Here is a 65,755-nt window from a genome sequence, read left to right on the forward strand (position 1 = left end):
GGAGGTGTCCCTGCCCATGGCAGGGGGTTGGAATTAGATGATCTTTGAGGTCCCTTCCCACCCAAACTGTTCTGTGTTTGTATGATCTAGTTTGCAAATATCTTGAGCACGTAACAGAAGTGCCAGGTTTAATTGCTGTTATTGCTCCATTACAGGATACCATGTTTCCTTCACATATCAAAGTAAACCACCATACACTTATGTTCAAGATGCAAATTATTTTATAAACAATATATACACATTATTTTATAAACAATAACCCTCATCCTGCCAGAGACTTGTCATAGAATCTAACACCAAAAAGATACATGAATTCATCACTTCAACCTCATGTGCATATGTGTGTGAACACACATAAACATGGTGATGGTATCTGTATATAAAATGTTGAAGTTCCCCTTCCAGTACCACTTTTTGCCCACCCCTTTGTTCTAGACTAGAATAACTTCTCTAGAAATGTGCTAGTTTTCATCTGAAGACTTGAGGGAAGCTCTCTTTACGCCTGATTAGCCTGTCCAAAAGCTTAATTGTGAGTCTTATTTCCTATTTGAATATGCCTGATCTTAAGTCCTCTCTCTACTAAATAAAAGGGCCTGTTAGCATCTGTCGTTTTCTCCTTAGGGAGATATTTATTCACTCTTTCCTAGCTTTCTCTAAAGTTTTTTAAAAAAATCTGAACATGCTGATTCTGTAGCTTTTTCACTGCAGGATGTTTTCTCTAATTTCCAAACCAATTTTTCAGCTCTTTGCTGCCCCTTTCCACAATTTGGTGTTTGTTAATAAAAAAATAGTGGGTATCAGACTGAGTGTACTGGCCCACTGTCAGTCTCATCAGTGTCTTGTCAGAAGATGAAACTATCATCTTCCTATTCCAACTCATATTTCGCCATTCATGTGTGAAAAGAACAAAAGCAGTTGCCACTAACGTTCTCCCAGAGACCCTTTTCCCTGTCTAAGCATTGAGAAAGAAAGAAACACATTAAATTGCCATGCTGTATGCTTTCCCTGTGCTCTGTAGGATGGTATAATCATGAAAATACAGAACATTACCAATATTCCTATCTCCTGTTTTCTTCCCAATAGCACTCTGCACATGAAGATTTTAACTTTGTCAGAGAATTTTGGAACATATTCTGACTGTTGTTCTAAAACGTGTGAACCATATGCTCTGTGCATCACTCTGGACTAAATGTCTGTCATGCAGTCACCTGTGATGGTAAGGCTCTGAATTCTGGTGGACCTTTCCAAGCATATGTGCCCATGGTTTCAGCTGAACACAAGTGTTTACCCTAAGCAATTAGCCCCGCTGCTACCTGGAAGGTAGAGTGCTGAAAGCTAAAACACCAGCTTCACAAGCAGTTGAAGATCAGATTTTATTAACATTTATTTTTTATTCCCCTTATTATATGTGATGCAGTGTAACTATAACATTAACATTCACTGTATATGTTTAAAGCTCATTTATTGAAGCAATTAAAAGTACATTTAACCAGACAACAAGGATGGGATTCACCATTGCTATAGCAACAGAAGAGAGCAGTAAAAAGGTGAAAGGCTCCCACTCTCAATAAATAGCATGAGACAGAAGGGATAAGCCAAAGGTTTCAGTATCACCCCACACAACTGAAAGCAGGAATATTTGAGGAAAAGGCAGTAAGGAAGGGAAAAGGTTAGTTCAGGGTATATATCTGGACTGAACTGCACTTTTTTCCTCCCTCCCTGCTATAATCCCCCAAAGACATTGCCTTAAGAAGCAGCAGAGAATAACCTCGTGGATTGCACCAAGCTGAGGGCTACCTCCAACAAGCAGGATGACAGGTGGCAACCTGCTTCTCTGTCTCATGCGCCACCTCTACAAATATCTGATTGCTCCTATTATACCAATGCACTCCGCGTGTCATTGAGAGTGTGGGTGTTAACAGAGTCTCTGTTATGCATTATGGCACCTCCAAGACATGCCGTACACGGTTAATTCAGTCAGTCATTTTCAAATGTATCATCTGCTGTTGATCTGTCTCTCCAGATGAAATCTAAGGTCACAATTGCAATAAAACCTCTTTGCATTGTTCCCATAAAGAGCTGTGGGGGTTGTTTTTTTAATTGCTTGGGGCTTATTCTTTTGAGACACAAAGATTGAGAAAAGTTTACATAAGGACATAAGGTAAGTCAGGATATGATAAACCGAAAAGGGAAGTGCAGATTTTGTACATAATGTGTTCACATTGCTCAATTTTGAAGAGAAACTGGCAGCTGCCCCCAATTAGAAAAGCAGCTTAGGTTAGCTCTGTTGTATTGCACCCTATGGGGCTACCACAGTGCAGCTAAAGAAACTGTCATGAGAAGCAAGAAATTCAATTTCATTCCCCCCTCCCTCTTCCTGAGATAAGAGAGTTCTGCTATTGCAGGCTAAAGATTACAGATGATTTTCACATGCACACCCATGTCGTACTCTTTTAACATTCTCGTATGAGCACTGGAGATAAATTCCATAGCAGTAGAGGTTAAAAACAGTCTCAGTCCAGCGTAAAATATCACCATGAAGGAACAGAAAAACAATAGCTGGAGAAAGAACAATAGAAACAGCTAAATTATTGAAAACGTTTGGGACTTCCAGCTTGCTTTATGTATAGATCAAATGCAGAGTAGGCGTGACTGACTCCAGCCATATTCTTTCATCTCCACTTCCAACCTGCTCGAAACAGGGCAGTTTTTTTTTCCTGCTGCCAGCAGGTTAGCACCATGCCACCTCCCTAAGGGCTCAGCAATCAATGGCAAAGGCAAATCAAAGTTACCACCGCCACCCCATTTGGCCCCTGCGTTTAGCCTGCCAGCAGTGAGGTTCTGGTGATGACCACGTTCTGTGTCACCCAAGCACCTGTCTCCTGGGACCTGACAGGAGGTCAATATCTAACGTTACACAGGTGATTACAGGTAAATAACAGACGGTACGAAATACCAAGTTTGATCTGAGAATGAGTTGCAACATGGACAAAGCAAAACAGATTTAGACATTGCACAGTTATCCCTCAGACATGCACAGTTATCCCTCAGACAATGCCCTCCTGCTCACTGAGACCCTAACAGAGAGGCACAGACACCAAAACACCTCTCCCTACAACCCACCTGGGATGTGGACATGGCTGGAAAATGCAGAGTGATAATTCAGCACTGGTGCTTCACCCTAGAGAGATACCATTAGCCAGTATAACATAAAAACCAGCCTTCCTTGCCTTGCATTTTACTGTAACCCAGAAAACTAGCACAGTGATAGGAAAAAGCCAAGCCACAGGGAATACTTTTGCATCTTAATCCGCCGTTGTCCAGTTTAATCATATTAAGCACTCCGTGGCAGCAGAACCTGGGCCAGGGCCTCTACCAATTTCTCAAGTTTCTCTGTAAAGTTTTGTGTCTCAGATCTCTCTTTCCCATACTGCACATTCATATACGCGCATTATTTTAGGTTCCTGTATGCTTCACCCAAACCCTGCCTCAATTCTCGAACAAGGTATTGCCCTTCTTGCCCTCCCCTGCTGAGTGCTGCTTAGGAGATCTGCAATTGTACAAAACACCATCCTGGGGGCAGGCATCTTGGTTCACTGCTGCCAAAAATCCAATGATAGTCATCTTATAGATATATCTACTAGATATTCATCTACAAGACAGATGCTCCACCACTTGCATGAGATGGCAACTAATGAGTAAACTGAAATCATCTAGATAACCTTAACTACCACAGCATTGCAGGTGACCATTTCTCTCAACCTTTGTTACTCATTGCTCTATCTAGGACTCCGGGGAGAGGAGCCATCAAATGCAAATTGGATAGGTGGCCTGGTGTTAGGGTGATTATTGGGCAAGTGTGAGAGTTAAGGTCCACTCCTTCTCCGATGAGTTTCAATTATCTATGCTTGAGGCTAGACTACCACTCACTGAACTATAACGTACTACCCAGGATCAAAGTATATTTCATCTTTGCAGAACATATTATGTGCTGGGGTCTTCGATGTGCCCATTATTAAGTTCAGCCAGAATTAGCTATTAATCTTATAGCCTATAAAAAGTGTATTTGGGGATTTTACAGAGTTATGAGTAAGAACAATGCACATTCCTCAAACATATAAGCTCTGTCACCATTCTAGAAGTCTAAGCAGGTTTAAAAAAACAAAAGGGAAAATGATGGTTCACAAATAATTTGCTGGCTGAGAGAAAAGTAATGAATAATTTACTTGACAAAGATGATCACATAATAGAAAACATATTCATACATCTTCTTAATTGATGGAAAAAATAATTGAATAAACGCTGCAAAAAGAATGTGACAAATTAGAATAAAAAGATGTGATGTGGTCCAAGCTTTGTTAGGGCAACAGACATGCAGCAGCAAATTCAATCATTTGGGGTAAGAATCCCAAATATATAGAACCACATTCCCATGTTTCTCCTTTTGTTACCACTAGGACTGTGCAGCACTCATTGTTTCACTGATCTGATAGCCACAAGTCCTTAATAGGTTTTGCTTTCACAAAGCACTGCAAGATAAAACCCTTCAGTCACCCCGCCAGCTGTCTAACAGCAACAAGCTCTCACCTCCCAGCTCTGCACCAAAATGAAGCAGCACCCTGAAGGGCTCCCACCTTTCTGCCACCTTGAATTCTGTGCTGTCAAGTTGGTCATGCCACCAATGGAGATACTTCAAATATTCTTGGCGAAGTGGCCAAGGAAAGGAGCATTTCTGGCATGACCAGGTTTATTATGCAGTACTTCTTGCCCAATTTGACAAGCCAGGTGGCCACAGAGGGTCATGGGCTGTTGTACAGCCTGACCATTTTTGCTTGGGTGCTCTTCTGTACAAATCCTTCATATCTTAGTCAAGGACTAGAGCAGACTCCAAAACAACTAAGGGTTGGAGCTCAATCTGGCTCTGCCTCTGCTCCCTGTTTCTCTCTGCAATGTCTGGCACTGATATGCTGTAAAAGCCTAGTTTGTTATTCAATGCCCACAAACTCCCTCCTTCCCTGTTCAAGACTCTCCCACCTGCCTGCTGCATGTGCACTGTGGAATCATCTCTATGCAAGATCAGAGAAGGCAATGTCCCTTTCCTTTTTCCAGCAGGACAGGGCAAACACCAACCTCATCTGCATCCAAGTCACAAAGGCCTGTAATATTTGGTCTAGTACTATGCTAGATCCAGCGGATATTGCAGGCGGAGATGATGATTTTCAATGAAGTGATTTGCACAGACCATTTCAATCTGAAACCAAAATAAAGTTCCAGTAAAACAACATATGCTGTTCTGCTCATGAAGCAGGAAGGTTTTGAGTTGTGCATTGATTCAGGATTACGTATGGCTTCCAGCAAGAGTACTTTATGGTTCACGCTAGCTCTGGTGCCCTAATATGACACTGAACTCTTTGCATAAAAATGAGTTTACTTAAGGTGGAAAAGACCTCTGTGTCTGTGTGGTTCCTAGGAATTAGCTCAACTGAGCTCTGCTCCACTAGATTCAAGAAAGATTGGGGTGGAATACACTTCATTAGCCCCTTTTTTCTGCTGCATCTCACCTAAGTATTGATGAACTCTTGCCTCGTTTGGCTGGGAACATGTGAAGAAATGCAAAAGGCCTGAGGCAGTGCCAGCAGCAGTTGTGTTTCACAGAAAAGAAACAGTGTCTTAGCTTTGCAGACTGAATATACTGCTGCAGGAGTTTGCTTTTGAGGATGCATGAGCACTCACACATCCACTCAGGGACACACACATATCCCCCCACAAGGTCTGCTTTGTTCCACAGCCTTTATTCTTTGTTACTGCTCAAGGTAAATAATACACATTTTTTAAATTGTTGAAGTATATATTTATCCGCAATGGATTGCTATGGTTCCAAGGGAGCTATTCATTTCTACTGGATAAAGCACAGCATCAGCACATATGTACTCTATTAAACAAGTCTTCCCTCTCTCTCCTTTTATATTTCTCATTTAATTAATAATCTCATTTCTCAGTTCACTGCTGCTATTTTTCAGTGACCTCTATTCAAAACCACATTCAATCTACTTTGTCCTATTTTACACACACCAAAAAAACTCCCTTAAAGTATGTCTGTGTCCTTTCTGATTACCGTTTCACAGTCTCTTTTTTTTTTTTTTTTTTTTTTTGGGGGGGGGGTTGGGGGGGGGAGATAGAACACATGGAGAGGGGTGAGAGGGAAGAAAAAGGGGTTTCATGAATGTAGGAGAGACTGTTTTATCTATCTCCTTCAGGATGTATTTGACACCGTATGACCCAGGGGAGTGAGTGCTCAGAGAGACAGAGGACATGCAGCGGTCAAGCAGAGGAGGCAAACACAATACTTCAGAGTGCTCTGCATCTACTGAGTGTATTTAAGAGAATCCAGTGAGGTTTCAGAAACATTTTGGTGCTGACAAATGCAGCAGCAAAATTCTCAGACATCTCATATGGAGAAAAGTTGGGTGAGCTCTCAGCACATTGCAAATCCTACTCTTTAACATCTTAATGGCTCAGTTACTGACAAATAAAACGGGATACCTCCACTCAATTATCAGTTCATGATGCTATTAGGGGTTTTAATACTAATTTAGAAGAGAGGAGGATTAGAGTTGTGTTAGATTAAATTAGTCTCACCTTAGATACATCATAGAGATCAGTCATTATCAGCTAAAATTCTAATCTTAAAAAGGATTTTTACCCCATGTCTGCCTAGATATCTCTGTTGGAGAATTCTAGGCTCTATAAAGAATGGTGCGTTGTATTGTTGTGATCCTGCTTCTGATTTACAAAAGATTTTGCATCCAGTGGTCTGTTTTAAAATAAATATCTTTAACCTATTCTGTGCCTGAGTGTTTTAGCTACATCAGAGAATAACTGAAAGGATTGGAGACTGTGTTTAAATGTTTCTCCAAGACTATATTTAGATGATTGTCCCTCTCCAAGTTTCTCTGGTACTCAGACAGGAACCAGGACTCTATATGTCCCAGACTGGACACTTCTGAACATTTTTTTAAGTACCCAGAGTATACTGAACTCAAAAAGGAGGCACTGCAAGATGTTAGGCACTGGATGGCTGAGGAGTATTAAGTAGTTCTCCAATGCAGCCAATGTAGGAGGCTGAAATACTCCACAGCAGGATTTCAGGTGCCTCTATAGGTAGACAAGAAGTCTGGGGAGAAGGCTTGAAGATGTATGGATAACTTCTGGCCTCTGAACTTTTCCCTACCTGTAAAGTATCCCACATATTTCGGTGGCTCTCCATTTTCTGGGCTATGGGGAAATCTCAATTCTATGGGGTTTCTAATTCTAAGGAAGCATGAGTGCAGGCAGACTTATTAGAACAGCTTCAGCACTGGCCCAGCACAGCCTTATCTAAAGTGTAGGGAAGCATTTGAGCTCAGGTGTAAAATCTGCCAGATACTTATGGACTGTGCCTGAGTTGTTTAAGTGCTGCCAGATCTCTGTCAGGGAGCAGCAAGCTGCAGAGACACCTCAGGAGCATCACTGGATGCAGCAAAACTAACACTGGCAGGGACTATTGCTGGAAGCAAGCTGTCTCCACAAACAGACGTTTTGGTGTGTCTCCACCCAAGCTTCAGATTGCAGAAGTCAATACAAAGACACCCACCTTGGTTCAACAGGCAGACAGCATGTCCCTCAGACAACCCTGAGCTAACCAACCCAAGGTAGCCACAAGCAGGTTAGGCAAAGGAGCAGCTCTGATGTTTCTGCAGCAGTGGTTGTTTCACCATCTAAATAACGCAGCTCAATGAGCGCTGCCTGTGTGCTAATCACAAAAATCCTGCCAACCGTGTTTTGTGTTGGGGTGAGACTTGGTATCCCACTGGCTGTTTGAGTTTCCTATTAAACATGTGAAGTTCTGTACCATGTTGGCTTTGATTTAGTAGATGGAAAATGTTAGCCTAATTAATGTTACTGCAAAGAACGTTAAGGTTATTAGTATTCACGATTTCTGGCGCAGAATGAGCATAAGTTTGGATAAGGAAGAAATCTTCTGGCACAAAGGGTTATGGTTATTTATACAAGGAAATTCTACACCTCCTGACGAAGCACTTAGCTCTGGCTGCTGTCAAACTCTAAATGGGCTGTGGTTATGTTACAGCATGGCTGTTTTTATTTCCCGTGCTAACAATATGTTCTCTCATCAGACACCAACTTAGACAAACTCAGCCTTTTCACTCTTAGCAAACAATAGCAATCTGACATGCAGAAGATCCTATCCAGCATTAAGGCATAAATGGTTAATGCCTGAAGCTCAAGAGATGAACTGGTTAGTAAACTGCGATCTGTTAACTAAAGCCCTGTGCAGAGGTCTTGACAGAGATCAGATTCCATTTAAAACCAAAAAGCCATCGTGATTCCTTTCCGCACACTCAAGGTGAATTTGGGTAATAGAGGTACCACAACAGGGGTACATTTAAATTGGAATGGCTTTTCAGTATGCACAGAACAACAAGACGGTGGTGGCACTGGGTGGAAGAACTGCATGACTGAGAACAAATGCACACATAAGAGAGTTCTTACAAAACTGCATCATACTCTTGGACAGGCCTTCTCTGCAGATCTGTCATTTCAGCAAAGGGCAGAAGAGCAGCCCTGTTGGACAGGGCAGGCTATTGAAGAGAAACCATGGAAAAATCTTGTGGCAGAGTTCTCTTACATCCAACCATAACCCCTTTTTCCCAATGTAAGAGTAGAGATCACAAACCTTGCTTCCTAGACAGCTTGGACTAGAGGGAGCCCTGATTGTGAATTACCTGATTTTAATTGTGTTACTGTTATCCCAAATAACAATACACTGAGAGTTTCTCCTTTTTTCAGACAGTAAGACCCTTAAAGGCTTAATCATTAGCTGACTTGTGGTGCGTTCCATAAAACTTGTCACTTCAGTGTCTTGTTCTGCTTCCAACATATGTGGTTGTAAGACCTAAATCCTCAGTTCTGATCAGATGCAGAAAACCTTTCTAAGAGCTTACCTGGTTCCTATTACAGTCACATTCCCCCCCTCAAGGGAAGTATATTTATTTCAAAATGCTCTTGAACAAAGATGCATATCTCAGGTGGCCCCAAATTTCTGTATTTTACAATAAACATAAGCAGTTCTGAGGAATTAGAAATCTGGGCCTGTGTTCTCTCCTGTTTTCCTCAAATTTTCCCCACTGTCCTCATATTTCTCAGTCATCTGCAAGTTTCAGGACTTTAGAATGGCAGGCTGTTTGGATCACTTATACTCAAGGGAAAGATAAGCGTGGTCCTCAACTTGCTACCTTTTCCAGCTCTTAACTGTTATCTTTCACTGACATCCCCTGTGTCCTATCAGTCTCTAAGCTAATCTTTAATCCATTTCACAAGTCCTAACCCTCATGTCAAGCTACTGACTTTCCTGATCAATCTTTTTTCTCCTCTTTTCTCTGTCTTTGTTGTACCCTTAGAAAGCTAGATAAATATCTTTCATGTTTCACCCTTTCCCCCTCATTTACAGGACCTTGGACTTCAAGTACATGTGCCAGACCTGGACTTTTTTCTTCTTTTTTTCTTTTTTCCTTTTTTTTCTTTTTAGTAAGCCCTTTTCCAAGTTATTTTTAAAGATAAGTATTTTTTATCTTGTGTTTTCAGCCGGGGACTCAAAATCAGGCTTCTGACTCTGCTACTTACTGTGTGTGTGGCCCTTGACAAGTCAGCCACCCACTCTGCTTCACTTTGTCATTTTGTACAATAAATATAGTGACCAAAATTTTCAGAAATAATGGAGTTAAATACTCAGTTTTATATACCTTAAAAAAAAAAAAAAAAACACTCTTCAGTTGTTAGAAGACAAGAGGGCAAATCATTTTGAATATGAGACTTGTTGAGGTGTACCAGATTGATTTCACTGGGAAATTAGGACTTCAAATAAGGGATCAGAGTCAAGATAATTTCTTGCACCTGAGCTCAAGTTCTACATTATGTTTTGCTCACCGTAGAGACAGGGTAATTGAAACACAGTGACTAATTTCCCACAAGTCACATAAAAGGTCATTGAGAGAGAGAAACAAATTCCGGTCTGGAAATTTCACTTTCATCAGACTATCTGTTCTAGTAAAATTTGTATTTTCCCAACAAAACACCAAGAGTCCAAGTTTCCAGCCTTGACCCAGATTATTTCTTCAACACTGTCCAATAATTAACTTTTCTGATGGAAAATCAGAAATCTTACGCTCCTAAAATGGCTACACCACTTTGGCATTGTCAAGCTGTGAATAGCACTTCCCTGTGAATAGGGAGCATATAGCTGTTGAAATAATACAACCTTTGACACAAATGTACATGTCAGCATAAAGAATTCCTGCAGATTCTCAGTAGTAGCAACACTGATTGTCATAAGTGTCATTTACAAAGTTACAAAATAGGCAGCTTGGTCCCCCCCACATTTGTGTATTTCTATTGTATATTTACTATATATTGGAACAATTATGTATTTGCAAATTGTACTAACTGTTTAGTGTCATCTTTATATTTCATTCAGTTCAACTCAGTTCATTTCAAATGATCTTCAGCATTTTACAACTATGCTCTGGTTGGTTTCTCATACAGAGAGAGTGTCAAATAAGTCACATTACTTTCATATGAACTCCTCCTAGTAGCCTGCTTTTGGGAGCTGCCTTTGGCTTGGTGCCTGCCCCATGATACAAGGTCAGCGTTGCATTTGCATAACGAACTTTTTGTAGCAAGGCTCCCTATGTACAGAAGGGATCATGCCCTGCACAGAACCCATGTACTGCATTGCCATTGGCAGCATTGTCACTGCCGAGGTGAGAGGCAGTGCTAAAAGCCACAGGTGGAGGAGTGAGGGAAAGAGAGCACGATAGCTGCACAAGGCCACTTATCAAACTGAGTCAAGCATTCGGAAGTCTCAAGAGTTCCTCCAGGGAAGAGTCTCCTTCTCCCTCTGCATCGCCTGTGTCCCAAGGTCTGACCTAACAGATACAGATGAGTCATTTGCTGTGACTCAGAGAGATCATTTTCAGAGCTGAAGCTGGGGGAGACATCAGGAACAGTCCAGGAAAATAATGGTGTTCTGATAAGCAGCTTGTTCTGTGGGAGTGAGAAAAATCCTGATGATTTTCCTCTCCATTACAAAGCTTCAGGGCTTTCACTGCTCCCCTTCACTCATGGCATGCATTCACAGAGTCCTCCAGCTAAATGAACAGGCAGCACCGTCCATCAATGCCACCTGCAGAATAAAAACAGAGACCTGTGCAAGGAAGAAACAGCTGTTTGTGCTCAAAAAACATCTAAGTACTTCTCTGGGCATGCAAGTGAAGGGGTAGAGGACAGAATGCATCGAAAAAGCAGGGGGCTCCAAAGCAGCTGGCAGTCAGGACCAGCCAAACCCAGACTGTATCCCAGCATCCAGATGTCTGTTTAGTTCAGAGCATCTTGGTGTTCACAGAGGAACCCAGGCTCCAGCACAATCAGGATTTCTTACTTCAAACAACCTGGTTTCTCCTTCCAGGAGAGCAGCAGCTCCAAAGAAGAATGACTTTACTGTGAAAAAAAAAAAAAAAAAAAAAAGACAGGCAGACACCTTGAGAAATGTCCTTCGTATGATTTAGTGCAATGTTCTTGGGAGCTGTCATGCAAAAACAGAGAAGGGAGGGAAAGATGAGAGAAATGACTGTTTGAAACAGGGAGGTTTACAGTGCTGAAATGCTCACTGAAGCGCTTTACTCTTTTAAAATGAAGTCAACATTGGCAGAAGCATTTCTTTCTCTTTCGCCCATTTTCCTAAATAACCTACTATGCACACTAATTATTCTATGCTCTCACCAGCCTTCTGAGTTAAGTCCTGATGATCTCAACAACAGCGACTTCAGTAATACATTCTTAAAAAACTCTCAGATGCATAAATTTAAAAACAAAAACAAAAGTCAAATAATTATCTGTATTTTTCCAGCAGCAGTACATGCCAAATAGGAAAAACTGCCATCCTTCTGCTTTGTTTTGGCTTTTTAGATGTGATACCTCATTAACAGCAGTGCTTTTCTCACTCCAGTCACTCCATTTCTCAGTTCTAGCCATTACTCCAAAGGGAGAGCCTCAGTAAGCAGACAAATGTGTGTGGATATGCATATGCAAAGTCCTTAGCTCCCAGGTTTCCTGGACTGCAGAGTTCCCCTCTCTTTCCACACAGACAACCATTCAACTGTCCCTCTTCCCCATCCTTAGTAAACCCCAGCATTTCACAGATACCATCTACCTTTTGCTTTAGACACCGGATAACTGATTCATATGTAGTCCTGTACCAAATGTCTCTTTTTTGATTATGTTTAGCTTTGACGGCTGTTGTTTCCATTTCTAACCTATGAGAAGAGCTTGGAGGCCTGAGAGCTTGCCTGGTTTATTTTTATACATTTTCTTTTGCAACTACATCAGCTGGTCTATTAAAACATGCTGGCTCTACCTGCAATGCTTGCTGAGCTATAAAGAGACACTTTAGCATCCAGAACCCTGCCCCCGTCTTCTGTCTTCTGCTTGTCCTCCCTCCCATCGCCTTCCAGCAACCGAGCACCAGCTGCTCCTTTCATGCCAGGCTCCTTCCAAGTGCACACACACAGGAGCCCACCAGCAGCCACCTCTCAGGCTCAGCTGTAGCTGGTGCTGCTTTCATTCCTGCCTATACTTTCTCAGTGCGTGCTTATGTGGGGATCTGGACCATGCTCACTGCCCAGAAACTTACAAACCATTTTTTCTAGAAGGCTCCTTCAAACCTCCGTGGAGTCAGCTGGACCCAAGATAGCACAGTACCTTGCAGATACAGGCTCTACTGAACTGCCTGGAGGCAGAGGATGCAAAGCTAACTGTAAGAGTTAGCATTTTGTGTGAATAAACCCTTACAGACGCTGACAGGCAGCTGCTTTAATTTGGGGAAGAGGTGCCTAAATAATCTGTAAACATTATGACATTTCTTTATTCTGTATCCTCCACACTTTGCACTTCTCACCTGCTGCAACTAGAAGAGATTTCAGAGTGTATTTAGTAGGTAATTATCCTGGAACTGCAGACGCAGTTATAAAATGCAAAACTGGCCATATTTTTACTCTTCCTCTTTATGAATAGCCACAAAACATCCACTATCCAATCAACAGCCCTTAAACCTGAGCGATGATATGTGACCAGTTCCACTGAAGATGTTATCCGTTCATGCGAGAAATAAGCAGACACAATTGTTGGAGATAATTAGTTTGTACTCCACGGACCCGTCACGAACCTTGGCACTGGTAGTCACTTAACAAGAGTGCCACAGGCTGTTTTTCTGAGAGCAGGGAGCTTCTGCATGCACCAGTCCATACAACAAACTCTTGGCTCTTTCATTTACGTGCTACGTGCTTTCTCATGAAAGCTGCTTTGATCAGTTGTAGCCAAAGACCGGACTCCAAAGCAATGCTCTTCAAAAGATTTAAGTATTCACACTGGCTCATAGAGAAAAGCAGGTGTGAATTTGAATTAAATCCAGAAAAATCAGTGTAGCTATTCCAGGTTTATAAATACCACTCTTTGCTGAAATGGCAGTCTTTCACATCTGTCAAACTATTGATATAGCACCTGAACGTCATGGCTGATGACCACGTAAAAGCACCAAAGGTAGCAGTCAGATTTTTTAATCTAACTTCCATGTCTCCGCTTATGCCATTACATTTTTACACTCCTCAGCGTGACAATTAATGTTGTTCAGTCAACTTCCCAAATTTCTACTCTACTTTAACTTTTATTTCTCATGTATGAGTAGCTATATTGCTGATTCTCAAACTTCTGATGAAATTTCATTTAAGACAAGCTTTGTTTAAAATGGATATCTTAATTCAGAAAATTACACACGGTTCTGTATGCCCTACTAGGGCTTGTACCACATTATATTAAATACAATCAAAATTCTCATTCAGTCAGTATAGATACAAAGACTTTCAAATGTCAGTGTTGCCAGACCTTGGTACTCAGTGCTATCATATTTTTTTTTCTCATGATACGGCTTCTAAGCAAAAAAAGAATATATCCTCAAAACAAACAAACAAACAAAAAAATAAAAAAGATTCCTGTCCATTTTGGACCAACTCAGTTAATTATAGGGAGTTTTTTATAGGGAGTTTTGCATGGGAAAGCCCTGAAGTGTTATTTTTCTCCTTAGGGGTGATACAAGGGGGAGAGAGAGAGAGAGAGAGAGAGAGACAAACAGATTTTGAGGTTTAATTGTTCATGGAGGCAATAGGGGTCCTTTTCAACTCAAAATCGAAGATTCCTCAATACAGGCTAGTTGCATATGCAGCAGGAGCACTAAACTTCATCTCTCATAGGGGCAGCATGTGGCCCTTGTAGAGCATAGCAGTTTGGCATTGGGAAAACAACTGGAGGAACACTACAAGGAAACGACAAAGGAAAAATCTTTAAAGTCATAGTATCATTTTAAAGAGTCTACTTCATGCTGATATTCTGGAGCATAAAATGATCTCCACTGTATTGAAGAGATTTGTTTCAATCCTCTTCCTGCAGGGAAGCTGTTATGATGATATAACAGGTCCTGACTCCTGTAATTTATAAGATATGTCCAAGCTGTGAAAAGCTGAAACATTCCACAATTCAGTTTAATGGAGGTCGTCATAGAAATTACTCTTGTGAACAAGAAATTGACCAAGTTTGGTGTGCTGTGGCTTGTGATAGATCTGCACAGCTGCATTAGAAGTTGCTGGCAAGAAATAATACTTTACTCTTTTGCACGCATTTTGGGGTTTGCAGGGTTGGCCATTAGTTGTCTTTCAGGCCCAGATCTACAAAGTTTCAAGTACATAATCTCCAATTCAAATTGGCAGGAGTGAGTGTTTCAGTGCCTTAATCAAAATAAGGTATCTACATATCATAGTGCTGCTTGTGCTTTACAGCCTGCAGCCACAACATCTGTCACGTACGGGCTGGGCTGGGCTGGTGCCTGTGAGCAAGCACACCACTGAGGAGACAAATTTAAAAGAACAATCCTCAAACATCTCTTGATGTCAAAAAGCTCAGGGCCAGGCGTCATGTCAAAAGGAGGGATGAGGAAGAGATTTTGTTCATGGGGTCATTCTACTGAAGGACTGGATGTACACAGGTATAATAGATATCAAAACCTAGCCTTTAAACTACTGGCTGCAAGCAGTTAAGGGAGAGTCTCCTTCAGCTTAAGCATTAGACTACCACTTTGAGATTAAAGAGTTTTCAGTTAAACCCCAGAAGTAGAACTTGCCCTTGTTAGTACAGAGCCACAGGAAACACCTCTATGGCTGTGACTGAGCCCTCATTTCCAACATAGCAAGCTCTGACAGTAGGCACTCTAGGCATTCAGACAGTAGGCATACTAGCAAACCTTCCGTTTTTTGGCAAGAAAAAATGTGTTGCACAGGTCAACAAAATCTGCAAGGCTATTAAGTTACATTCAGTTTGCAAATGTAATTTCATTAAATATTTGTCTTTTCAAAAATCCTAGAGAGCTGTTTGGTTTGGGAAGGAGAACACAACCATCTGCTGAGAGACAAAACAAGCAGCTCCAAAGCAGCTTGGATTCCCCCTGAGCAGCCCGCTGTTCAAATATCAAAAAGCACTGGGTTCTGAATATGGCATATGCATTAAAATTTGCTCAGAGGTTGGTGTTCTCCAAGCTGAAACCATCAGCTCTTAAACCCAGCTCTTAAGGGGAGAAAAATAATAACCAGATACCCCTTCAACTCTTTGTAGTTTAGGATCCCCTGGTGGGAATTTATTCATATTTTCCTATCATGATTATTTACTTTGATTCCTTTTTTCCCCTCTGATAACACTTTATGTTGCATCCCCTTGGACTTATTTCCTTGGCATGGAAAAAAACAAAGGAGAAAATTAAGGCTTGTCATGAAGTCCTGGAGGATGCAGTTTCTCAGGTTTCAGGGAGAGATTACAGGGGAGAAGGTCACAAATAAAAGTTATTTAAGCCTTTTCAGTAGACACTCACAGAGGTGAATTCTAGCACTCTTTTTGTCAGACAGGACCTGGCTCATGAGCTGTATTTGGAAAAAAAGGGATTCACCTGAACAGTCATTTCTGTATCTTTGTGTAAGAGCTGGGACTCCATTGCAAACAAGTCTACCCAAACCAGTAGCAATGAACTCTCTGTGCAACATGCTACAGGAAGAGCTACTACTGGAGAGAATGGTTAAGACAGGACATTTTTTTTCTCAAAAGGGAAAAGATGTACAGGACTTTAAGAGAAGGGCCAGTTATGTGAAACATAAACTTACTGTGAGATTATGCAGTTCCTTTCCTTTTGTTTTTAGCTGTGGTGATAGCTTTAAGGAGCAAATTTACAAGACTTATAAATCTTATGAAACAAGTTTCCCAATTTGTTTGTTTTGAAGGATACTTCCCCCTTCAGAAGGGAACAGATTCAGAACAAGTTACACATTTTTTCATAAAGGTGACATCAGAATAGGTCTAGCAATAACATCCTCATGCAAGGTTTAAGAATAAGCTTTTTCAACCATAAAATTACTAATTATCTGCCTTGTAAAAAGATAAATAAAGTGAATGTTTCATTACTGTCAGGCTCTTGATTTCTTGTTTTATATGGAGCAAAATTAACCAGTTTCAGCTACACAAGTATGAAAATTTGAGATATGTCGTTAGCTTTCCTGAAAGAAATCATAAAGAGCTGATTGTTTTTACTTTTTAATTGAACTTCTTTCAGCCTGGCAGACAGCTTCTCTCCTAAAAAGAGTGGAGAACGTGTGGCACTGGAGCTGTTTCTGAAAGGTATGCTATCAAAAAGTTATTGTGACGGTGTCCGAGGGCTTGGATTCCCAGCCATGTTTTCAGTTTTGTCACCATTTCTTTCCATTCCTTCAAGCAAATTAACTTCTCTGATCTTTGAGAGCTGAGGATTTTTTGCATAGTGCATACCAAGGAAAGAAAAGCTGATACAGTGCAGCATGCAAATGGCAAATATACTTGTCTGCAAGATATATCTACTACCTTGAGTACCTATGAGATTCCAGGAAACTGAACATCTGCTTGTGTGCTTTCGAGTCCACAGAATAGAAAAGGAACTATGAGTAGGGTTGCCTGACAGAGTCTTTGCAGAATTTAACCCTAACAGTTTTTAGCCTCAGGTCCCCCATATAGCATATCACTCAAGCTGCCAAACATTGGCAACGTAACAACCATAATACTCAGATTTCATTGGTTCAGGCTCTGATTTCCATGCAGTATTTGGGCTATTTTATATCTTTTCCTTTATGCATAAAATTACAACCATTTATATGTGCATTTCCAGCAACTGCATCAATGGAAACAGTTATAATATCAACCTCTTAGTGCTACTACAGTTACTACTCTGTCATATTATAATGGTATTATTTTTACACACAATGCATGCCTATAAAGTTCTTTGAAATCCTCTGCTGAATATAAGCAGCAACCTTCAAGAAAGTTTGAAGGATCTGTGCAGCACTGGATTTTATGATCTGGCAGATGCAATACATCTCTTCTAAGAAACAAAGGGGCTTAGAGTTATCTGACCACATGTTAATAACTCCAGCTTTGTTGTTTGGAACCTCAATGGAATCACTGAAAATTTAGTCAATACAGTTAATGGAGTTTACACCACGACTGACTGATCAAAGTTTGCCAATAGCCTTGAGTTTAGCAGTGAATACTAAGCTCCACGTATAGATGAGATTTCCACACTTATAAAAGTTATATAACTATCCCACAGTGTAGATAAATGAATTTATGAATATCACCCCTTTTTTCTGACCTGGTATATTTTGATTTGGGTACGCTGTTCAGGAATCACCAGAATCCAGAAGTCTAACAGGTCTCCTTTCTTCAAAGCAGCTCCCCTCAGGTTTGTACAGCAAGTCATTCACTTCTGCAACACTGCAACCAGTTCCAACTAACTCATAACAGGACCTTTTTAATATACAACTCTCAACATTTTAGTTATCCATCCAAACATGCTGATAGCAACCAACAGCATTTACATAGTGCACCATTTTAAATAGCTGGGCTATAAACAAATTTGCAATGTAGAAATGGGTACCAAGACACCACTACTGTGGCATGGAGCTTAGGCAGATTTTACAAACTTACATCCAAAAAAATCAGAAAAACTCCTTCCAGAGGTTCATTACACAGCCCTAGTAATAGGAGCAAGAGAGTCCCATGGGGACTTACATCCAGCTCCCCAAACCAAAGGAGGAGGGTGTGAGGTGCAGATTACTCAGCCACAAACAGACATGAAGAGGTGCATATTTAAAAGGTCCAACACAAGACACAACTGTCAAAAGGTGATAAAAAGTGCAGTTGAAAGTATTGAAATGATTCCATTTAGGCCTGCTGAACAAACTTAAAATATGTTTCATGCATATAATATACATTACAATAATTACATCATTTACCTGTACATTACTATAATTTATATCTTTGAAGATGAGCAAAGCCAGAACAAAATGTCTTAATCAGCTTTTTCTTCAGAATATTTGGATTATGCAGAAACTGATATTGTATTTAAATCAATAATAAGAAATTTTTCCACTGATTCAGTATCCTTAATAATGCTCATAATGCTTGGAATGCCTCATCCATCAGAAAGATCAAAAGGAATCTGGGGTTTTTCTGTCTGGGACAAGCAGAGTGCCAAGGAGACCAGTAAGCTGAAATGCAGGAGACGTGTAAGAGGTCGTGCCACAAGCCACATAGTGGAATTCTGAAAGAAAAAGAAAAAAAAAGTAATATTCCTCATGGCATCACGCTGCCTGTGCACTACCCTAATGTAACATATTGCAGCTTTTGATGTGAAGAAGCAACTGCTGTAGTACAGAAAGTCCGATCCTGTTCTATCCATCCATGCTTCTCTGAGGTCACAAAAGCTGGAGAAGCCCAACTTGTCTCACTCTGTAATGGATCTCTCTCATCTCACTTTGTAATAGCACCTCGTGTGCCAACCAGGCTCAGACACTACTAACAGAAACTGAATCAATACTTAGAAGTTCTGAGGCAAGATTTGCTAATGACAAAGCAAAACAAATGGATGCAGTTTTGAAAAAGAAAAGCAGATTCATATTATACAATTTGCCCTGAAAAAAAAAATCAAGACTGTTTCTTTTACCACACATAGATAAAAAAAATAAACAAACACCACCAAACAAAGGACATAACAACAACAACGCATCTTTATTTTCTGGCAGAAATTGTCTAATTGTCTTAACAGCATAGCAGTGGACTGAAATTCTGTTCTGGATGCGTTAGAGCAAGTGATGACAGCAAAAAGGAAACTGAGTATCTGGTTTTTGATTCAGACATTAGCTGTGTTTGAATACATAAAAGCAAAGCTACATGTTGAATGGCTTAAATGTGATCTTTCATTTTTCATGGAGGTAAAGCTCTCTGAGATTTTTCCAGGAAGAGATATAATTATCAGGACATGGTAGTTAATAGCTGAACATGATTTAAAAAGAAAAAGTTCTAGGTGACTTGCAGACATTACTCGGAAGCAGACACGGGATACCAAAACTTAGCATAACTACAAAACCAGCTGTTATTAAATGTATTTCTGCCATTGCTGTAAATGCTATTTTACAAGTCTGGAGTTTGCCTGTTGGCTTATTCTAAGCTGAGCAATATCAGCTCCAGTGTGAGGGAGATGGCAAAAATAGAGAAACCTCATGCTGCCAGAGGAGCAGACTGAAGAGGCTGCAGAGACATGGCTTTCTTTTCTACAGCGATTAACCAGATGTAAGATATACTGAGGTTTGTTTCTGTATTTTCACCTCTGTTTGCCTAGCTTGAAATTCAGTTCAGTGTTCATGACAATAGATACACACTTCTTCTATCTAGATGGGGTAGAAACATTGAATATTTATATACTTTAAAATTAGACAGATACAGAACATGAGTCCACTTTTCAGGGAGCTCTCCCAGGCCACAGTGTGCCTGGAGACAGTTTGAACCTTCCCTGGGAGACTGACTTTCATAGTTCTTATACCAAGCAAAGTCATACAGAATTTGTATGTCTCTGTTCACCAGCAACATAAGCATAGTGCTTATCTTTATCCCATCAACCTTGTGAGAACTTCAATAACATAAAAAAGTGTTTACATTCAATTTGCTCCATTGCAAGGTCTACAGGAAATTTCACTTCTTATGAGCTGCTAAAAAAAAAATGTGTAAAAAGAATGTAATTGTCCCCATTTTACAGGTGGGAAAACTGAAAAGATGTATGTTTAAGAGTTCACAATGATTTGGTGGCTGGAATAGGGAAAGGACTTCTAGCTCCTTTGAAACTGCAACATAAGTAGGATGTATTTCAATTTCACCCATCCGTCAAGAGGAAAGCCTTGTCACATTTTATTTTGTTTACTTTTTATTATCAGGAAAGAGCACTGACTCTGGCCTAAGGGTACAAGAACAAAAGCAGTTTCTGTTGAGGCTTTGGCTTCAGCTTCCTCCATTCTCTTTTCAATTACCTTTTAATTCAATATCCTTTGTGCTTGGATCTCGTCTAACCTAGCCGTGATCTTATGGGATTAGAGATCTCCTGAAAATATTGGATTATATATCTCTACTGCAAGCTGAAAAGAACCTAGCATGGGTTCATTCTTCTCTTCTGGGATACACTCATTAGTTACCATTTTCCTCAGGCTTTCCTAGCCTCTGCATGTGCAATTCTCTTTGCTGTGCAGCAGCTCAGGCTCTTGCTGCATCGCATACTTGTGTAAGAGCACATTGGCTGTGTTTTCAAGGCTGAGTCTGTCCTCTGCAGACTCTGAATGCAGATAGCTTGGAATCTCAAATTCCTCAGATTCCGGAATCCTGCTTTCTTGAATGATTTTTTTCTCTGCACCCGGTCTAGTTTAGGAAGCAGTATTTTCTGAACTGGGAGTCATGAAGTCCCAGTTCAGTGGGAGTGCAGTGTTACCACTGCAAAGACCCACTACCAGCTGGCATTTAGTCATAGTCCAGAGAGTAAGAGATGGAGTAAAACTATCATCCCAGAAAAGAATACCTTATTTTATAAAAGCGAATAAGTGGTCTTCTTCCCATCAGAACATACTTTAACACTAAGCACTGGAAATGGAAATAGAAGGGAAATGAGAGATTATGTCATTCAGATTCTTAAATTTTCTCTTCTACCATAGCTTTGCAGTGTGCTCTAGAAGCATCTTAAGTAATGACTGCCACCCATCACATAAGATTCTCTTTCTTGCTTTACTATTCAGAGAAGATATGGTTTTCAGAGAAGATAAGGTTTTCATGCTGTTTTATTTTCTAGTTACTTATTGTATGTTCTCAGTGTTTCAGCTGTCTCACCACAGGCAGTCAAGCAGCACACCTGTATGAATTGTATTGATATTTGAGATGGTTTTAAGATCTACCATGACCACAGTCTGAGCCAGCTACAGTTCTACTTCCAATACATGCAAGTTTCACTCTTGCTGAGGAAAATTTATTCATAGTAGAGGAAAGAAGCCTTTGACTATCCTCATCCTAAAGTTTTAGGTGACTTTTGGGATATCCTGGGCTCAGACCACTGAGCATCTTGAAATTAAATCATAGATATTGGGACTGTGAAGGTTGCTAATATTTTTTATGAGACCCTAACAAAGTGGGAATTCATCTGTGCTCATAGCGGCCTACTGCTCTCAGCAGGGTTGCTGACAAGACAGGATGTTGCATCTGAACCAGCAGTGTAGTGCTCATATTATTACCATTCATCCACATTAACAGCTCAGAGAGGAAGAGGGGTGGAGGAAGATACCAATGTTACACCACCACCCTGAGAACTTTTTCATTCCTTCCACTCCTTGTCCACTACATAGACATATTATAGCTTGGACTCATACACTAACTTAAATTACCAGTGCCTCCACATCTGGTGTAAGACAGCTCCAAATTTTCCCAGACTCTGAAAACTGTAAGCATTATTCACAGCAAATACAGAAGGCTCAACATGGCAATACGCGGTAAATCCGTCAGCCCAACACTAATGGCTGAAGGCTGGCATTGCTCTGGAATTCATTACAGAGGAACCTGCTGCCCAACCTAATTTGAGAAGAAAATCACGTTTTTCCACAAACGTGCTGTTTGACTTATTAAATTCAGCTGATTTTAAACAGCTAATACCACCTTTCACCTGACTAGCATTGTGTGCTCTGCACTTACAATGCCGTATCCCAGGAAAATTGCTGCTTGTTTGTTCTTAGATATCCAGCTTCCTTTTCATAATCATACTCCTGTTCCTTTCCAGATTTCACAATATATAGCCTAGCAAGTTTGAATAAGACATATGCCTCCCAGCAAGAACTTCCACACAGAGACTGTATTTCCTAACCCCAGTATGCCAGGATTTCCTTTGTACACCAATCACTTCCAGTGACTGTACCCCTGAGGGGTCTCCCATAAACAGCTGTGTCAAGAAGTAGGACGCCACGTGACAGATGAATTAGTCTTGGACGTCATTTCAGCAAAGAAGTTTAGCTTCAAAATTTTATTCTTTGGCAACTGCTAAGGATGCCACTTACAAACAGGTTTCCTATCTGTATTCCAGTTTAGGAAAGGAATATAAGTAGACACAAATAATATGATTGTTGTTACTGCCTTCTTTTGTGCCACACTCTAAGAACTGCACGTATTGCTTAACAGTTGCAACCAATACTTGTTTACCTTAGGATCTCAAGAATGTTTCTTTCACCACTGCAACACAGAGGTTGATTAGTCCATTGGTATTCAGCAAGTACTGACAACATCACAAAATTCAATACGTATTTGGAGAGTTTCAAACATCCAGCTATTTTGAGCTGGAATTGCCTCTGTTTGAAACTTTAAAAAATGTTTCATAAATTGTACATCAATCAGCACTACTAAGCGAAGCACAAGAGCAACAAACAGGAGAGAATCAAAACATTGCCTTTGTAGGACTGCCAGGCTGAGAAGAAAATGGAGTTGAGAGGTTTAACAAGATAGAGGGCCAAAAAATATTTCAATGACAGACTTTTTTCATCCCCAGATTTGACCTAGCTGCAAGCGTACAAGTTCAGAATTTCTCACAAAACCAAAGAATTTCCATCCTGTGTTGTTGGCAGCTTCTCATTTAGGGTTACTTTTCCATTTGCTTTGCATCCAAGGTTTATAAAAAAAATATAAAAGTTTTATAAAAAAAAAAAAGGTTTATAAAAATAAAGGCCGCAGGAGGCAAGAGATATTGCTTAAAATAAATAAGGCTAACATAGTTTTATTTATTTATATTTTTTAAAATTTTTAAATTAAGGCAAAACAACATCAAGGAAAAAAAAATGTGTAGCTTCTAAGAAGTTTTACAGACTGGTGTAACAAACTGAAAGAGCTCAGGGAACAAAACAGCCACTGACACCAAGGAAAGAAATCTTAGGAATGAAAAGGTAGAGAAGACAAATACATTCCATTCATATTGCAACTGAGATGAGCATAGCAGATGAGAGACAGGTGTAGCAGAACAGACTAAAATTGGAGGCAGGAAGGCTATGCATTTGTGATAATTAAATCCTGAGCTATCATTACTCACCTAAGAGAATGGAGTATATCGAAATGCAAATTATAATAGATAATTTCCATAATTACTAACTATAAAACATCCAGCTATTGCAAAAGTCAGTGCTAAATTCTCAAAGGGAGTTGGCCCTTGCAACCAGAATCAAGCATTGTAACACCAACATTTTAGGGCTTTTGCTGTCTGAGGGACTGCACAGAAACACAGACGGTTGTGCCACCCATCTGGCAAAGGGCAGACCTGGGTTCCAGTGACTGTATAATTTCAGTAAATATACACATAAGGTTAACTGAAGCAAAATATCTCTCACATTTCCCTTGTAGCTTTGTAATTGTGGGGAAGTAATATCCTCCTTTTTTCCCATCCAGATTTTCACAGTCAATAATTTTGCTATACGAACTGGTATAGTTTCAAGGGAAAAAAAGATTATTCATCCCACAATATTTGATAGACTGATAGATGGACAATTAGCGTGGGAGATGCAGCTTCACATCTTCCCAGGCATAGGAGACTGAGATTAATTTTCTCTGTCTCTGAAGTGACAGCTCTCATGACTAAGTCATTGGATAAAAGCATGCAGGGTAAAACATCCACCTTGGTGCAGGGATCCACGTGCTTACTGTATTCCAGGAATACCTCTTGCGTTAGACCATACAGAGCAGTCACGTGAAGGAACGGCTGTACTTCTGATCCCAGGACAGGTGACCCTCCGTTCAGTGCACTGCTAGGCATGACCATGCTGGGAGATATTAGTTTCCTAGAAAACTTTGTTGAGGAAAATTTAAGAGCCTAAAGCAAGTACAGAGGAGTTTTGAGGATCAAAGGGGTTTTGGATGTAAGTGAACACCAGCTGATCCTGTAAGCACCCAGGTAACTCAGGCATTTGTTTGAATGTAAGACTTTTCTACGTGCTCCTTACAGTAGGAAGCAGGGGGCTGTATAACATCTGTTGTCTATATATCTCAAAGTGACATACACATTTTTATCCCGTTATGTCTCAAGCCCAAGCCATCTTTCAAGCAAGGTCTTCTAAGGTGAAAAAGTAATGAAATAACCCTTTGCATCATAAAGCCCCAGTGGGTTCAGCTTCTGTGTGCAGATTCTCAGATACTATGGTTGATATAAGATTAGAAAAGACTCCACTGCAAAAAAAAACATGTCCTTTGATCCTGTAGGATAATAGGCTGCAGTGTTCCCAGGTTACAGTCAGAAAGCAATCTCCAAGAGGCCAGCTAGCTGGAGCAAAAAATAGGTTTCTATAAAACTAAAGTTAGGGAGAAAGTTGGAGTCTTTTGAATTCAATCACTTTTCAAGGCGTTCATCCCAATGGCATCCAAATACGAAGGTGAGAGGTGTGAAATAAAAAATGGAATAGAGTAGAATAGTTAGGCATTATAAATGAGTAGAAGGTCACAAAGGAGGCAGCTTTTTCTGGAACACATTAGCTTCAGTGACAAGTAAACCTTAAAAGTTCAAAAATCAACTCCATATGGACAATTCAAAGTTCAGTTATTTCTTTAAACTTTTGGACTATACTCTTCTGTGGCATAAGAAAACAGACCATGCTCTGCTGTCATTTATGAGATATAAATGAAGGTAATGGAGAGCAGGTATTGGCCTTTTAATTTCCGTAGCATTACACAAGCAATTTATCTGTCTCATCAGGCAGCAAATCTCCTGAGAAGGGACTTTCAACCAAAACATCCCTTTCACTTAAAAACATGATAGAAATATCTGCTGCTGGAAAGTATTGCTAATTTTATTTCCAAGCTCCAATTGGAACCAGCAAATTCACAGAAGGCAGCAAAAATGGACTTTATCAGAGATACATTTATTTACCCGGCCTTTTTCAAAAGCTTACAGCTGGGGCAAAGACACAAGCAGAACCATACTTTCTCAAAACCATTTTACTTTCTCATTTAAGCTATAGTTTCCACCAAACTCATCTAGATCCTGTCTCCCTTTTTTATTACCGTAACAGGACCATCAGGTTAGAAACATAGCCATATTGGAAGGAAGGTTACTGCTAATGCCAGAAGCTGACTGAGGGACAGCTGGACAGGGTCTGATTCAGCAGCCACTCATTACAGGAAAACACCGAATCTCATCTTTGCTGCATCCTTAGACCAGAGTATCTGGCCTTGTAGTGTTCATGAGGGGCCTCAAGGCTGTAGCCGAGACCAAGTTCACTGACCAGACACACTGCAGCATCCCACCTAGTAGTCTTGAGTGAAACTCCAGGGCATCCCTGCACTGCAGGAGCACTCCTGAACACAGTTATCTAGCAGGTAGGCAGGCACAAGCTCTCTCTCAGCTTAGTCCACTACCTTCCGCCCACTTCAGCCTTTCTTGCAGCAACCTCATGATTTACAGGTGAGTAGATCAGGCTCTGGACCTTCCTCTCAGCCTCCAGTGCTCTGCCATAAAGGCACATGAGTTTTGTGGCAGCTGATTACCATAGGCATAGAATATGCTTGAAGTTAAGCATATGGTTAATTGCTTTCCTGAATTAAGAATCAGTTGGTCCTTCCAACACTAATTACAACCCTCTTCTTGCAGTGCACACTGATTCATGGCATTAGCTTCATGGAGCTTATTGAAGAATCAGTGCTAATTTCCCACATCTTAGAAATGTTTAGGTAGATGAGTGTGGAAATCAATCAATGTATTCCCTTTGCCATTATAAATCTTAGCTGCTATCAACATCTAGTGCCAAAAGATGTGAAATAAAATATTTCTCTTCCCAAAACAAATGTGAATGCCTTTGAGAGGAGAGGTCAAGTGTGGTGGGCTACATACTGCATGTGCATGTACATAAATCACTGATAGCCAGATTACTTCCCTATATTGATCAAATCATACTTTCCTAGCAGGTAGATTATCTGAGAAAATAATCACTAAATTAACTTGAGGACACCAGCCTCCCAGCAAGATTAATGATACATAATTTACCTTATGAAAGAAGTAAGCTTCCAATAAATTAGAAGATGTACACCACCATCAAATCAGATTTAGTATCTCCAGCAGTCACCTTACTGAGTAGCTGACAAATGGATTTCACATTCTTTCAAACACATTAGAAGTATTTTCTTGTCAAAAACCCTGCTGCATAAGCAAATGTCTGCTGACTTCCCCTAAGCATGCTATTTATACCAAATTCATTTCAGGGACAAAGTATTTGCATTCACAAATATACGTGTCCATACACAGTAAGAGAGGTTTAAAAGAACTGTGATTCCTTAAGTTAAGACTTATTTGCCATGAGTTTAGATGTTCTTTACTGAACTGAAAAATAAATCCTCCTTCAGGGGCAAGATTCATCTTGAAGTTGGAAATACGGTACTAGACCTTGACTAACAGCATGCTGTTTGCACCTCCAGAAGCAGCCCTGATTTTGATAGTAACAGTCTCCCCCTCAGCTCCTTCCTACATCATCACTCTTGTACTGTCATCTTGTTAGGACCACCAGAGATAGACATTGTGAGTTTTTTTTCCCAAATTATTTTTCCAAGGGCTATATTTATGGTTTACATTCCTGTAGTCCATGATTTTTTCCACTAGTATCATCAAAAAAAAAAAACTAGCTCACTTCCATCTCTTCTTAATATTTTTACCCTCTAGCACCCACAGTAGTTACATTTTAGCTTTTTAGGCTTATTTACTTCTAGGTGATTGATTGTTACTGATTACATTCCACAGTGCTGTCACAGGAGGGAAAGGGTGAATAGAGGTTATAATTAACACTGTTTCTGAAAACATTAATCAGATATTAACCAGCCTTCACTACACCCTCAAGAAGGAAAGGGCTGTATTTCACATTTTACGCATGGGAAACTGAGTCAGGGAGAATGGATGTGACATGCCCACAGTCCAGAAGTGGGTCAGTTACAGAAGAGCAGAGCATCGTAGTGATAAGCTCGGGGGTTCAGGCAGCACTGCTGACACTGACTCTGCAGTCCCATGATGGAGGGATGGGGCTGGGTGACTGCTGTTTGGCACCAAGAGAGATGACAGAAACAGGGACCCCAGGATGGAGTACTGGGGGCGAGCACTGTTGAAGGAACACTTCCTACTAGAGCCAAGTAGGGAGAGGGTGAAGAAGGGTAATATCTGCTCCCTGGGGAGACTGCCTTCCTCACACACTCACATCTACTACATGACAGATCACAGCCATCTTCCAGTGGCATCAGCAGCAAGAAGTCTGGCTTTACAGAGTCCTGGCACAGGAAAAGGAGACAGTAGGTCTATGATGCTTCCCCAGACCTAGGTAATAACCTGTTTCACCTGCATCTTCAGCCAGTCCTGTGCTAAGTATCAAATAAGGAATGGAGGGGTGAATAAAGGACTCATATGATCCCATCTGGAATTTTGGGAAGTGACTGAAAATTCCCACCAGACCCAAAAATACTGTGAATCCATAGCACAAAAATTAGGAGGAATGGCTGACAAACTCAGTGACTTGCTGGGGAAAGAAGCCCACAGATATAGCTCATACAAACTGTACTTATAAAAGTACAATTTGCATGGTATTTCCATATTTGCAATTTGCAAGATGTGACATGGTTCAGCCTAATTAATTCTTTGATACAGACAGTTATGAGGATGAACTTTCTGAGCAAAGCAGATTTGAACAATACATCTGATGGTTTCTGTTGACAGTTCTGTGTGACCAGAAAGCTATCTAAAGTTAGCCTTAATGATACATCTATAAAATTCAGAGATAAAGCAACTCAGCAAGGGAGCACTGACTGTAAGAAATTTAAAAACTAGAAGCAGAGTAAAACACAATAAAACAAACTCCTCCACATCAGCAGTATACACATAGAGTCATTCCACAGTTCTGGACACCTTTGTTTGACATAACCAGGAAGAAACATTTGTACCAAAAAAAAAAATGGTTTGAAAGAAGCATAGAGAATTTGGTTCACAGTGGTAACCTGTTGCTGCTTTGCCACTGTGGGTATAACACAGAGTTCCACTTTCAAAGAGGCAAAAAGCCTTGGCATGTTACCCAGCCTTGTGCAGAATACACGTTTTCAAAAACATTAGCTTACTTTTGCATAGAAAGACTATTACAGCCTGCAACATTATTTCTGAGTGTAACCATTATGGGAGGTGTTTTCGTTTGGCAAAGGCCAATTGCAAAGACAAAGGCACAGAAAAATGTACGCTGCAAAGGGGGAGGGAGGGAGGCAGGGAGGGAGGAAAGGAGGAAAAAAATTGAATGTTTTTCATCACCACATCTGAATGAGCAAAGGGTGCTATTGCACACATTCAGGCAGATTCAATCAGTTCACCGCATACTTTCACAACCACCACTGCTGAGTTTGGGCATTAGCAGGAATAATGGTATGTTGCACTGTCTTCTTGCTCAGTTTTGTGCATTATTTCTCAAGATGTTTGTCATTTCTGGGGGCAGCAGCTGTATCCACCTGCTTATGCTAAGTCAGAGTGCTAGGGTCTAGAATTATGCTTCTTGGACGGTGGTCTCCATGGCACAGTGAATTTCACTGCTGTTTTACAACATACGCTAATCTAAGCACCATCAAAACTCAGAAAAAATGAAAACGGAAAGGTACAATAAAGATGTGAAAAAAGCGTATCTTCTTCCATTTAACATGTAAACCAGTGTGACAGGCACAGTGCTCACGTGGATTCCGAGCAAGAATATCGCTTTACGAATGGACAGTCTTCCTTCATTGCACATGCTTCTCTCCAAAACCACTGAAGAAAAGGTGACATCGGGCAGTACAAATATGAAAATCATAGGCTCAGTGACATGTTATACAGGGCATAAGAATATGTCTGCTTCCCAAAGTGCAATAGACAATGACAGAATGAAATAAGGGCAGTCAGACCCATTTCTCACACATGCTTCTGAAGCAGAGCCATCTACAGATACAGAAATTGCACAGCTGTTACTTTTTGAAGAGGCTGGCAATGTCACACTCCAGGAGTGCAAAGCTCAAGGGGTATTTGGTGACTTCAGTCAGAAAGGGCCACTTTGAGGAAAAGAAACGCTGAAAACACAGTTATGCCATACACATTCAAATGGCTGTGCACTGACAGTGACCCTGGAGTACAGAACCAGCAGCTGGGCAGAGGAATGCAAATAAAATAATAGGCTCGCTACTGAGCATTACTACATGTGCCATGTTGAACCACTTGGAAGAAGGCAGGAATGTTGAGTCGTTTATTTCTCACAGCAGCGGATGGCCGTGCATAGGAAACAAGAGAAATAAGCCAAAAAGACAGACAATGAATCAAATGTGGTTCTACCAAAAGCCTGCACAATTCCATTGCCCTCTGTGGGTGCTTCTGATGACTCACTGCTTAACTCTGGGTGACTTCTTTGAGACTGTACATACAGATACTGTGGCTAAGTCAAATATAACTCTATGAAAACGCCAGTTTAAGGAATTATGGCTTTTGTGTCCTGCCCTGAAGATGCACAAAGCATCCTGCATATCCCTTCACTTTATCACCATTTGGCAACCCCCAGAATGGCTTCCATCTGTAAACATTCACAGGACCATGAAAAGAGTTACATGCCCACACTTCTCCAAATACAGCAGATTCAGAGTGCAGAACTTGCTAGACCAAGCTTACTACTTTCTGCCAGCTTTGTCTCATTACCTATCATGTATTATCTCTGCTAGCAATAAGCAGTCTTCCTTATTACCATTGCAATGTTCACATAATTAAGTTGTTCTAAAATTCCAGGCTATAACTGCTTATAGACTTGGATGAAATTGTTCTGACAATTCAGAAATGCTTATTCTCACTAACCAGTTTATAGGAAAAGACACCTCCCAACTGTATGTGCAAAAATGTTCTGTCTACTTCATTAGATGTTGTGTTATAACTGAGTATCTTGATTGAACTGCTCATTAAAGTTAGAAGTGTTCGGAAATCTTTGCAAGTATATTTATCACCACTGAGGAAAAGGTTACCTGAGGAAGAACAGAGTTCTAGGCAGACGTTCTGTTTTGGGAAGAAATGGGCCACTGTTCTCACAAGTTTTGACAATTATCCTTTCCTCTCTGCCAAATGAACCTAACAGAGAAGTTCTAAAGCTCAGTGAAAGTCTCAGATAATTATGAAGTTTGTATCTTCTTGTCTATTTTCACATGCAGTAGCTAATTTCTTTTCTTCACATTTTACTAGAATAAACTGCTGTTTCACTATATCATTGAATTATATCCAGTATTAAGTAGAATTTCAGGTTAGTGGCACAAATATGACAATCACATTTCCCAGGAGTGGCATAAAACATATCAGTGTGTAAACATGCATGTTACATCTATTTACTCATGGAGTGACATATACTTTACCCAGCTAGGGGAAGACACCAAGTGTATAAACTTGGAGGTAGACCACTGGCCCGCAGGAGTAGCAAAAACATCTTCCTGTGGCAAGTAGCTTTTTATTAGTTGCAAGGACTCAAAATCCGAGACTCAGTACTATGCAAACCTGTGACACAAAATGCTTTTGATTCCTTTCGTCACCTTTTCTGTTCTTTCCTCTGTCATATATACAATAAAAAGTTGGAGAGTGCAGGAGTATCATTTTACAGTAGCATCAGAAATAACAGACATTGGAGAAAGAATTAGGACAAGCTAAGTCTCTGGGCATTACACACACAAAATACAACATTAAAAACAGCAGAGAGGGAAAACTGCATTTTTTTTTTTCTCCGATAACAAAACTACCTAACATGGGATTTTTAATGATTAATCATAGAGTCATAGAACGGCTTGGGTTGGAAGGGACCTTAAAGATCATGGAGTTCCAATCCCCCTGCCACGGGCAAGGATGCTGCCCTCTAGATCAGGTTGCCTAGGACCTTGCCTAACCCGGTCAGGAACACCTCTAGGGATTAGGCATCCACAGTTTCTCTGGACAACCTGTTCCAGTGCCTCAAAAAACACTGGAAAAAGATAGGATTGCCTTTGAAATGAAATGAAAAAGGTAAATGAAATGAAACGAAGAGGATAGGATTGCCTTTCCAAAATTTCTCTGAGTACTAAATGACCCTTGATTCTTCCATCTGAGGGTGATTTATCTGATTTCATGATTAATGCTTATCTTTTTTTTTTTTTTTTAATAAAAGTTTGGTCTATCTACTTCTACATATTATTCCCCTGGTGCCAGTTCAGACCCCCCATCAAAACCTTCTTCCTAAAACAACAACAAAAAGACTCCACTCCTCCTGTCCTCTGCTAAACCCCAGGAGGGAAGCAGGAATGAGGTCAGGCTTGCTAACCTTTCCCCAGCTCTCAACAGGACCAGAGATATCTAACTCCTCCTTGGATCTATCCTCAGGTTTAAAACTGCAGATTTCTGGGGGAGATGTGTTGGAGATTTTATGGTATATTAAAAAGCTACGTTTTCTTCTTCAAACCAGTGGCACAGAAGGATAGCAGAAAAGAGTAAGGAAATAAGTTAATGTATAATACAAAACTAAAAGGACCAGACTTTTTAAAAGAAGCTTTCTCAACCAGCTTTCCCTCATATAAATCCCTTTCTGTGTAATCTTTCCATTGCAATTCCTTCCATGCAAATCAAAGTGCTTTTTAGGATGAGGAAGTCAGGCCAAGCAAATAAAAGATCCTCCTCTAGCTTTAGCACAGGATTAATCAAGAAAAGTTGAGATATAATACAAAAAAAGATAACAGGATTCTACCCTGAGCTCGCTTGCCATCTGCTTTCACCAGGCAACTAACACTCCCACACATGTCTAGAGAAGGGTAATCATATAGAGAGACATTAAACAACACTAGAGATATGTATATGCTAAATATAAAAGAGAAGAGAGAAAGCAAACTTTAAAGGAGTAGATTCACAAGTAGGATTTTTGTCATTGTTATAGTATCCAACTGTAACAATGTTGTATTAAGCACTCTTTTATTTTATGTCTTGAAAATATCCTTATACAATGTGGTGATGATGGGGGTGGCATTCAGAGAGAAAGAATGAGTTTTGTGATTTGGACCTTTGTCCACATAATAGAGCTCACATCACTTTTTTATACTCTGAAATCTGTGATACTCAAAGAACTGAAGGAAATGAAAGATGTGAAATACCTATGATGATGTGTGCCAGCAGTTATTATATAATCCAAGCCCTTAGCTGGTACTTGAAACCACTTCTACCAACTTCAAAAATGAAGAGCTTTCTTCCAGCCTCCCTGACTCATTTGGTTCTTGCACTGCAAAGAGAGAGCGCTAGCTAGCATGTTGAAGTGTCCCCTTTTAGGGAGAACATGGGCATATCATGAGAGGAGGTAGGTAGAAGTATCTCACAGTATTTTTGCCATATAACCACAAAATAGTTTTTTGTGGTAGATAATGAAAATTTATATTTATAGGCAACAGCTAAGAAGAATAATATGATTTTCAGCATTTTCTAATTGTACAACTTAAGCTGCATTAAACTGAAAGAAGTTTTATTTTAGAGATGAAAGCAAATGAACCCAAGGCAAAGAATATCAGTTCATAAAGGTCAACTATATTCCCAGGCTCTTGCCTGCAGTGTTGACTTTTCCAGTGGTGCTGCTTCTTTGATGGAATTATATCTGTGCAAAAATCTCGTCTTCCTAGACTGTACTGGTCTATACTATATAGGCTACTGATAATGCTTTACCCAATTTCACATGAAAGATAATCTTTAATGTCTCAGTTATAGGTTACCGCGTGTTTATTTTCAGAGTGGAATTTACTTTTGCATACTCATTAGCATCAGTTTTTCATTGTATTATTAATCACTGTATTTCTTTAGTGTCTGAGATCAGGGACATAAAACATATTTACAGATATAAAATGATGCCTATCAGAAGAGAAAGAACTAGGATTAACCAATAGACTGGTGCATTGCTTTTTGCGAAGTTCTTAAGTGCAGTACTACTCAGCAAGAGTAAATTCAACAAAGTTTGGATCTATGCAAGTTCCTAATAATGAAGGAAATGCTCTAGCAAAGACAGGAATAAAACTCATGCTTCTTACCTTTCAGACATGCTGTTAACAAGGTTGCAATATCTTACATTTAGTGTAACTAAATCTTGATATCCCCTGCAATTTCAACTCAGCAAGGTATCCATCTATTCACAGCTTATTTGCACCTTTTCAGGAAAGAAAATAGAATCTCGGGTATATAATTAGCCACAATGACCTACATAACTGTCATCTGCAAGGCTGCAACTGAATCCCTGTCTTGGTAATACTGGTAATCCCATAGTGGGGATTCCTGCTTCTTAGAAAGCCATACATTTCACATGCAATGGGCTTCCACTCTTGCTTATTGCTTAGCTGTCCCTTTATTGCTAATTCTCACTTTGTATTAAGGGACTGAATAAACTGGTTCTGGCAAATAAACTGTTGGTCCAGGCACCAACACATCCTGTCTGCTTGGTATCCAGTTCCCTCAATACATGTTGCTCAGGTTCTATCACTTTCTACCACCTAGAGATTAATCATTCACCTGATTAAAATTATATCTTTTTATTAATTAAGGATTCACGCTAATATAAAGGAGTGCAGTAAGAAATCTTCTTGTGAGAAAATACTATGTACTCTGGATACAGAGAATGCACCAGGCTGTGGTTTTCTAATGAATGCCTCCATTTGAAGAAGAGATCTAATGCTTTGTGTTAATGAAGACTAAAACTAAAAGGAACCATTAAGATTGACTTTTCTGGCTCCTTCCTACAAAAGCACAAAATCTTACCTGTCAACAACTGCATGCTGCAACGTGTCTTGTGACTGACCCAGGGTGTATCATTCAATAGCGCATTTTATCTTGTCTGAACAACTTCATGAGACAGACAACACATGACTTTAAAAAGGTTTGTGTGACTACACCCACCTTTGAGAGAGCTGGCAAGTAGAGAGGAACTCAGTAAGACTAAGCCTGGACACTTCCCAGACATTTGTTCTAAGACATAAACCACAAATGCTCTGGCAATTATCTGATTCCAGCAAACAAACACTGGTATATGCAAACTCATTGTTCTTCACACCCTCTCTGACTTCTAGTCTGCTGGCAATCCTTTCGTCTGTCTTCATTGCTATTAGGACATGTCTTATGTCTCATGCATTAACTTTCATATGTTTCTTACTCTGGTGTTTTTCTCCTTTTTTTTTTCTTTCCAGACTTTGTTCACTTAGGTCTTTACTAGTATGCACAACATTTAAAATAGCTGCTTCTTTCACACTATTTTACCAGCCTATTCCTGAGGTCTCTAAGGTTTATTCTCTCCACCATTTATAAACTTCCTTTCTCCAATACATTCTCTGCTAGTCCAACTATAGCCTCTTACCCAGCTAATGCTCAAAAAAGAAGCCTTGCTTTTAAAAATTCAAACCATGTTCTTCTTATCTCTGAGTTTTACTTTGGCTTGACATGAAAACAATTCTACAAGTATTTAATAATCTTTCTACCTAAATCAACTTTCAACATGGCAGACAGATCTATTTCATTAAATGACTCTTCAGTGGTGCCATCATCTCCATTTCCTTCCAGAATCATTTCTTTCTTTCCCAGTCTCTTTCCATTTCTGCCTGCTTTCCTCCACTCACAAATTACTTCTTTCATTGAGCCAAGTCCCCACAGCCTTAGCAGTGGTTCTGAATATTTATTATTTAATTTCTTTCTTGGTTCTTTCCATTTTTTCAGCTGAATGTCATAAGATTCCCAGAGGATCCATAATGCTACCTGCAACCAGTTTTGGAACAGGATTCCTTTGTTACCCACATCTTTCATCTGGATGACTTGGTGAGTCATATTGGTCAGGGTGGCAAGAACTTCAGACTCCTATCTAACTTAGAAACACATTCTTTTTGTATTGTATTGCTACCCAAAACTAGGGTTCATCAGACTCCCCCCCCTCTCCCCCCCCCCCCCGGGCAACCACTATGAAGCTTTTAATGCATTTTTGGCATCTCTCGACAAGGCTTTGAGTTAAGCAGCCGACAAACATGCTTCTCCAAAGCAGATTTCAACATTCCAGCTACTCATCCTATTTTGATTGACAGATTCCCATAGCTTATCAGGATCTTCATTAAACTTCTCTGGGCTGCTACTGTCTACGTAAAGCAGACACTAGCCATTGCATAACTGTTCTTTGACTGCCTGTTCTCCATCCTCTTGGTATCTCTAATTACTTTCCTGTCTATTCTGTCAATCTAACTGTGCTATTACATTTGTTTCATTTAAACAGTTTTCTGGAAGATATATATGGGAACCTGGGCAAGAAAATCTTCTCACACCCTGCTGCTCTCTGTGATGTGTATTCTGTAGGCTTCTTTTCATTTCTGTCACAACCTTGATGTCAGGGTTTATTCTGAACTTTTTCCTGCCGCTGCAAATCTGACACTGTGATATTCTCTGAATACCATCCTATTGTTTTCTGATAACATTCTTCATGTGCCTTTGTCCTCTCATCTGAACTACCAAGCCTTCATCTACTGGCTTCATCAAATCTCACCTCCCTATTGGTGTCTATGAGTTTTCCTTTATGCAAATTCCCCTTCAGATTTTTCTGTTCCTTTCTTTCTCTTCTCAGAAACCAGTCCAGAGTTAGAGCAGAATCAGCCTGGAAATTATTTCAGCAAAAGTTTTTGCATTGGAAAAAGACAATTAATAAATACCAGTGTGTCGCTGGAACAGGCTAATGCCACAATGAAACTTTCTTCAAGAGGAGATCTTGTATATCCAGAATGGAATTTCTATTCAAAACTAGCTGCACAGAGAGGCCCCCAGTATGGCCAGTTATTCAAGAGAAACACCTGTTCAAAACCCTTTGCTTTCTGATTTTAACTTCAAGTTTGGCGGATACATAAGAGATACTCCATACCCATCCAGCCAAATTAACTTTTTCATTTTTTGTGAATATCCCTTTGAATCTGTTCCAGTCAATTTAGCAGATGTGTTCTCTCTGTTCCTCAGATACCAACCATCAGCAGTAGCTCAAGGGTATTCTGCTACTCAGTGGCTTTCTGAACTTCCATCTGCCCATCCATTTTTTCACCTCAGATCTTACTGAAGTGCCTTTCAGCTCCCCCTGCTTATAGTTCTGTCTTTCTCAGTACCTTTTTACTTATTTCTTAAATCAGTAAAGCATTTTGCTGTTCTCTTTGTGTGGCAGATGCAGTCCTAAACATAAGATGATTGCATTCCCTTTGAGTGGGGCAACATTCCTATTAGAATATCAACCAGCACACTGAGACAAATGCGAATTTCTTCTCTACCTCACTGTAAACTGACTTTCACTACAGTAAATATAAATACCACTGCAAGCACACTGTAGGAAAATACACAACACAAATAAGTACTTCTAACTCTCAGGGAGATTCCAGCAGGGTTCTGGCTTTGGCAAGTGAAAGATTTCAGCCGGTACATCTTATTACATGGGTGGTCGAGTTATTGAACTTTATTGACAAAGGGCTGGATTTTCCAGCAAGACGGAGCTTCATTAAAATTCTGCAGAGACTGAAAATTCAATAATCTGTCTCACAAAGCACTGCATGAGTAGGGCTGATTAGGCAATTTCTCTCTCATTCCATTTCTTTTGCTAAAAGCATTGTTACTTCTTGTTGGTACAAAAAGACAATCATTAAATGAGCATTCACTATAGTTGATTAAGCAGAAAGTTTTAAAGGTGCATTGGCTCCCTTTCTCGAGGCTTAATTGAGGCCTTAAAAAAAGTTGCAATAACACTACAACAACAACACTATCGCTCTAGGTTGAATTATTTAAAATTTGGATCTGATGAATCCATTCTTAGCTTTTCTTCCTTTTTTTTTTTTTTAAAAAAACTCTCTGCTTTCATAGCTACTTGTACATTTGCAGCCAACTCTACTCAGTGCTGGAAAAAGTGTGTAAATTACTCTCTATTCCTAATTCCTTTCCTTCTAGATCACAGCTTATTTGTTCCCATTGGGTTTCAGATAAAGAGACCCCATAAGAACAGAACTGCAAGATCAGATCAAAGATTCATCTAGCTGATTTCCTAGTTCCTAGCAGTGGTTGTAGGCACTTAGGTAGAGGGGTGGCAGAGCAAGCTTACTGTTATACCTCCCCTGGGAAAGTTATTGGCTTCAGAAATCCATAGTTTAGGGACTTCTTGACACAGAGGGCTGTATCCTCATGTTTAACAACTGTTTGCAGATTTTTCTTGTGGGCCTTTCTTTATTATAGTTTTTCCCACAACAAGATGGTACCCTGTAACTTACAGCTAGGTTTTCCATTAAGCAAAGACAGTTTAGAGAATTTGGGACCATACATATTTTCTCTCAAGGGTCTGTTCTCAGTAATAGCAGCAGCACTTTCCTCCCTTCATTTTCTGCATCCCGGGGGGAGGTTTTTTGGACTGCTCCTAAACAATGCAAGATGAAAAAGGCTCAAACTTACAAAACCTCTAGAAAAGACATAGAATTGTAATCCTGACTGTTCCTCTTGTCCTATCTATTTCTTCTTGAGTATTACTGCTGCTGTTTTTTCCAAGGCAGTTCAAGTGCACCCAAAATGTATATAAGACTGCATCAAACATAGCTATGTGTTTGCTTGATAGCATTAGTTATCTAACCTGTCTGTGTCCTAAAACTGCTTGGCCCTCAAAAACAAGGTGAGGAAGCTGCTTTGTTCACTGTTTTATGCTATGGTATTTTTGGAACATGGATCAATCCACTCTGATCCTGATTGTACTGGGGGGGGGGGGGGGGGGGGGGGGGGGAGACCGATTATCACAGTCCTGATTTTAGTGGTATTCATTCTCTGGTCAGATGAACTCCCATTAACCTTAGTGAACTTTTGCCTAAGTTAGCACTGCCAAAAACAAAACAAAAGTCTTCTGAACATGGTCTAGGATTGGTATAGATACATAAAACTGTACATTGAAATATCAGTGCAAAACCTAGGTATTGCAGCTTCTCTCACCCTTTGACCACCATGCTGTTTCTGAGGCACTGTTTGATACTTGTCCTGACATTTTTTTCAATTAATGGCACACAAAAAAAAATTAAAAACGCAGCACAGTGAGAGACATAGGGCAGCAGAACAGATGTCTAGCCTGAGACATCTGGATACAAGATGATAGGATAAAGAGCATCAGGTGACAGCGGGACCCAGCCAGATGCCAGCAAACAGATGCTGAGCAGGGAAGGGAGAGCTGCTCACCGCTGCCCTGCAGAGACAAGGAGGAAGACAGGAAGGCTCAGCTGACCGTTCCACACTTAATTCCTGAGGAAACCAAAGATACCATTCCTCAGATTCCATGTTTGGAAACATTTAGCTTCAAATCTGAACATGTTTTTAGAGGCCTCTGCTTCCTACAGCCTGGAAAACCAAGGTTTCAAGAAATATGTTGTCTTTTCTGGTGGCCTGGGAGATTCTCCTGCGCAGGACTAGACAGCTGTCTTCCCATGGCTAACAAAGAGATTCCTTCACAAAACTGCTATATCCCGAAGGTCCTGTGTTCGTTTATTCTATTTTGCAGTTTCTCTGGCAGATTTCTGCCAGAGAAAGTCGCTGGCAGTGTTCACAAGCCTGCACGAGGGGGCAGGAGAAGCTAACAGTTTCGGCAGCTAAGGCTGCCTGACTCAAGAGAAGCAACTGACAGAAGTGACTTCTGCACCGCTGGTCCCTCTGGTTCTTTACCCTTCTCCTCTCCCTGAAGACACTTTCCTGCAAGGCTATTTTGTAATACAGGCTAGAAAATAAATATGACATGCACTAAAACTTATGTCAACAAAGGTCTGAAGATTTTACTCAAATGTACACAAGCTGCTGAGATTGTTAGTAGGAAAAGGGCATTTTTGCATAGTCATTTCCGTTCCTGTAATTGCACTTTGAAATAAATACCAGTAAGAACTGCAGTTAAAAGACAAGTCAGGACATTCCTTTTCCTTATGTCTTTTCTCTGACCATAATTAAGACATTGTGCTTTAAGATCAGGAAATACAAACGCCAGGGCCTGGGAGATGTGAGGAATAGAGTTGCAGAAGAAATCAGTAGGATGCCACTTTGCAGTTCCAAAGGAGTCCAGCGAAGTGGAGCAGAGCTTGAGTGAGCCAAGCCATGATTCCATGTAAATCGACATCATTCTCTTGATGCAGTAATACACAATTTACACCTAATAAAGAGTGGCTCACATTCTTCTGTGGGGAGAAAAAAAATGCTGAGAATAAAAAAGTCTTGTTCATATGTTTACCAAATCCAGCTATTTGCTACAGTAATAACCACTAAAATTTGTTTTGGAGCACTACCCTCCAGTCTTCTCATCTCCTGTACTTTTTTTTAAAAAAAATAAGTATATGCACAACAACCATGAGAATGAGTGATAGGTCTGAAGCTGAAACCAACTACTTTTTTTCTGGAAAGTGAATAATTTAGCCTTGCCATAGTTTGATGAGGCAGAAAGCTATTGTTTTCCTGTAAAGATAGGAAAATAAGGGCTCTTGAAGAAAAAATGGCTTGGTCAGGACTCTATAAGAAGACAGAGTAAATGAGAAGTTACTTGTTACTCAATACCTCGTCAGGATCCATATAAAGTGCTGCTCTAACAACCTTCCTTCATCTGCACAATAATCCTCAGTATCCCTTTTCATCTGCAATACTGTCCTACATAAGAGGATGACATGAACCAAGGTAAATCACTGAGCTCTGAAACTATAGGCCGTGCTACAGGGGAAAGAGGTACAAAAAGTGATGACTTTGCAAGAGGTGGCTTCACTTGTTTAATTGCTGATGCAGAGAGAGTCATTCCCTCTGCCATAGCTGAAAATGTTGCCCTTTTCTTTGCACTCATCCTGTTGCTTATCTAATTTGTGAGCTGACTCAACTTGATGAACCAGCTAAAAATGAAGCTAATAATACAGCACGTAATTACCAAGTTCACCTCTTGCAAAAAGGGACAAGATGGCAAGCCACCTCTGGTGTTCTACAAAACCTCACCCTACCGTGCCTAGAAAGCACACCAAGCCCATTTAAATCAGGTATACTCTATTGACAGTGCTATTTCACCGTCTTAGCTCAGGAGACCCATGAAGCAAGCAGTAAGTGTGACACCTCCACAAGCATTGGGACAGGCTTGCCTTAGCAGCAGGAGAGAACTCAGCTCCACGCTCCTATCAACTTTCCACATCCACAGCAAAAGCTCAGGCAGAGGTTAATGTTCCAGTACTTAGTGCTGGGACTGCTGGTCCTCTTGAACTATTTCCTCTCTATTGATGGGCTTATTTCTGCCAGTGACTGTCCCCACATAAATCCTGTCACCTCTTCCCTATTCCAAGGCCATCTCTTTCTTTCTCTTCTATTCTTCTGCCAAGTAAGCGCGTACTTTGTTTCAACTCTTCAACAGAACACCTCAGAGTAAAAAGCACCCCATCTTCTTTCCCCAGTATAATAGTATTAGTTAACAGTGGCAGTAACAAGGAGGGTTGCTAGATGTGGGTACAACTATTCTGAATGTCCGTATTTGTTAGGACTCAGGTTAGAGCCTGTCTGACTTTAAGTATCAGAGGAGTGTCTCTGATTTACACAGGCCCATAAGCTGACTTAAAATTAAGAGTGTTTTAAGTACCTTACTAAATAGGACTTCACTGAGCAATGACCATAAAGGATACAACAATAAAAATATCCAGCTGTTGGCATTGAGGAAGCCTTCTTCATACTGGGTGGCCAACACCACATTTTCAAAGCAGAGAGGTGAAGCTTGTAATTGAGGCTTTCCATGCATGTTCAGATCAGGGCCTGACAAAGAAAACCATTAGAAGCAATGAGAAGTCTTGTGTTGACTTAAAAACATTTTGGATAAGACTATTCCATAGCAAACAATCCTGCCTCAGATTGGCACTCAGAGGCTGGAGACAGATTGTAGATATAATGAAAGAAGCTTGGCCCAAACACACCACCACTGAGTAAAGGATCTGTCCCTTATCCCTGGCTGATCTTTAACATGGTCTGCAACACAATCCCAAGTCTGCGTGCTGCAGCTTGAGACCATCATTATTACTTGACTCTGAGGTCTCTGTGTTCCACCAATTCAACCAAGCAGAAGAATAGGTTTGCATAGCCCAAGAACTAACCATTGTATAACTTGGTTGTTTTTATTATTTAAGTGAAGGGCTGTATTGTGGCTACATTTGCCTACAGCAGAAGTTCTAATCAATGGGAATTGTATGACAAAACTGCTAAATGCTGAAGCAGAGGTGAAACAGCAATGGTTAAATGCCTCCCTCCTGTGACAGTATTAGCATGACTGCTAGGAAATATGTGCTTGAAAATGCCAGAGAAAGTGATTTGTCTATGACAGAAACTGTTTTAAGAGAGAAAATGAAAACCACAACCACACAAAAATAAAGCCTCTTTTAATGAGCTTCGGATGCCTTCTGGAAAATTGAGAAGGGCTTTTAATGCATAAATGGTTCTTCTGGTATATCATTATATTTTCTGGTGGCAAGTTTTGTTTTTTTATTCTTTTTCTTTTTTTTAACATTACCAAGTATATACTTTTTTATTTAACTGAGAACAGGGCCTTTGTTGTTAGAAACAGAAAGCAGGAAGGACCAAATTGCTCCAGTCATCAGAAGAACCAGTGTGAGAGATGTTTACCTGAACCTACCCTAAATTCCTGAGGATACCCACCAGTATTTCCTGGAGGATGGTTTGGTAATCAATTTGAGTTTGTGCTGCTGAGCATGAGTCATTGGAAATCATAATGATCATGTTTCTGTATCATCTCTCAGGTGAAAGTGAGAAGATGGGAGGACATACAAAAGAATTCTAAGATGTCTTGGTAAACCTTGGGCACAGAAAGCAGCCTGTAACACTCTTATAATAAAGGGTATGATGGTTTTCAGTCTAGGTGACTGTTGCAACCCAGATGTATGTCAGTCTACTGCTTTCCTATTGAATTTTCTTTTGTCGTATTGCCTGCTCTGAAGAAAAGACAACTATGCCATTTTATGTCATGTCATCTGCTCTTTAGTCTCTTATTTTATATATATTTATATTTTAGTGGCCTAATCATTAATTAGTGCTATAAGTTGAAAAACTACACATTAGAGTGAAGGATAAGAACAGTAAAGTGGTAACTTGTCACTGAAGAAGTAATCTTGAACTTGTTAGCTATGGGTATGCCAGAGCTTGCCATTCATATTTTTAAGTGAAGTTGTACAAATGTATGACGACCCCTGCCCTCTCAAGAGGAACAAGTAAACCATTGAAAACTACAAACAGTCTAGCATTGCATTCACTGTACTAGTCAATCATATTGTATTCCTACTTGCTTTTCAACCTTGTGCATATTGACCCAGCCTTCAGAAACGCTGAAAGTTTTCCCATATGGGAATTATTTACGGCCTTTTTGCAGACTGAAGGTCTATACTCATCTTTAACACTTCTCGAATGAGTAATCTAGCCATGAAAGAAAGGTGGTAGCTCCTCCTCAAATTTCATGAAAAAATAACAATGTTTACCCAAAAATGCAAGCCAGGCACTTATCTGCCAGAAGCAGTTTCAAAACCTGAATCTCTGTTCCAGAAATGCCACCTCTGAGATCACCCTCTAAATCTAGGCAATACAGAGAGCATAAGATTCTCCTGTCTCATCAGCATTGCCAGTTGGCTGGATTAGACTTTCTCTCATCTTCTCCATTTGGTGTGACTGCTATTCTTAGACACCTAAATTCATTATGTAATGATCAGAAGTCAGCCCTGTGCATTCCTGTACTGTAACCAAGCTTTTGAATTTGGGGAAGGAATTGCTGTACTGAATGTCATATCTAATTCCTACTCTGGATCTGGTCCTGAGAAAGTAAGGCCTTGGATTCCCTTCCTAAAGGGGAGTTTGTCATGCTCAGTCAGACTGTTGAGCTTCGTATTTTCTGAACTCTGGCTGGACATTAACATGCAGGCTCTATGACAAACATTTATTCTTATTTTTTCCTCAAGTCCAAACGCCCAGTTACACCTCAAGTTTCCCTTTGCTCATTCCTTCTGCTTATTCCACGCAGTGGGTTTCCAGGGCAGGAGTGAGCAGGCAGCTCTGCTGCTGTCTGCTGAACAAACACTATAGAGGATGGGAAGAGGAGTCATAAAACCAACTGAAGAGGAACTTCTTATTCACCTATGCAAGGGGTATGTCATTAGCTTCTATTTTTATTTACTTTTTTTTTTTTAAAAAAAAGGCTCTTCACAAACCAATTGCTTCAGCAGAGACCTAAAAGCATTTTTTTTTTCTGGCAGAAGAGAGGCATTCACAGGTTGCAGGGTTAGGTTTAATTTTATTCTTTTACTTCAGTTTATGGCTGTCACAAGTCAAGCAAGCTCATGGTGGTGGTCTCATATAAAACAGAGTCGGTTCTTCATTTGCCCACTTACAAACTTCACTTTCAATAGCAAAATGCCTTGTAGTGCATCTTCGCCAAGCATAGTTTTGATTCATATGTCTACTGTCTGTAGTAACTTGTCTTGAAAGTGAGCTCAACAAATCAGAGGGCATATTCCATACAGGCCTTTAACTACATGAGTTGCTGGTGCAATGTCTAGTCAAAAGCTGCTGTAATTGAATGTTCTGTCTTCCTCTCAGTTATGTCAGTGACAGAAATGTCACCAAGAGTCTGATCCTTTATTACCTGCTACATTCCTCACAGCCTGTCTGAGGCCAACCCATATCCATCCCCTTGTCAAGAGTCCTGTGGCAATTCTTCTCCACATGACAGAGGTATCTCAAGGTTTTGGGCTGCCATCTTATTCCCCTGAACACTCAGGCTTTACCTCCCACTTCCAATTTGATTGTCAGCATGATCCTCTCTAAAAGATCTGAAGAGAAAGATAAGACTTATGGATGAGCCTGGAAGAGCTGGTTATTCAATATCTTCCCCATTATTGATGCTGTCTCTCTACTTCCACCTCTGCCTCAATTCTTTCCTTTTGTCACACGCTAATTGCCCAGCAAGGAGGGCATTTGACCATTGGAAACTGAGCTGTACTCTCAGTCTCTCTTTTAGGTGCTACCACACTTGTGAAACAAATCTGTAGTTTCACAAACTCATTTCACCAAGGACTGAAGAAGAAAGCAAGTTAGTAGCTAAGTCATTAACTCCTCTTGGCTGTTACTAAACTCTTCCTGGCATCAATGGGAAAGAGCCAAGAATAGTCCTTGGGAAAAGAGAACGCCTGGTTGTAATTACAATGCAGGTGCCTAATCTGCCACATGAGAGTCCGAGACAAAGTCTAAATGATTGAACTCACTCCTTGAAAAATGAGACCTGAGTTTGCAAGTTAACTATATAGACTCTGCCACAAAATTAACTACAAAATCGGTGGGCCATGATAAGAAGCAGTAGCGGAAGAACAGATTTAAAGAAAAATAGATATCTTTCCCAAGAGTTATTTTTCCTTTTGCTTTAGGGATTCTAAGAGTCAACTGTCTGCCTGCATCAGTAAATGACCATTCAACAGCTTATCCTTCCAGCTGCTAAGACCTCTCAAACCTAGAATCACTTTTTGCTAATAGCTGGCCAACTGATCCCTAGAAGGGCAGAGATCATTACAGATTTTTATCACATGTAACTTTAAGTAGTGCCTGTGCAAGATCCCACTGGTTGCTGATTCACCTGACTGTTTTTCTCATCTATGCTGAGTACTAAGAAAAGGAGAGGGGCAATACTGTAAAGTCCACAGGAGATGATAATAAAGGCTGCTGCTTTCCATCCAGAAGTGATGGATTAGTGACCTTTACATACATAACAAGTCCTCTCTGCTACTGCAGCACGTACAAGTAGCTACACTTCCAAAGAGGGCCATAATAAAGGCAAAAAGTGAGAAGGAAAGTCCTTCAACACAGGTGGTTGTGCACCATTGCTAGTTGCAGGGACGCACAGCAACTGCTAAATTCAGGCCTGATGCACAGCCCTCATCTGCATGCTGGTCTTGGCCGAGGGCCCAGCTTCTGTAGAGTGCAGGTGCCAGCTCTGCACCCACACTGCTCGCTCCCCATATCCTCATCCCTACAAACTCTAGCATGAGAGTTGCCAGAAGTTTACATTACAGGTGCATTAATGTCCTTCTTTTATAAAGAAAGCCATAGGTCATTGTGGCTAGATGTTTGTGTGTTTACACTCTGGTTCAACAGCATTAGTGCTTAATTGCTTTTCCCAAATTAAAGCAGAGAAGAGAGACAAATTCAGTTAATGAATAAACTGTTCCCATTGTTAATTAATCAGCAGCGGAATAATGATTCAGGATCAGAGCCACTCTGTTCTATCCTGCTCAAAGGAGATCAGCTCACCTCCTCCCAAACACTTGAGAAAGCCTGCGTTCAGAGGTTGCCTAGCAAGCTAGCCAACGCAGGCTGCAATACAGAGTGTACTGCCACAGACGTCTTCCTGACGCATTCCCCCTCCAGCTCCCTCGTCACCAGCCCGGGGTCTGTGACATTGCAAACAAGGAGCATCTCTCAGGTAATCAGGGCCCTAAACAGTGTTGGCCCAGAGTCCTGGCACTCCCCCCAGCTCACAGAAAGCTGGTGTGAAATACTTAATAAGCAACCTACCACCACCACCACCTACACTCATTCCACTCTCCAAATGGTCCCAAAGTTCAGCTTCATTTGTCAGAGCCATTAGCATAGCCTCAGTAGTTAGTGCCGGACACATTCAGGCTCTTTGAAGCCATTGCATTGAGATTATTTCCTAGCAAGAATTAGCTGGAAAATATTTCCACATCAAATTACGTCAGACCTGAGACTCTCTGCATAATAAGAACTAATTCTTCCTTTTTTTTTTTTGAAAGAAAGTAAACTTTCTTGTTTGTCTGCCAAGCTGCTGCGGTTTCTTATGTGAAAAGCACACAGGGAGATACTCTATACAGCCTCTATCTTTTGAGAAACATCAGCCTTTGTTTCCCTAGCACAAAGAAAACCCCTTTATCCTAGCCACTGTTATTCAGCCAAAACATATATATACACACACACAGCAATTGCTGGGTTCTTGCTGAGAGTGACTTGCCTCAGTACTACTAACTGTAGAGACATGACTTGGGTGCCCTGTATAACAACCGTGTCTCAGTACAGTGACAGTGGGTAAGACTCTTCACCTCAGCTTCCCCAGCCTAAACTGGGCCTCAGTTTCTCCAGAGCTAAGGCTTGTTATACTCAAAAATGTCATAATATTGACATCTCTCACTGCACCTCACTTTGAGATGCAATGGTTGAGGTATGCTTGTCATTCAACCCTACTGCCATATGGCTTCCCTCAGCCTACAGTGGAGTTTGTTCCCCCACCTTGCACTCTGGTCATCAAGTCAATATGGTATTAGAATCATAAAAAAGCAAAAGTCACTGCAGCTGTAATGCAAAGAAAAAATGCAAATCTCAAGGAAAAATAAACAAAAAGCAGTTTGGGGCCATCCCTGTGCTGTTTTGCCTTATTAACATATTTTCAATCCAGATCCAGATGCCAGAGTTATTAGCATAAACTGAACTCCTGCCCAGGACAATAAAGATCTTAAGCACAGCTTATGTAAGCGGTCATATTGCCAGGCAGGAGAGCAAAGCATGCTACCATTGAGAGGGAACAGCTCACCTTCATCACAGGCCAATTAAGATGGCATCTGCTGTAAGTCTGCCAACTGCTCACATTTTCCTGCCATGGGTTCACCTGTAGCAGCACAGGCTGGAGGGCTGTCTTTGCACATGGTCAGAAGGGTTTGTTTGAGTACTCGGCCGTTCATTGACCCGGTGTTTTACAATGAAGTCCAAGCACATTTATCCAGAACACTGGGAGACAGGGACTGTAGGGCTATTCCAGGAGCTGGACTGACTGAAGTGGATGTCATCGTTTATGGTTTAAACAGTTTAATCAATGTGGCCCCAGGACATTACAAAAATATCACTGGCTTCCAGGCTGATCGATACTTTTATGAGGTTTTTGTACATTGACCTTTTAATACACATCTGACTGTGTAATCTGCCCTGATTGAAGAGAATGGCATTTCACCACTAAGATTTACAAAAAAATGTTTTGGCAGAGTAATACCACAATCCGCAGAGAGTAGTTAAGCTAAAGAAAAGAGGGTCATAGCAAGTGTGCTAATGCGAGGATGAAAGGACTGAATATGAAGCTGAAGAAAAAACAGGAAATCAAATTTCCAGGGAGATTTGCAAGCCTGTGGGTGTTTACTGTGTTCAGTGGGAAAGTGCTGAAGTTTTGATCCACAAAAGGAGGGAACTCCATCCCACAGGCTACAACAGAGGGTGGTGACAGTTCAAGTTTAGGTACCACGAAGAATAGAATGAGAGGAAGCAGTGAAATTTGAGGGATAAAGGAACAAAATGATTGTTAAAGGGAAAGATGAGAGAGGGTGAACTTGACAGATGCCTTAGGCAGTTGATGCCTTAGAAATTAGAGGCAGGGGTGATATGAGAGGACAAATTCACTTTGAAAGCATAGGATTTGGGAACCTAGTGCACAGTGATGGAGTTAAAGGCCTGGGACCCAAGCAGATTAGACAGTAATTTCCAAAGTAGCAACAGCAGGAAGTTTATGTGGGAAATAAGTAGCAGACAACCTCTTCAGAGACAAATATCCTGTTTTCCTACAAACTTTCCTAGTTAAGAAAAAGAAAGAACCCAAATAAATCCCATATAACAAAGTCACCAGATTTTTTTTTTTATTTTTAAGTAAACAAAATGTTCTTTCAAGTTCTATGAGAGAGGCATTAGTGAATTTCAAAATAAGAAAAATTAACACCACATTTCCCACAACTAAGCTTGCAGACCCCAAGGGTTTTACTGCCCACTCTGGTTTCCTTTGTTTTGTTAGTTGTTCTCCACATCAGAAACTTTTTTTTTAAGAACTATCTTTCAAATTGAGCTGTAAACTGCTCCTAATGTATGTGAGTGTGGATGTGTGGGGGTGTGTGAGCAAGCCTGTTTGTGAGAGAGGAAAAGAGTGGATGCATGTGTGGTAGGGGAAAAACAAGAACTAAGAAGAAAGAAAAACCAGTCTAGGATGGAATTGAGCCGTGAAAAATGAGTTGTGAAATAGGATTATAATGAGATGAGGTTATTTTTGTGATTTTAGGCCAATTGAGTAAGTGGGAAACCTAGAAATTCTCTCAGTTTATAGCAAGGCAATTCAGAGTTCATTAAATACTCTTGGTTGTTTGGCTGTTTGTTTTAAATCTCCCAGCAACAAGGGGAAGAAGATTTACAAAAACCTATAGGAGGAAAAAGTTCCATGAGATTTTTTGGGAAAAAAATAGAATGAAAAAAAACTGTATCCATATGAATAAAAGCTCTCCCTGCTGCGCTTCCTTTCACAAGCTTTGCTCATGTTGTAAGTTTCTATATTGTAACAGCTGGACTACATTTTTTCACCATTCCTTCTTAAGTGAAAAACCAGACATATTAGCAGGACCTGGTGCAGATTACAACTGCTCAGGCTAACTAATCAACTGTTGCTGGATCAGAAAGAAAAGATCCACTGCTGTGAAATGGCAAGAGTTGTTCCCCTGATCTGAACAAAAGTCATGCCATGTACTGATTCCTTCTGGCAGTTTCTGTACTACAAGATTCTTTTGAAGTCATATTTACTTCTCCAGCAGCAATAAAGACAGTTACTTAAAACCCTGCAGCTAAATTAAATATTTAATTTTAATCTAGTGTCAAAGATAAGAGAGCTCCACAGGTACTCAGCACAAACAAGGAGAGATTTGGATTACCACATCCATGTTCTCCGGATACCCACAAATCAGTCCATCCAGACAAAGATTAAAAAAAAAGGGCATTCTTCAAGACCCATTTTGGTTTTACTTCTATCCCAAGACTGCCAATATCCACTATTTGTGCTGGTGGTTATTTGTGATGCAGACACCTGACACAACTGAGCTGAACCCCAACATATGGCACACAGCAGACATTTGGGACCCATCTACGCTCACTGCCAGGATAGCACAGAGCTGAAATACTCACCTACAGGTTAAGCAATCACTATTCCATTTCCAGTCCTGTGAAGCCATCCAATTACTCACCATGTAATTACTTGGTAGTCAGTAAATAAAATTCACGTGATCTGAAAAATACTGCTTTGTTAGGGAAAGGAGGAATGGGATAAATAGAAAATTAGGGGGTTCTTTTCCAGTAGAGAAAAATATTAGTTTCAAAGTTTGTATCCATATTTCCTCTCAAGTTTAGGGATACTTGTCTGGATCCATTTCCAGTTTAAGCTGCAGGATAACTTACTATCCAAAAAAAGCCTCACAAAATCATTTAGGCAATGTGTCTCAAGTCCTTTTCAACTAATTCAGCCTGCAGCTTCCAAAAGCAGGGCCACCTAGGATTTACTCCATGTGCCGTTAGCAAATGGCAATGTGTAAGGGAATAGATATATTAAATGAAATCCTGGTGATGGTTGAATCCTGCCTGCCAAGTTTAATAATTTATAAAAAAATTACACAAGTCTTGCAAATCTGCTGGCAATCCGCAGCTGGAAAGGACCCAAATTTACCTTCTGTCCTGTGTTTAAAGCCACTGTTTTGAAGACAAGTGGATTAATAAAAACATTAGACAGCACATTGCTATTAGAGAAAATTTAAGTTCTATTGCCCCCACAACACAGAGAAGTCAAACCCCCATCACTGTAAAAGATATATCTGGATTAGCAGTCACATAAGGAAAGTATGAGGGATGTTTACCTTTGCAATATAATAATCTAAGAGTGATTCCTACATGTCATAGTGGCAAGAAGTGATGCCACTTTCATTCAGGCCCCGATAAACTTGGGAAACTGAAAATCTAGTTTAGGCCCAGATAGCTGTAAGGTTATCTGAAAATATTGGCTTAGTGGAAGCAGGAGGAGAAAGACTTTAAATACTTGCTTCCCTACGTTAAATAGGTAAGATTTCTTGCAATGTGCTCAGAGATCTGCTAAGGGAAGAGAACCAGCCTCCTGAAGAGGCTGCATTTGGAACAGGCACCCAGACCATGCAGACCACTAACCTGTCTCAGCATAGTCTCCCACCAGCACCACCACACTTCCTGCTATTACAGTGAGAAGTACTTTAAAAGGCAAGTGAGAAAGAAGAGTAGACAGACACCATCTTTCTCCCTCATGAAAGTGTTCATGTATAAACCAATGCTCAGAATCCCCAAAGAGCACATCACCAAGTTTTAGCACACTGAAGATGATGCAGAAATTTCACTTCGAGCATGGAAATCTCACATTTTATTTTTTTTAAACCCTCTGACTTCTTTTACTTCATTTGGAGAATACAGAAAATAACTTTGCTTCCCTAATTCAGATACGTGATACTGTAATAGAGTAGTTCAGTGGAAGAGACCTTCAAAAATCACCCCAATCCAACTGCCTGACCTCTTCAGGGCTACCCAAAAGTTAAAGCATATTAATGTGGACATTATCCAAATGCCTCTTGAACACTGACAGCCATGGGAATCAACCATCTCTCTAGGAAGCCCGTCCCAGTGTTTGGCTAACTCTCATGGTAAAGAGATTCTTCCTAATACCCAACCTGAACCTCCCTTGTCACAGCATTGTACTGTTCCTGCATGCCCTGCCATTGGTTACCAGGGAAAAGAGACCAGCCCCTTCCTATCCACTCCTCCTCAGGCAGTTGTAGAGAGCAATGAGGCAGCCCCTGAGCCTCTCCTCCAACCCAAGTGTCCTCAGCCTCTCCTCATGGGACATGCTTTCCATGCCTTTTACCAGCTTTGTTACCCTCCTCTGAATGCTTTCAAGAGCCTTAACATATTGTTTAGATTGTGCAGACCAGAACTGCACACTACATTAAAGGCGATGCCACACCAACACTAAATATAGTGAGAGAAACAGTAATTTACAACTTGGCACTCTGTGAATATAAGAACACTGTGCCATAAGGAGAAGGCAGGAGATTTCTTTGCCTGTTCTAACCTGTAATAGCATTTTTATCATGTAGACTCTTGGGGGTTAAGAAGCTGGCATGTCTCAAACACATCTTACTTCTTTGAGCATCACAGTACTGGAAAGAGATATCCAATGCTCTAGGCTTCTTCTGTTTTACAATTAGTTGCAAACCATGCATGCAGACTGATTACTTTGCCCCAGAGCTATTTGGCTCTCCAGGCTGAACAACCGCTGTCTGAGAGCAAAAAAAAAAAAAATCAAGTACACAACTGGCTCTTCACATCTTCACAGGCCTTGACTCTAGGCTGGAGAACAGCATGTCCAGCCTTAGGCTTTTGTTTGTGGGGAAATAGCATGGAAGAATAGAGGAAAGACATGAGAATTAGTCTGCAAGGCAGTATGCTTCTGTAATTGCTCAAGAATTAAGAGGTGAGATGTAATTAATCACTACAACTAATTCACTGTTTAACCTTGACAAAGTCCCTAGTGATAGATTCTAAGCCCTGTTTTTCCTGTTTACATACTGGGAATATTAGTTAATTCAATACAAGAATTACCCAGACTTCTGAAGGCCTTTGAGGAACTTTAGCCAACACATGGACTGTTTCTCAGAGTATCCCACTTATGATTTATTATGTAAGAGGTAAAGCATTCATTTAACTGTAGCCACATTACAGGGCCTCCTCACGTGACATGATTTCCAGACTTAAGTACCAGTTGCAAAGAAGTCATACCCCAGATCTAAGAGCCCTTTCCCACCATCTCATTGTTCCTGCACAACACAACTGTTGCAATACCCCTGAGGACAAAGCCAGCGAGTCTGTGATACACCCCAAGTCCTGACCATCACAGCTTTAAACTGAAGAATTTTAAGGGCAATCAAAATATGTCTGGAGCACTGAATACTAAGTGAGTATCTTCATCAAGGAGTACAAGTCTCTTTATTCTTGAATGCTAAATGTTCTCTTTAAGACTTACTTTAGCTCCCCTTACAGTGCATAAGGGATCATCAGCAGTGGAAGTACCAAACTACTTGAGCCAGAGGCTAAAATAATACTTCTAAGAATGCAGCAGAAGTATACTGAGGACAGATATATGAAGAAAGATAGTAAAAATTTCTACCCTCTTTAAATTTTTTGTCACCATCTAGTACACCAGCATGTCTATAATTGATCTGGTATAAGTGTATAGTCTTTCAGATTTTGGAAGAAACCACAGACCTAAAAGACATTCGCTACTGCCTCCTTCTCCCTAAGGGACAGCCCAGGTCTTTGCTAAAAGCACATACCTTGTACCATATCCAGAATCTCTACATAAGAGGATATTCAAAAATAAAGACTCTTCTTGTATGCCTCTGAGTAGGCAGCTCCACAGCCAGGTCCTCAGCTATACTGTGCTGGAAGCCCTGACATGGCAATCTGAGTCCTTTTGTGCCTGCTGTGTCAGGGGTGGTGTAAATTTACACCTGCCTCTGGTTTAATTTAGCAATTAGCAATTAGTTGGTAATTTAAGGAAGGCAGGAGAGGTTCCTCTGAAAAAAGACCATTAATAAACAAGAGAAAAAATGAATTCTAGATGAACTGAGCATGTTTTTTCTTTCTTTGTAGGGTGCCAAACAGACCAGAGTAGGTTTTCAGAGTTTTAGAGCTTTGATTTACAAAGATGTCTCAGTGCCTTCCTTTTCAGCTTTGTTACAGTTGTTGTTGATATTTTACTGTGCAAATCCACATTCTTTCAAAACTTTCCTTGTATCTTGAAATATCATAATTGGCCCAGCCAACAGCAACATTTGATGATCAGGTTTTTTTCTTGTTTGAATACAAAGATGGCTAGCAACAAGAAGTGTACCCCTCCATGATGAGCAGTTCAGTGCTATTCAGCCTAACAAAATAACCTGATAGCAATAGTACCCCAAGTACCTTGAAAATAACCCTATAGTACTAGCTGGACTTGATGATCCTTGTGGGTCCATTCCAACTTAAGATATTCTATGATTCTACCTTGGGATGTCTCATTTGATTGAAGGAATGTGTACACATGGCTTTTTACTTACTAAAACCAGCAGAAAATAGACTTAGGTCAGATCCTGTTTAATACAAGCAAATTCTTTTTGTTGGCTAGGTGTAAGCTTCACCTCATCTCTTCAGTTAAGAAAAGAAAAACAACTTTTCTGCTCTGAACAAGGCAATTAGTACTGATAGGGAGAGCTCAAAAGGAGGGTCATTCGCTGAGTAACAACCCCACTGGAAGGCAAGGATTAAACATGTCTGATGAGATTTCCACATGTCCTGAGCTGCAATTTAGGAGATACTGCTAAGCCTAGAAAGGGCTGGCAGTGCATTAAAAAGAAAAGGATCAGGTCCAGAGCCTACTGCAGTTCAAAGCCAAGCGAGCAGCATTAGCCCATATTAAGGAAGACAAGAAGAGTCTAAGGAGTTTTCTTTAATGCCCATCACCTGAACCACAGCTTCTTATGTGATTTCCAATTTTTTTGGATTGTGGTTTAGTGTCTGTCTGATGTAGCAATAAACAAAGCTCCCAGTCGCTCTGATCTTGCAGACTCAGTAAGTCCCCAAATCTGTTATGTCAGAATCTCAGTCCCATTTACTTCCAATTCACAAAACTTTCAACTCAGGCTCTTCTAGAAATCTGGTCATTTATGAAGTTACCTGTATAGGACCAGAATGCCTTTGAAAATCAGTACCTTCATGTATGAAGAGCTCGAGACAACTTTGGGGGTATGGGTATGCAAGTGTGTTTGAGGGTAAGGAGTAAAGGAATGTAACAGCTGAGTATGTTGTGCCCAGAATTTAAAAAACAAAAGAAGCACCATCAGGCAGTTTCACAAGAGTTAGATAAAAATAACAAAACCTGTAGTCCTTACAAATAGAAGGCTCACAAGATAAACAGCAGTAATTTGGTCAATATATGTGATCACAGGTCCTGTTAGTACTGCTTGTTTTAATGCCATGGACTATATACGTGGTAGGTCTTCTCTAGGTTGGCAACTATTTTAATGCACTGTTTACCCCGGTTTGGGTCAGGGTTATGCCAATGCCACTTGCTCTGTATGCAGACCTCTCCTCCACATACAGCTCAGCAGCATGACACTCAGGCAGCTCTGGACGCAGCATTAGCAAACGAGCCCTGATAACCAGTGTATCAGCAGTTGTCCTCTCGCCACCTGCTACAGAAATGCAGTGAGAGCTGGCCCGTGCCCGAGCTTCACGTGAAAGCCCACAGTGCCAGGACTGAACTCGTGATCAGCAGGACTGCATCCTCTGCCCAGAGAGTGCTGCTCAAATACAAGAAAGGAAAAGTGACTTGCGCAAACTAATATTTTGAAAGAGAGTGGGGAAATACCACCATTCTTGTGCAAGCTTAACAGAAATTCGGTAGTGCCAAGGGTCATTGAGGCTGGCCTGGCAGCAGCCTCCAGACCTGTGTTAGAGGATTTGTAGTCCAAAGCCAATTCAGAGAGCACTGCTGTAACTGTTAGGCTGCTGATAGCATGACTTCCCACATCCGCCCATTTTTCTAAAAAAAAAAGAAAAAGAAAAAAAAATCGTAGAAAAATGCCCACAGATCTGAATTAAATAAGGCCCCCACATATGCATTGCATGAAAGGTGGAGATCCCTAATTACATTAAGTGTGTAATGAATAGTCCAGGAATGATGGTAGATCTGGAAGAATCAGTAATGAAAAAAGAAGGTGTCTAGTGTTGCAAGAAATAAAGATTTATTTCTAAATAACAATGTCATCCAAAGGAGCAGACATGTTTCTCATGCTTCCCTCCATAATATTAAAATGATGACTGAAAGGAAAGATTCTCTTCTTTTATGGAAATAAGGCAGAAAGACTGAATGCTTACTGTAAATATTACCAATATCAACATTCTCCAAGTAACTTCCAGAATATAACAAGATATTCAATAAGTATTTACTACACAATATTCTGTCTGAACTACCAATTTCTTCCAAAAACCTACAGTGCCAAATTTAACACATCTTGTTTTTTTCTTACTTTAAACAGAGGACAAGCTAGCACAAAATGCCTGTTTGTACATATCCCAAGCAGAAATTGGATGAGCAAAACCTGGATTATATTTGCAAATGGCTCTGAGATTTGCAAAAGACCAAGACAGAATGTTGGCTATTGATTTTCATACCTGGGATTTTCAGAATCCTACAACTACTCTAAACCTTATTTATACATAAGTGATTTTTTAAATAGATTTTGGACTAGGCAATGTGGTCTAAGGTTTAAAGCAAACGGCTGAGAAACAGGAAACTTGGGAGAATTGGGTTGGATGACAGCCTGGATAAATGTATGTGGTTTGTTTGCATGATTTTCAGTTAATAACAAGGGAGATTGGATGTCTCAGAAAATTCAGAAAAGGGAAATAATTCTTCATCCTTCCAGTTAGGAAAAAAGAAGAAAAAAGAAAACTTCATATGAAGGTAACTGAACTTATAAATAGCTATGGAAAGTAGTTGTGTCTTATCACTTAGAATTGAAATGGAGGAGGCACTAGATAAATGAACTGCAAGGGACAGTCCTGTGCCAATTTACAGCAGGACATCCAAAATAGTTGATCTTTTTCCACTTGTGATTGCAGAAGTGCTGGGACAACCAGGGACTAGCTAAGTGTTCTTGTCCTGTCACTGATGCCAAACAATGATTCACAAAAATCTGAACAAAATCCTTTCAATTTATTATGGAAACAGTTAAAAACATTCTTTAGCTGATACTGGTTTTCCCAGACCTGCTCATCCAAGAGCACATGAGGCCTAATAACACTTATAATTATTATTCTACCTAGGGCAAGTTCAGATATTGTTGTTTCTGTGCATGTGTGCACGCATGCGAAGGTCTGATCTTTTGAAGCTTGGAGAGGTGCCCAAGAGGTTAACTAAAGGCACCATTTTTTATTTTTTATTTTTTTAAAGGAGACTCCAAAGAGTCAATACAACACTCATAAATAAGTCTGCAGGAAAAAGACATCCAATTATTTGAGGTGAAGAAAGGGATAATTTAGTAGATATTTTATTGTTCCACTGCTGATTTCAAGGCTGTGTCTCTTTTTTGATCTTGATGTTCATTCCTTTTCTAAACTGCAGATCAACACAAGCTCCAAAGGTTTGTAGAAAAGACCAAGTCAAGCGAAGCTCTGACCTTGTGGTGAGCACTGCACATAGAGTGGATCTGTTTTCTGGTGTGAATCATACTACTTTTTTATTTCCTGAATATTAGTCCTGTGCTTATATTTTCATAACTTCAGTTTAAAAAAAAAAATATCTGAAAGTTTCTCAGCTTGCATAATGGAGCATGTAGAAGCGGGCAAGTCTTCTATCACACTTCTTATTCTCCTTGAGACTGTATTACCAGGATACCTATCTGGCTTTATTTGCAAACTTAGGAATGAAGACATCAATAAATTATTGCTCCTTGCTTGAGAGACTTCTGTTTCTGGTCAATAATTATAATTTTATATCACAGCAAGCCCTTTTTACCTGAGAACTATAAAAGGTCAATCCCACAACTTCACTATATGGAAAATACTACTGGGCCTATTTGATATTGGCAGAAACTATGTTAGCATTACAGTATTAATTCATTTGCCAAAAAGACTTAGATTTTGAGACATGGTTCATGTTGTACAGACGTGGCTCGGTCTTAGATGTGAGAGTGCTAGCTCTGGAGTCAAAGAAGTACCAGGTGCTTAACTTAAATCTGATTCATCTAGTGCCTCAGTTCAGAGTATTTTCACATAGTGAATTTAAGCCTTTAAATGGAAGTCATTTAAAGATTCAGGCAAACTTTTTTGCAGTAAGACTTAGCAATAAAAATAACCAAGTCTCTTACATCACGCTGAATTTCAACTGCTTAATACTAGCTTACTAATCAGGCTTGTGAATACTGTTGATTAATTGCTGAAATATTATTGCTTAGGTATTATTTCTTAAACTTGAAATTTTCTTTTGAGATATCCTTATCCTTATCAGTATGGAATGTCAGATCAGTTTGTTCTCAAAATTTTATCTTTTAGAGATTACCTGTCTTAACTTTCTGCCATAAATTATTATCTAAATTTATTCTTGATTGAAAAGTCAAAATTAACAGCCATTATCACCCTCCTGCTTAAATATTACACTCACTCAGCACCTAAACATTATGCTCAACTGGCTACTACACCTTGAGTGCGTAGAGCATAAAAACATAGCTTTCAAGGTGTGTCCACTTTGTGTAACAACCTTGTTAGTTCACAGGTTTATTGTACACTACTAGAGATAATGCTTATGGATCTCCACATTGAACCCTTCTCAGTTCCTTGAATGAGGTCCTCAGTCACGGGATTTTTTTTTTAGTCTGTCTTTGCCTGTTCCTTCATATTGCTGCAAAACTTGCATTTCCTTGACATTGTTCTCTAAAGTTACATGAGTTGTAATTTTCAGTTTTCTAATGCATAAGAAATGTCAAAAGATGAAAACTCAGCTCCAGTGGTGCCAACCTTTTAAAGATGCTGGCCTGTCAATGTATCCATCACCTTTATAAGTAGATGATAAAAGTTTCTACAAGCTTTTATCTACAGCAAATATTCCAAATCAGTCGCTAACACAGGTTTCTAGGTTTCTGCATGCCTTTGGTTATTTATCATACCTTTAATCTTTTGTGGACAAATATGATCAATGAAAGAAAGTGTGATGAGGAAATGAACAAAAATAATTTTTCACATCAGGTTTGTCAGATTCTCTGGATCTTTTTTGTCTGGATCAAATTGCCTGGTGCAACTGGATTGGAGTATAAGGACATTATTCTGGAGGATATAATATCCACAATATAAGAATTACATAAAACTATTGGAGTGTCCAAAGGAGAGCTACAAAGATGGTGAAGGGTCTGGAGGGCAAGATGTATGAGGTGTGGCTGAGGCCCCTTGGTTTGCTCAGCCCACACAGAGCAGGCCGAGGGGAGGCCTCATGGCGGCCTGCAGCTCCCTCACGAGGGGAGCGGAGGGGCAGGCGCTGAGCTCTGCTCTCTGGGGACAGCGACAGGACCCGAGGGAACGGCATGGAGCTGGGACAGGGGAGGGTCAGGCTGGAGGTTAGGGAAAAGTTCTTCACTGAGAGGGCATTTGGGCACTGGGACAGGCTCCCCAGGGAAGTAGTCATGGTACGGAGCCTGTTGGAGTTCAAGTAGCATTTAGACAACATTCTGACACGTGGTCTGATTTTTGGTTTGTCCTGTATGGAACCAGGTGTTGGACCCAATGATCCTTGTGGGTCCCTTCCAGCTCAGGATATTCCATGATTCTATGACATAATGTTTCCCAACATTACCTTGAAGGCATCCCGTGTCTTCTTTGAGGATTCTGGAGTTGTTTCAGGCTCCAGAACTAGCACTTTGACTTTCACAGAAAATAACAGAAGACAGTTAGCAGCTGAAAGCATGTTTTTAATGTGGTGTGTGAAAACTGACAGCACCTTCACAGCACAGTAGCACTGTACTTTGGTGATGGAATTAGGTTCTTGAAACCTCAGGCCAGTGATAGCTAGGCAGAGGAGAATGTTGGAGAAAGGTAAAATTCCAGAGAGTTTTACAGAAATATATTTAGGTTTTCCACTTCTTTTTTTTTTTTTTTCCTTCAGGTGCACCTTGTGCATCATGTTACAAATAAGCCATGGAAAAATAATTAAAATATTAATTAATAATTATTAAAAGTAATAATCATTAAAAATTAAAATATAAATAATAATCATCACACTAATCTCATTAATATTTACACAATAAGGTAATTGAGGTTAATATGAGAAAATAAAAGAGATTTCTAATAATAGCTCTCTTGTAAATGAGTAGGAAAAGCAATTAAATTAGCAATCTCTAGAGAATAATATGAACATTAATTTAAGGAAGAAAATCTAGGCATTTAAGACACACTTTAGTTTTCAAAAATAGAATAAATATATCCTTCTTGTTGATATATTTCTTCTGCCAGAGATACTTTTCTTTTCTTGCTACATAAAGAAATAAGCTGAATTTAAGATCTTATCATAGCAGATCATGCCATTAAATGGAGTCTAAAAAATTGCTTAAATTCACATAACATTTGGAGTTTTCAAGTAAATATTGACTATATTTCTCAATAAGCAACTTAGTAGTATAGAGAAATTTGTAGAATTAAAATACAGGAATTTGAATACAGGAATTTAACAGCTAATTTAATTGCTGCAAAACATCCAGGTGACTTGGTTTCTATCTACAGAGGGATCATCCATCCTTGATAAAAAAGACTGTTGAGCATCTTATGCCCTGATGAACGGGAATGGTGCATGGCAGGGAGTCCTCAGAGCTCATCTGTCTCCTTATTCAATGGCCCTAGAAACTCGCGATGTTCAACCTATCCTTCTAATTTTCCTGTGAATCTGATCCATTTTAATAAGGGAGATTTTACGTGGACTAAGAAGTTTGTTTAGTGTTGGGTGTCTTTGGATCTTTGATCTGAGTTTAAGCTGTGCCATATTACTACTTTCCTTGCTAACAGACCATTGGTATGACCAACAGCAGCAGAGGAACAGCTAGAACATCTTTACACTGATGCAGAAGAAGAAAGAAAATGAAGCAAGTTATTTATATATTTCTGCAAGATATATGTAAATAACGTATATATTACATGTGGCCTTCTGAACAGAAGACTGTATCCATACTGTGGCCCAGATCTGCCAACTTTCTGCATCTGCCCCAGCAAGCACAACTACAGGCACAACCAGAATGTGCTCTTAAGAGCATGCAGACCATGTGTATACACCAGGTTGGATTGGCATGTCCCTAGAAACACAAGCATAGGCTTTCACACTAAACAGATTACCTGCAAAGCACCCATGCCAACATAAGATGAGTGGGAAAGAAAGCATATGTGTCTCTAAAGGCTCATGAGAGTATGTGCTTCTCCAGAGCAGTGAAGTTACATTTGCCTATTTAGAGAAGAAGAGAGACTCCCCCACCCCCACCCCCACCCCACAAAAAAAAAAAAAAAAAAAAGTTTCAGCAATGTTCCACAGAAATACCTAGATAGTCATAATGAGAGTTTGGCTGGACAAGGGGCTGATTCTTACCAATGGAAACAAAGTCTTCTGAAAATAGAGACATGTTTGGTGGCACATATTCTACTATAGTATTTGTTTAATGTGCCCTGACTTCTTTTAAAAACTTGCTTTAAACAAGTCGTCCTCCATGCTGATCTAGTCCTTCATCTTTATGCTTAGAGAGATGATAAAGTTCTAGCCTGGGGCAAGTACTATCACAGTTAGTATGATGTGTTTGTGTTCCACAGCAAAATGCTCACCTGCAAGTTCTCAACAACTTACCTGAGTATTATTTTTCCTGGGGAGTCCTACTTAATTGTTTTGATGCAGTTGACAAACATCAATCATACTTGGCATGGGCATCTTCTTTTGTAGGTGTGATAATGTATCTTCTTATCTTCCATGGGAAAAACATATGTCTGTGTGCGTGTGTCTGTGTGTGGATCTATCTCCATTATTCACCATATTCTGAAAAACCTATGTAAAATGTCTTGACATTTTCCACCAGAAAATTAAAGCAATAACAAAAAAAAAAAACAAAAACCTTTGGGATGAGTTCATGCCTGGAATGTTTCAGAAAAAAAATTCACAGAAGATTATATTTCAAAAGGGAGTGATGAATAATGGAAAGTATGAACTGTGAAGTTCTATCATATCAGTTGTATTTAGGTTAACCACGTTTAAATTTTTAAGCTCATAAATCCTTAAGAAATGCTAGTCACATGACAGACTTATTTGTAAATTTACATAATGCCCTGAAGGAGCCACGGATTGTTGCATTCTGTGGTGACTCATGAGCATCTCTGGTTCAGGCTGCCAGGATGGAGAAAGCAAGCTGAGCAGTGTGATCTTGTATGAACTGTGATTGAATTTCCAGCAGAGTTATCCTCAGGGCACTCCACAGCATTTTTAAACTCACTGTGATATGAAAACTAAAAAGAGCGTGACGTAAAGCAGACTAAGTTTTGAAGGTAAAGTTTTTTTTCATTCTGTTAAAACTGAAAATTACACAATAAAAGCGTATACATACACTTAAAAAGGTGTATCTTATATCTTAGAATTAGTTGCCCACTATATTCAAATTAGTTATTCCCCCAAAAGCATACAAAAAGGCTTTCAGACAATACGTTCTTTTTATTAATAAAAATACTACTACTACTTAATTTCAATTCCAAAGTCAAGAACCACTGACTTGACTCAACAGTTCTCATTCTGTAAATATTAGTAAACATGCATACATGCTACATTTTAATATAACATATGCATTTTAAAATTGTATTCCTTGTTGTATGTCAGTGTAAGAATAAGCCCACAATTAACTCAAAAACCCTGTCAAGTGATGCTGTCTATTTTTTAATTCCACTGACAAAACAAATAGATTTAAGATATACTTAACTAAAGTCTTATCAATGATTAAATATATCTTGAGTGCCAACATATGGTAGTAGACCCAATTAAAAAATAGTTACTTGGGTTCCTGTTTATCTATCAAGTGGACTGATTTATCCACTGTCCACAAATGAACATCAGAAGCAATCTAATGACATTTTAATAGAAGGAAGCTTGACAAAATACTCGCAGATGGTATTCTGGGTAATGATCCAGACGGCAACAATCTCTGTAATGACTTATAGTATCTATTTACCTGGCCTGAAACAAAGGGGGAAAAAAGCTAAAATGATTCAATTGGCCTAGGCTGATCTGACACTGTAAATGTTTAAATCACTGAAGCAGCCCATTCGTTTCTGCAGCGGGAGAAAACATGAAATTGATTAAAACAGCATAAATGCAGCAGGAAAATCTTCCTCCTCCGCAGCCAGTTTGGGAATGGAAACATACCTAGTTCTCATGGTCCATTTATTTTTCTGTTGTTGCTCTGGTCAGTTCTGGTGAAATTCTGTCCTTTAAAGCAAAAAGGTCTCACAGCATCAAGGGGCCACTCCTTGCATGCCTCTTCTCATGGGGTGGTGATCTGCTTTCAGAACAAGGGAAATGAATGTAATGGAGGCTTTATGGTGTTACGAGGGACAGTTGGGTGCCCTTAAAATCTGCCTTTTGCCTTACATTGATATGGACTGTTATACTAAGCTTACAATGACTGTTTTTTCTCCTTTCTTTTACAACTTAAGTCCAAACAGCTGTCATAAACCACAAGCAGCATCTCCTGGTTTTGTCACTAAAAAAAAAAAAAAAATCTAAAACCTGAAGAAAATTATTTGTGCCATGTAAAATTCTGTTTCAGATACTCTAAGGTCTGTAGAAGGTACAAGTAAATGGAAATGGAGGTCTCCTGGAGATTTTCATAAATATCTAAACATATAATGAAAAACTCTTACAACAAACAACAAAAAGCTAGTCCCACTGGAACAGAAAAGGTCTGTTGAACTTTCTCTCCCAGACTCAACTATTGTCATACTTCTACTGCTGAAAGAAGCACTGGGAAAACTTGTTGAACTACTGTTTCGTAGATATCTGTCCCAATAATAAACAGGATAGTTGAACTTCCGATCAGCTCAGCACCAGTGTCATGCAGTATGAATAAAGGGGTCACTGCAATCTGCACAAGAGGAACTAGGTGTGATGCTGGACAGTTTGCCATGGTATTGTACAACAGAGGAGCATCATTATACTGAGGTATACAGGTGTTGGTGACAGGCACGACAAATGTCCTGAGATAACAGTTACGATTTTTGCATCCAGTCCTGCTGTTTTCAAACTATTCTATGGTGGAGCTGTACTTCTGGCTTTTCAAGTACTTTTAGATGCTCTGGAAACACTCGTGGCAAAGTGGCGCTGTTTTCCATCAGATGTGTTCAGTATTTAGGTGAATTGCTGTGGACAGTTTTAGTACTGTGAACTGCTAAGCCCCACGCAGTGCCATTCAGTCAGTCTGTAAAGATCTGCAAGGCTCACTAGAGAGAACATCTGCAGCTGGTACAAATCTGCTGTTCCTTCCCTAGTGACAGCAGCTACAAGACTCTCTCTTCTCATGAAGCAAGTGCTTTACATTTACAAGCACAGTCCACCAATTTCTGGTTTGGAGGGACTGATCTAATTTCCTGAGAGTCTCTGAGCAAACCTCAGAAAGATTTGCCTCATAAGACATCTGGCCGGGTCTAGCATATGGCACTCCCAGTGCTCAGACCTTCACCCTGTGCAAGGCTGGAATGTTGGCTTTACAAGTTTTTACTAACTGCTGACAGACATGGGGAGAGAGGAGCTCTGGTAGCCAGGGTTAGATTAAAATCTGTATGTTCACTCCCTTCCAGTCTGCAGGAAGCTAAATACATGTTTGTGCTGTTATTGCCTGCCCAGAAACCCAGTGTTTATCTCTTTAGGCTGGCATGTGGAAAACTATCTGTGAGAACAAACCTGTGTGCAGATAATCAGTGATACACTGAGGTTACCAAAGTTAATAGAACAAAATGCTGTGTCCTCCCACACCTAATCTGACCTTCTGACATCTAGCAGCCTTTCAAAAGTACTCGAAGTGAAGTCCTCTGCTAATCTGTAGCCTTGACTCCACAAAACCTAAGGCTGTGATGGGAAAATCATCACCAAGAGTATTACAGGGTAAGAAGAATAAGAGTCGGGAAGTCAGGTGCAGGAAGGATATAAGGAAAAAGGAACTGCATTAAAGGACATCAAAGGCTGATTAGTTCCTAAAGAAGATAAAGCTTTGGAGAAAACTTCCCCTTCTATTACCTGCACATTTAAACAATTGCTAAATCACCAATTGCTGAGCTTTTTTTAAAGTTAAAGCAAAGACTATATATATGAAGATACAAGAAATACTGATTTAAAAAGAGGGTGGTTTGTTTTTTCCTGCTTGCTAACTCTTCTTTAATTCTATATACTAGGCAACATCTTAGCGGGAACTAAAATGTTCAAAGTATTCACACGTTTCATATGTATGACCTAGAATGAATGTTTCCTCTCAAGTAACAGAGTGAGGCTTGCAAATTTTTGAGGCCATAATGAATTGAACAGGATGCTCAGTCAAGGTGTTTCCAGAATGTCACACATTAGCTCTTCAAGGCACATTTAGGCCAGTGGATTCATTAACATGAACATTAGAAGCACACTGGAATAACGTGAGTCAATTAATCAGGCTACTTTAGCTGAATTTGATTTGTCTGTGATCAAAGTCTTTAAACAACATTTAGGTCCTTTGTTTGAAGCTAATGTTTGGGACAGGTTCATTACGCCTCAGGAATTCCCTTCTTGAAAGTAAAATCTCAAGCAGTAATCAACCCCATTGAGATACTGCTCTATAATGCTCTATAAATACCACCCCCCCCCCTTTTGTTTTTTCCTTCTACCATGGGCACCATCCAAGCCAGAAAATATATATATATATATATTCTTACAATTTGGGGGGAGTACGAATTTCTGTCAGAGTCTAATTTTTGGTAACAAGTTGTATATCAATGATCTTATTGTTCTAATTAAACTATTATTTCATCACATCTCTCCTTACCTGTCTATACAGATGTCAAATAAGAAGCAAACCCTGAATGGTGTTTTTATACTTCCAGGTTATTGAGTTAATTCCTTATAGCAATAATTAATATAAAGGTCATAATCTGGCCAGATTAAAGGTGTATTCACACAGATCAAAATTCTCCTTGAAGTACTTTTGATGGTCATTTTCGCAACCTGAACTGGAGATTGAATCTAAAGTGTGTTATTTGTTTGGTTGTTCCAAAGGCATGTCCACCATACCGTAACGAACATTTCTGCTTAGAACAGACATGTAACTTCTTCGATGGCTTTCCTTTTGGTGATTTGGTTTTTCCTTTCTTACCTATATTCAGAAGTAGTTTTCAGATAATATGGTCCTTTAAAACTCACAGGAACACAGGATGACAAAGAGGAAAAAAATTCTAAATACAACTAAATCACAAAGTGAGCTTGTTTCAGAAGTTGCTTTTGAATTTTTCTTACCTGTAACAGCTATTCAGCTGTGCTTTTAATTTTAATACATTTAAATAATGTGTGCAGTTAATTTTTTTTGTATGTTAATTGAAATGGGAGCTGCATGTATAATGGTTGCATTCACAAGCAATTTGTCCAGGTTTTGTGTGCTATGTATGATGTAGTATGTTTTCTTCAGGCATGTGCTTTTTTTTGGAAACAGTTATTCTGTGCAGACTCAAATGTCCTATTAGCTCAGT

The 65,755-nt window shown here is 39.9% G+C and overlaps 1 protein-coding gene across 8 annotated transcripts; it reads right to left on the reverse strand.

Annotated features, from left to right (window-relative positions):
• Positions 1-1,445: 1,445 nt before the first annotated feature.
• On the reverse strand, positions 1,446-53,473 carry LOC308195738 (uncharacterized protein). 8 transcript variants are annotated; one of them, XM_080593694.1, is made up of 6 exons: positions 52,783-53,418; positions 41,212-41,338; positions 24,185-24,347; positions 17,822-18,772; positions 11,495-11,553; positions 1,446-11,239 (listed from the first exon to the last, which is right to left on the reverse strand). In XM_080593694.1, exons 1-4 carry the CDS (start codon positions 52,790-52,792, stop codon positions 18,644-18,646), a joined length of 429 nt encoding a protein of 142 aa, XP_080449820.1. In that variant the 5' UTR covers positions 52,793-53,418; the 3' UTR covers positions 1,446-11,239; positions 11,495-11,553; positions 17,822-18,643. The 8 variants fall into 8 exon arrangements, 2 of the variants coding, with proteins under 2 accessions (XP_080449820.1, XP_080449821.1); XM_080593695.1 differs by having other exon boundaries at positions 24,227-24,347; positions 52,783-53,414; XR_013951786.1 differs by lacking the exon at positions 24,185-24,347 and having other exon boundaries at positions 41,169-41,338; positions 52,783-53,473.
• Positions 53,474-65,755: the final 12,282 nt, after the last annotated feature.

Source organism: Anser brachyrhynchus, assembly GCF_964034855.1.
Source record: "Anser brachyrhynchus genome assembly, chromosome: 5".
Taxonomy (NCBI): Eukaryota; Metazoa; Chordata; class Aves; order Anseriformes; family Anatidae; genus Anser; species Anser brachyrhynchus.

Coding starts and splice junctions, on each gene's coding strand:
- LOC308195738 (XM_080593694.1), bottom strand. Junction 24,348..41,211: donor AGCTGGATATTTTTATTGTT/GTATCCTTTATG, acceptor AAAGTTTTCTAG/GAAACTAATATCTCCCAGCA. Junction 18,773..24,184: donor ACGTGGATCCCTGCACCAAG/GTGGATGTTTTA, acceptor TTTTTCTTTCAG/AATTCCACTATGTGGCTTGT.